General features: G+C 48.0%; 2 protein-coding genes across 2 annotated transcripts; one reads left to right on the top strand and one right to left on the bottom strand.

Moving 5' to 3' along the window:
- The first annotated feature begins 5,849 nt into the window (after window positions 1–5,849).
- LOC144594754 (alpha-N-acetylgalactosaminide alpha-2,6-sialyltransferase 2-like) lies at window positions 5,850–32,729 on the top strand. Its single transcript, XM_078401598.1, has 9 exons — window positions 5,850–5,950; window positions 7,119–7,368; window positions 13,409–13,577; window positions 14,798–14,975; window positions 17,104–17,242; window positions 21,041–21,144; window positions 28,614–28,697; window positions 29,724–29,823; window positions 31,110–32,729. Exons 1-9 carry the CDS (start codon window positions 5,850–5,852, stop codon window positions 31,302–31,304), a joined length of 1,320 nt encoding a protein of 439 aa, XP_078257724.1. The 3' UTR covers window positions 31,305–32,729.
- Window positions 32,730–42,376: 9,647 nt separating this feature from the next.
- Window positions 42,377–52,728, bottom strand: LOC144594753 (parvalbumin-like EF-hand-containing protein). The gene is made up of 4 exons (XM_078401597.1): window positions 52,620–52,728; window positions 47,071–47,206; window positions 45,529–45,644; window positions 42,377–42,423 (listed from the first exon to the last, which is right to left on the bottom strand). The coding sequence occupies exons 1-4, from the start codon at window positions 52,726–52,728 to the stop codon at window positions 42,377–42,379; spliced, it is 408 nt and encodes a 135-aa protein (XP_078257723.1).
- Between the last annotated feature and the right edge of the window lie 13,831 nt (window positions 52,729–66,559).

Below are 66,559 nucleotides of genomic sequence, written 5' to 3'. Positions count from 1 at the left end.
TTACATGTAACTTGTCCTTACAAAGTAACGGGGTTAGTTCAGTGACTTATAGTTGTAACATCGTTTGCAGGCCGTTTTCCCCTTAAAAGGAGTGGTGGGTCGAGCTTTTGTTGTTTTAATGGGAGAGAAGGAAGGGGGGGGGAAGGGGGGGAGGGAGGGAGAGAAGGAGGAGGGAGGGAGGAGAGGGGGGGAGAGAGAGGAGAGGGGGGAGAGAGAGGAGAGGGGGGAGAGAGAGGAGGGGGGGGGAGAGAGAGGAGAGGGGGGGGAGAGAGAGGAGAGGGGGGGGGAGAGAGAGGAGAGGGGGGGGGAGAGAGAGGAGAGGGGGGGAGAGAGAGGAGAGGGGGGGAGAGAGAGGAGAGGGGGGAGAGAGAGGAGAGGGGGGGGGAGAGAGAGGAGAGGGGGAGAGGGGGGGAGCGAGAGGAGAGGGGGGGAGAGGGGGAGAGAGAGGAGAGGGGGAAGAGAGAGGAGGGGGGGGGGAGAGGAGGGGGAGGGAGAGGGAGGGGGGAGGGAGAGGGGGGAGAGGAGAGAGGAGAGGGGGGAGAGAGAGGAGAGGGGGGAGAGAGAGGAGAGGGGGGAAGTGAGAGAGGAGAGGGGGAAGTGAGAGAGGAGAGGGGGGAGAGAGAGGAGAGGGGGGAAGTGAGAGGAGAGGGGAGAGAGAGGAGAGGGGGAGAGAGAGGAGAGGGGGGGAGAGAGAGGAGAGGGGGAGAGAGAGGAGAGGGGGGAAGTGAGAGAGGAGAGGGGGGAAGTGAGAGAGGAGAGGGGGAGAGAGAGGAGAGAGAGGAGAGGGGGGAGGGAGAGGGGGGAGAGAGAGGAGAGGGGGGAAGAGAGAGGAGAGGGGGGGGAGAGAGGAGGGGGAGAGGGGGGGGGAGAGAGGGAGAGAGAGGGAGGGGGGAAAGGGAGAGAGGGAGGGAGGGGGAGAGGGAGGGAGGGGGGGAGGGGGGGAGGGAGGGGGGGGAGGGAGGGAGGGGGGGAGGGAGGGAGGGGGGGAGGGGAGGGAGGGAGGGGGAGAAGGAGGGGGAAGAGAGAGACGGGGGGAGAGGGGGAAGAGAGAGGAGAGGGAGGGAGGGGGGAAGAGAGAGGAGAGGGGGGGAAGAGAGAGGAGAGAGGGGGGGAAGGGAGAGGAGAGGGGGGAAGGGAGAGGAGAGGGGGGAAGGGAGAGGGGGGAAGGGAGAGGGGGAAGGGAGAGGAGAGGGTGGAAGAGAGAGGAGACGCTCCCAAAACTCTGCAATTAATGCTAATGGAAGTTCTGGGCTGTTGCCAAACTGTGAACAGAAACAATGATAAACTTGTCGTCCCCCCCCAAACCGTCCTGGCCGCTCTCCACCTTGGCATAAATAGAAACCCCTCTCTTTTAAACTGGAGTTTTCACAATAACCTCCACTGGGGGGGAAAAAAACGTCTTCACACAAAACGGTTCCAAGGCAACATAGTTTACTTTTAACTCTTGGTCTGCCGGAGGCCAAATCTAAACTTTTTGTTTTGTTTGTTAAGGCAAAGATGGCTTTCCACTGAAGGGCCACACTGAAGGAATGACAGCGACCACTCTTTCCGGAGGGGAAATGCCCTAAAATGAACCCATTCTGTTACGTTTTGCGTTGCCTTCTACAGGCTAGATTTTCAATTGTCACAACGTACAACATTCACTTTATGTTTAACTATTAAACCACCAGGAGCCAAAGTTTTCTTTTTTTGCTTTCAAGGCATCTACCAACCACAAGTATAGCTTCATACAACTGAGGGTAATGGGTGACAACGCCATTAAAATAAACCCATTGGTTTTCTTTTTAACTCTTAATCTGCCAGGGGCCAAAGTTTCTTTTGCTTTCAAGGCAACTTTAAACACAAGGTTGGCTTCACACTGTCGGCCGGTGGGTGATAACAGCACTCCAAAAGAAAAATATTCTAAAATCAATTCGTTTTTTCTTTTTAACTGTTAATTCCTAAGCAACCAAATTTCTTTCTTGTGTCTGAAAGACGATGAGAGACAACAACAACGACAACACTTTAAAAATGCTCTAAAATTAATTAGATTTCCTTTTAACTTTAGACAGAGGGTGGTGAATCTGTGGAATTCTTTGCCACTGAAGGCTGTGGAGGCCAAATCAGTGGATATATTCAAGGCAGAGATAGATAGATTCTTGATTAGTACGGGTGTCAATGGGGTTGGGAGGGAGAGATAGATCGGCCATGATTGAATGGCTTGATGGGCCAAATGGCCTTACGCTGCTCATATCGCTTCTGATCTTAATTGTTAATCCCCCGAGGGACCAAAGTTTGTTTTTGTCAAGGGTGGAGAGATCCGGTTGTGAAAGGTGGTGGGTGGCGACAACGCGACTTAACTAATGGATTTGTTTTAAAGTATTTGTTTTCTTTGTAAATGTTAATACTCTCCCACTCCCCACCCCCCTCCCACTTCAGGAACCAAAGTTATTTTATCTTTGATCAAGGAAAGAAGGGATGGGTTCTGAAGAGCGATGGGCGACAACAACACTTTACAAAAAAAAATCAATCCTTTACTATTGTTTTTAATTATTAATCCTCCAGGGACCATAGGTCTTTTTTATTTTGTGAGCGTTTTAAGCAGGTGTGCTCGGTTCTGAAGGGCGGTGGAAGATAATAGCACTAATAAAACATAAATAGCTCACAAAAGGTTCGATCAGGGAGGGGAGGTTTACAAGCTATGTTACAGTCCCACAGCTAACGCTCCCCCCTTCTCTTTATTAACACATTTTGTTTATGTTTTTAAGTCTGATGAAGGGTCTCGACCCGAAACATCACCCATTCCTTCTCTCCAGAGATGCTGCCTGTCCCACTGAGTTACTCCAGCACTTTGTGTCTATCTTCGGTTTAAACCAGCATCTGCAGTTCATTCCTTCTTATTTAAGTTTTTTTTAAATCCAAACTTTATCTCCGACCATTTAACGTCAATAGACAATAGGTGCAGGAGTAGGCCATTCGGCCCTTCGAGCCAGCACCGCCATTCAATGTGATCATGGCTGATCATTCTCAATCAGTACCCCGTTCCTGCTTTCTCCCCATACCCTCTGACTCCGCTATCCTTAAGAGCTCTATCTAGCTCTCTCTTGAATGCATTCAGAGAATTGGCCTCCACTGCCCTCTGAGGCAGAGAATTCCACAGATTCACAACTCTCTGACTGAAAAAGATTTTCCACATCTCAGTTCTAAATGGCCTACCCCTTATTCTTAAACTGTGGCCCCTTGTTCTGGACTCCCCCAACATTGGGAACATGTTTCCTGCCTCTAACGTGTCCAACCCCTTAATAATCTTATACGTTTCGATAAGATCCCTTCTCATCCTTCTAAATTCCAATGTATACAAGCCTAGCTGCTCCAGTCTTTCAACATATGACAGTCCCGCCATTCCGGGAATTTGAACCTACACTGCACGCCCTCAATAGCAAGAATATCCTTCCTCAAATTTGGAGACCAAAACTGCACACAGTACTCCAGGTGCGGTCTCACTAGGGCCCTGTACAACGTCTTGGTGTAACGCTAATGTTTTTTTTTGGTGGGGGGTGGGGTGGGTAGACCAGTTTCTATTTTGTTTCATTCCCCCGCTGCTTTCCTAAGGGTTTAGGAGACACAAGAAGCTGGTGGGGTGGGGGCTTCATAGATGAGAAACTCTGATGCTGTGTTCATTACAAATAGTTTAGACCCGAGATCAAGGAATCTCACGTGGAACAAAGCACAAAGTGCTGGGGGAACACAGAACTGTGAGGGGAATGGGTGGTCATGGAGTTGGTATGAGACATTTCCATTTAAAGAAGAGCTAGTTATTCTGTCCTACCATCAATCTGGATAAATTGTGGGCACTGGTGAGTGAACAAACCAGATTAAACTGTACTTAAAAAGCCTGAAGGATTTGCTCTTCGGCTATTCCACAGCCAACAATGACTCATTGTGGGCTCCACCTTTCCTCGGTCATTGATTTGTTCTGTTCCTCTTTCATACCTCTCCCCTGACTCTGACGAAAGGTCTCGACCCGAGACGTCACCTATCCATGTTCTCCAGGGAAATATAGAGTTATACAGCATGAAAACAGGCCCTTCGGCCCAACTTGCCCACACCGACCAACGTGTCCCATCTACACTCGTCCCACCTGCCTGCGTTTGGCCCACATCCTTCTCTACCTTAAACCAGCTTCTGCAGTTCCTTCCTACACACTTTTGACTGATATTATGAGTCGTGGTGTGCATGTGTACAGCGAATACAATTAACATTCAAAGGTAGACACACAATGCTGGAGTAACTCAGTGGGTCAGGCAGCATCTTGGGAGAGAAGGAATGGGTGACGTTTCGGGTCAGGACCCTTCTTCAGACTCTCCTCCATTAACATTCAAACATCTGAATCAGGCTCACCATTTAATGAGTTGATGGTTGATCTGCTTATAGCCTACCTACTTCCCAGCAAAACCTTCACCCCCCTGGCTATACTGTAATTGTAGTAACCGCAGTGAGGAATGTGGAATCTGCTGTGATGGATGTTTGTGGTGGATGTTTATGTTAAATTTTACTTTATGTGGCTGTGTGTGTTGTTGCTTTTCACTTAGTGTGGCTGTAAGGTAACTTCAATTTCACTGTACCTTAATTGATACATATGACAATAAATTGATCTTGAAATCTTGAAACCACTTTGGTTTTAAAACGCTCCAAAGTTCCCTTTCTTAAAGGCCTGGGTAGCGTGGATATGGAGAGCATGTTTCCACTTGTGGGAGAGTCTAGGAATAGAGCCCATAGCCTCAGAATAAAAGGATGTACCTTTAGAAAGGAAATGAGGAGGAATTTCTTTGGTCAGAGGGTGGTGAATCTGTGGAATTCATTGCCACAGACGGCTGTGGAGGCCAAATCAGTGGATATTTTTTAAAGGCAGAGATCGACAGATTCTTGATCAGTACGGGTGTCAGGGATTATAGGGAGAAGGCAGGAGAATGGGGTTAGGATGGAGAGATAGATCAGCCATGATTGAATGGCGGAGTAGACTTGATGGGCCGAATGGCCTGATGCTGCTCCTATCGCAAATCCCTGCCTGGACTTGTCAAGAACAATGTTTCCATCGGGCAGTGTCTCACTTTTGTGATCTATGGCAGAGACGAGCCTAACCTGTCTTTAACAATAGACAATAGACAATAGACAATAGGTGCAGGAGTAGGCCATTCAGCCCTTCGAGCCAGCACTGCCATTCAATGCGATCATGGCTGATCACTCTCAATCAGTACCCCGTTCCTGCCTTCTCCCCATACCCCCTCACTCCGCTATCCTTAAGAGCTCTATCCAGCTCTCTCTTGAAAGCATCCAACGAACTGGCCTCCACTGCCTTCTGAGGCAGAGAATTCCACACCTTCACCACTCTCTGACTGAAAAAGTTCTTCCTCATCTCCGTTCTAAATGGCCTACCCCTTATTCTTAAACTGTGGCCCCTTGTTCTGGACTCCCCCAACATTGGGAACATGTTTCCTGCCTCTAATGTGTCCAATACCCTAATTATCCTATATGTTTCAATAAGATTTCTTATGTTTTCTTATGAAGCAATTCACCTATTCCAGGTATTCAGACTGGAAAGCCACTAGGAGATATGATCAAGATATGATCTCGCCAACACCCTATTCAAATACAACCTTGGGGCAATAAAAAAAGGCCATCTAGCTCGTCATTCAATGTTGTTGGAAGGAACTGCAGATGCTGGTTTACACCGAAGATAGACACAAAAATGCTGGAGTAACTCGACGAGGCAGGCAGCATCTCTGGAGAGAAGGAATGGGTGACGTTTCGGGTCGAGACCCTTCTTCAGACCGGGAGTGAGAGTGAGGGGAGAGGGAGACACAGATATGATGGGTAAAGTGTTAAAACGAGATATCAAAGGGGATGCAGATCAAGGAAAATTAGAACGGATCATCGTTAGCCAGGTGAAGGTGCAAGGTGAAGGTGCAAGGTGAAGGTGCAGGTGAAAGTGCAAGGTGAAGGTGCAAGGTGAAGGTGCAAGGTGAAGGTGAAGGTGCAAGGTGAAGGTGCAGGTGAAAGTGCAAGGTCAAGGTGCAGGTGAAAGTGCAGGTGCAAGGTGAAGGTGCAAGGTGATGGTGGAAGGTGCAAGGTGAAGGTGCAAGGTGAAGGTGCAAGGTGAAGGTGCAAGGTGAAGGTGCAAGGTGAAGGTGCAGGTGAAGGTGGAAGGTGCAAGGTGAAGGTGCAAGGTGAAGGTGCAAGGTGAAGGTGCAGGTGAAGGTGGAAGGTGCAAGGTGAAGGTGCAAGGTGAAGGTGCAGGTGAAAGTGCAGGTGCAAGGTGAAGGTGCGAGATGCAGGGCAAGGTGCAAGGTGAAGGTGCAAGGTGAAGGTGCAAGGTGAAGGTGCAAGGTGAAGGTGAAGGTGCAGGTGAAAGTGCAGGTGCAAGGTGAAGGTGCGAGATGCAGGGCAAGGTGCAAGGTGCAGGTGAAGGTGCAGGTGAAGGTGCAGGTGAAGGTGGCAGCGAAGCATACAAGGATAAAATGTGATCGGGTTGGGGCATAAATTTGAAGTTTGTAGCCAATGCCGCAGATGGTGTGTGGCAGATGAAACGTTCTGAGGACAATAGACAATAGGTGCAGGAGGAGGCCATTCTGCCCTTCGAGCCAGCACCGCCATTCAATGTGATCATGGCTGATCATTCTCAATCAGTACCCCGTTCCTGCCTTCTCCCCATACCCCCTGACTCCGCTATCCTTAAGAGCTCTATCTAGCTCTCTCTTGAATGCATTCAGAGAATTGGCCTCCACTGCCTTCTGAGGCACAGAATTCCACAGATTCACAACTCTCTGACTGAAAAAGCTTTTCCTCATCTCAGTTCTAAATGGCCTACCCCTTATTCTTAAACTGTGGCCCCTGGTTCCGGACTCCCCCAACATTGGGAACATGTTTCCTGCCTCTAATGTGTTCAATCCCTTAATAATCTTATATATTTCAATAAGATCCCCTCTAATCCTTCTAAATTCCAGCGTATACAAGCCTAGCCGCTCCAGTCTTTCAACATACGACAGTCCCGCCATTCCGGGAATTAACCTAGTGAACCTAGCACCCTCAAGAGCAAGAATATCCTTCCTCAAATTACCTCCTGTGTTCTCTCCTCACAGTATACTGCGAGAGTTGAGGTTACGTAATGTGACAGACAAGAAGGTGAACGCTTCTGAGAGGCTGCATGAACTCAGTGTTGAGGTGAACTTTTGGTACAGCTCCAAAAGCAAGGAAAGAGGGGATCCAGGGGATTTGGTGATAAATATCTCTGGCACGAAAACCACAGCGAAGCCTCCAAATCGGAAAAGCACCACACCGCCTTCGTTCCTCGGAGATTGGTATCCAACTGATGTCACCTACCTTCAGTCAGTAAGTTTCAGTTTTAAGTTATTGTTTCGAGTTGTGCTGGTCTTGCTGTGTTGGCCCAGAATGGGGCTGGAGTTGAACACCGCTGGAAGCAGATAGTGCAAAGATTGTGTTGGAAGGAACTGCAGGCACTGGTGTGGACCAGAGATACCGTAGACACAAACAGCTGGAGTAGCTCAGCGGGTCAGGCAGCATCTCTGGAGAGAAGGAATGGGTGACGTTTCGGGTCTGAAGAAAGGTCTCGAACTGAAAAGTCACCCATTCCTTCTCTCCAGAGATGCTGCCTCCTGACCCGCTGAGTTACTCCAGCATTTTTTTTGTCTATCTATGGTGTAAAGATGAACGGGTATTTTGGGCAATAAAAGAAAACCTTGTACAAATATAATATTTTTTCATGATGTCCCAACAATTTTTGGTATTGGCAGTGAGGCTGACTTATCTTATATCAGGGCCATTCTTAGTCACGTGTGTGACCAAAAATATGAAAAACTGTGGAATACTTCTCTAATTCTGAAAGCATTACAGGTATATTGTTTTGTGCTCCATACACGACTTGCGTACGTCGAAGTTTATCAAGTGAAACTTTTATGTGTTAATGCTGACAATGTTTGTTTCGGGTCAGAGATCAAATAGGGCTGGTCACGTGTGTGGCCTCGATCGGAAGCATTTTTGTCATAACTCAACTGTTATCTTACAAACTCTTGTGAATTTTAAAAAAGCTAGACTGTTGATATCTTTGGCAGACATGCATTATAGTTCTGTAGGTAGGGAAATGGCAATGAATAAGTTTAATCTCTTACAATAATTTTTTAATGTATTACTTTACTCACTGGACTTTAGAAGGTTGATAGGGGATCTTCTAGAAACATGTAAAATTATAAAAGGACTGGACAAGCTAGATGCGGGAAAAATGTTCGCAATGTTGGGCGAGTCCAGAACCAGGGGCCACCGTCTTAGAATAAAGGGGAGGCCATTTAAAACTGAGGTGAGAAGAAACTTTTTTACCCAGAGAGTTGTGAATTTGTGGAATTCTCTGCCCCAGAGGGCAGTGGAGGCCAAATCACTGGATGGATTTAAGAGAGTTAGATAGAGCTCTAGGGGCTAGTGGAATCAAGGGATATGGGGAGAAGGCAGGCACGGGTTACTGATTGTGGATGATCAGCCATGATCACAATGAATGGCAGTGCTGGCTCGAAGGGCCAAATGGCCTCCTCCTGCACCTATTTTCAATATTTCTATGTTTCTACAATCTAGCCATCCTCAGTATCATGTATAGTATTTTTTATTTGACTGGTTAGCACACAACAAAAGCTTTTTCATTGTACCTCTGTACATGTGATAATAATAAAGCTAGCTACACTAAGCTACTGCCTCACATCGCCAGAGATCCAGGTTCGATCCCAACCTCGGGTACTGTCTGTGTGGGATTATCACCTTCTTCCTGTGACCTCATGTTTTTTTTTCTCTGAGTGCTCTGGTTTCCTCCTGCATCCTAAAAAATTCTTAAGGGATTGGACAGGCTAGATGCAGGAGAAAACATGTTCCCCATGATGGGGGAAGTTCAGAACCAGGGGTCACAGTTAAAGAATAAGGGGTAGGCCATTTAGGACTGAGATGAGGAAAAACTTTTTCAGCAAGAGTTGTGAATCTGTGGAATTCTCTGCCACTGAAGGCCAATTCTCTGGATGTTTTCAAGAGAGAGTTAGATTTAGCTCTTGGGGCTAACGGAATCAAGGATATGGGGAGAAAGCAGGAATGGGGTACTGATTGTGGATGATCAGCCGTGATCATATTGAATGGCGGTGATGGCTCGAAGGGCCAAATAGCCTCCTCCTGCATCTATTTTTTAATGTTTCTATGTTTGTAAAGACGTGCGGGTGTGCAGGTTGATTGGCCCTCCATAAATTGCCCCAGTGTGTGGGAAGTGGATGAGGAAGTGGGATAACATAGAACTAGTGTGAACGGGTGACCAATGGTCGGCGTGGACCAATGGTCGGCGTGGACCAATGGTCGGCGTGGACCAATGGTCGGCGTGGACCAATGGTCGGCGTGGACCAACTCATCCATGCTGACCAAGGTGTCCAACTAGCGTCACAACATCATACAGCGTGGAAACAGGCCCTTCGGCCCAACATGCCCACACTGGCCATGTGTCCCAGCTACACTAGTCCGACCTGCCTGCGTTTTGTCCTTATCCCTCCAAACCTGTCCTATCCATGTACCTCTCTAACTGTTTCTTAAATGTTGGGATAGGCCCAGCCTCAACTATCTCCTCTGGCAGATTGTTCCATACACCCACTTCCCTTTGTGTGAAAAAGTTACCCCGCGGATTCTTATTAAACCTTTTCCCCTTCACCTTAAACCTACGTCCTCTGGTCCTCGATTCATCTACTCTGGGCAAGAGACTCTGTGCATTTACCCGATCTATAATGATTTTACACACTAATTATTCTTGCCTGTGTTTGACTCAATAGAGTCAAAGAGTCATGCATTACAGAATGATTCAATGGTAGTTTATTTATCACGTATACTGAGGTACAGTGAAATCCATTTGGGTATACAGTTCAGTACAACTATCACTATACATAAGCACTTAGATACTTACAGTAGGAGATAAGCATTTCAGATACAGTTCAAGAGTATAGCAGTAGTACACTGAGATATTTACAGAGTCCCCAGTTTTGGTGCCATTTTCAAGTCCCAGTTGTTGTAAATTCAGGGTTCTTGATCTGACCATGAAGGCCCGTTGTCATGGCAATGTTGCAGTGTAGCTGTGGTGACCTCCACCACTGCTCCACCGCTGTAGGCCACGTGTGGTCCACCCGCTCGGCCTCTTGGAGCGGCGCCCGGTCCAGCCGAGCCCCAGGCTGCTGCAGGGCCTCCAGCAGTGCCCGGTCTAATGGAGCCCCAGGCTGCTGCAGGGCCTCCAGGCTGCTGCAGGGCCTGCAGAACCTTGTATAAGTTATACGAAATATGAGGTGCTGTTCCTACAATTTGCGCTGGGCCTCACTCTGACAGTGGAGGAGGCCCAGGACAGAAAGGTCGATGTGGGTAGGGGGAGGTAAAATGTTTAGCAACCGGGAGATCACTTAGGTCTAGGCGGACTGAGCGGAGGTGTTCAGCGGAATGATCAAAACAAACTGTGGAGCGGTTTTAAAATCTATTTCGCAAAACTGTTGAATTTAATCTGAAGTCTCGGTGGCTGCAACTTGCCCTCTTGGAGATGCTGTTCCTCAGGCTTTCGAACGGGCTTGTGAACTAAAAAATAGGTGTCAAAGTGGCAGTGGGACGGTGCACATTTGTTAATCCCGTTTCCAAACCACTTTTTATAGTTAAGAAGATAGACGCAAAGTGCTGGAGTAACTCAGCAGTTCAGGCGGCATCTCTGGAGAGAGAGGATGGGTGACGTTTCGGTTTTGGGCCCAGTCTGAAGAAGAGTTCCGAGCCAACACGTCACCTGTCCATGTTCTCCAGTGATGCTGCCTGACCACTTCAGTTACTCCACCACTTAGTATCTTTTTTGACATTTTTAACTGACCTCTAGGATAAACCAGAAACTTGTCCAGTTAGTAGAAACGAGGAACAAAGTTGTCCTAAAGGACTCTGTGCTGGAAGTAGTCAGTAGTTTCTGTGATGTGGGAGGTGGTCAGTGTTTTGCATCCAAGACCCTTCTGCAGAACTGGAAAAGCAAGATTACAAAGGTGTTGCGTTACAGTGGAGGGTGGGGGAGGGATGGAGATTACATGCTGTAACAGGGTGTGGACTAGGGTTTCTTCAAAACCTAGCAGTTTAAAAAATGGAAGGGAAGCTGGCAACTAAACTGCGGATAGAAAGGAATGAAGAGTTGGCCATGGGTGGGCCAGAGACACGGGTTCGATCCCGACTACGGGTGTGTACTGTCTGTACGGAGTTTGTACGTTCTCTCCGTGACAGCGTGGGTTTTCTCTGAGTATAGGAGCAAAAAGATCCTTCTTCAGTTGTACCGGGCCCTGGTGAGACCGCACCTGGAGTACTGTGTGCAGTTTTGGTCTCCAAATTTGAGGAAGGATATTCTTGCTATTGAGGGCGTGCAGCGTAGGTTCACTAGGTTAATCCCCGGAATGGCGGGACTGTCGTATGTTGAAAGGCTGGAGCAATTAGGCTTGTATACACTGGAATTTAGAAGGATGAGGGGGGATCTTATTGAAACATATAAGATAATTAGGGGATTGGACACAGTAGAGGCAGGAAACACGTTCCCAATGTTGGGGGAGTCCAGAACAAGGGGCCACAGTTTAAGAATAAGGGGTAGGCCATTTAGAACGGAGATGAGGAAGAACCTTTTCAGTCAGAGAGTGGTGAAGGTGTGGAATTCTCTGCCTCAGAAGGCAGTGGAGGCCAGTTCGTTGGATGCTTTCAAGAGAGAGCTGGATAGAGCTCTTAAGGATAGCGGAGTGAGGGGGTATGGGGAGAAGGCAGGAACGGGGTACTGATTGAGAGTGATCAGCCATGATCGCATTGAATGGCGGTGCTGGCTCGAAGGGCTGAATGGCCTACTCCTGCACCTATTGTCTATTGTCTATTATCTTTGGTTTCCTCTCACACTCCAAAGACGTGCAGGTTACTTGGCTTGGTATAATTGTAAATTGTCCCTTGTGCGTGTAGGATAGTGCGAGTGTGCAGGGATCGCTAGTCGGAGCGGACCTGGTGTGCCAAAGTGCCTGTTCCACGCTGTATCTCTAAACTAAACTAAGGTATTGGCTCTAAGGAGACATTTGGACAAACGTGGATTGCTTTCCCTGGAGCTGAGGAGAGACCTGATAAAAGTAATGAGCAGTGCAGATTGGGTAGACACTCCAAATCTACCGATGTCTGTGGAGGCAGTAAGTGGATATATTGAAGGCAGAGATAGAAAGATTCTTAATTAGTGTCAGGGGTTATGGGGAGAAGGCAGGAAAATGGGGTTCGGAGGGAGAGATAGATAAGCCATGATTGAATGGCGTAGACTTGATGGGCCGAATGGCCTAATTCTACTCCTATCGCTTATGACATAATGGCCTCATTACTCCACTGATCCTCGCCTCTCCCCCGGCCACCAGTAACTCACCTGGCTTCCAGGCCCAGTTCCAGACCGAGATTCTGAAGAAGGGTCCCGACCCGAAACATCACCTATCCATGTTATTCGGAGATGCTGCCTGACCCGCTGAATTAGTGGGAGTACAGAGAAGGTTCACCAGATTGATTCCTGGGATGGCAGGACTTTCATATGAAGAAAGACTGGATAGACTCGGCTTGTACTCGCTGGAATTTAGAAGATTGAGGGGGGATCTTATAGAAACTTACAAAATTCTTAAGGGGTTGGACAGGCTAGATGCAGGAAGATTGTTCCCGATGTTGGGGAAGTCCAGAACAAGGGGTCACAGTTTAAGGATAAGGGGGAGGTCTTTTAGGACCGAGATGAGAAAGTCTTTTTTCACACAGAGTGGTGAATCTGTGGAATTCTCTGCCACAGAAGGTAGTTGAGGCCAGTTCATTGGCTATATTTAAGAGGGAGTTAGATGTGGCCCTTGTGGCTAAAGGGATCAGGGGGTATGGAGAGAAGGCAGGTACGGGATACTGAGTTGGATGATCAGCCACGATCATATTGAATGGCGGTGCAGACTCAAAGGGCCGAATGGCCTACTCCTGCACCTATTTTCTATGTTTCTATGTTTCTAGTACTCCAGCACTTTGTGTCTTCACTGAGGTTTGTTTAGCTTAGTTTAGAGTTAGGAGGCAGTTGAGGCAGGTAGAATAAGAGCATTTATCCTATCCTATCCAAGTACCTGTCCAAATGTCTTTTAAATGCTGTTGTTGTACCCAAAACGTCACCTATCCATGTCCTCCAGAGAGGCTGCCTGACCCGCCGAGTTCCTCCAGCATTCTCTGCCCTCTATTACCCAGCATTTACAGTTTTTTGTTTCTAAACTAAAACATGTTGTCCTTTCAATTGATGTTACGGTCTAACTTTAACGTTTAAATTGCCTCATTGATCTTAACGCTGAATTCCCCTTTTGTCCGTCAGCAATGTCCTGAGACGGCGAGAAGTCGACTGGTGAAAGTGGACGAGTACAAAGATATTTTTGTGGGAAATGTCCCTGTCCTGCAGTGGAGCAAGCACGTGACAGAGAAGGCTTACCAGAGGCTGAAGCATTATAACGGCGCTCACGGCTGGGGTGTGATCAGTTACGAAGGTAAATATTTCAGACCTCTGCTCCGCGATGCCGGCCCATTGCTCTCGTAGAACCTTACGGCACAGAAAAGGGGGCCCTTCGGCCCAACACTTCCGTGCCAGCCTTTTTGGCCCGTTCACACGAGAAGGTGAACATTATGTTCAGTTTAGAGATGCAGTGCGGTCACACACACGCACACGCACACGCACACGCACACGCGCACACACACACTTGCTGTTGCTGCCCGACTAACGATGGTTTGACTTCCCATATTTCAACCTTACAATAGGTCCAAGCGCTGGGCCAGAATTCTCTGCCACAGAAGGTAGTTGAGCCCAGTTCATTGGCTATATTTAAGAGGGAGTTAGATGTGGCCCTTGTGGCTAAAGGGATCAGGGAGTATGGAGAGAAGGCAGGTACGGGATACTGAGTTGGATGATCAGCCATGATCATATTGAATGGTGGTGCAGGCTCGAAGGGCCGAATGGCCTCCTCCTGCACCTATTTTCTATGTTTCTATGCTCCCGGCCCCGTGATCGGGTGTATTAAATGCATTTTGGCGTACGATGTTTTCGGTTTACGGTGGGTTTATTGGGACGTAACCCCATTGGAAGTTGAGGTGCAAATGTATACCAAGCCAATCAACCCACAAACCTGTACGTCCTTTGGAGTGTGGGATGAAACCGGGGCACCCAGAGAAAACCCACGCAGGTCACGGAGAGAGAACGTGCAAACTCCTGCACCAATTGTCTATGTATCTATATATCTATACGCATGCATGTATCCAAATGTTTTTCAAGCGTTGTGATGGCCCCTGCCTCAACTACCTCCTCTGGCAGCTCGTTCCATATAACTACCACCCTTTGTGTTATATGAAAAAAAAAAATTGCCCTTTAGGTTCCTATGAAATCTTTCCCTCCCCCATCACCATAAACCTATATCCTCTGCTTCTCGATTCCTCTGCTCTGGGTAAAAGACTCTGTGCTTTTACCTGATCTTTTCTTCTCATGGTCTTGTACGCCTCTGTAAGATCACCCCTCGCCCCTCCAGCACTGCAAGCAATAAAGTCGTAGAAAGACACAAAATGCTGAAGTAACTCGGCGGGTCAGGCCGCATCTCTGGCGCAAAGGAATGGGCGATGTCTCGGGGTCGAGACCCTTCTTCAGACTGGGTGCCGCACTGTCCGGTTGTGTGTTTTGCATCACTTGGAACGGTGGGTTAGTTTCCGTTTCGTGTTGCAGACCTAAAGGACACGCTGAGCTATCTCAACACGTCCGCAAACGCTGTCCTGTTTGATGACTGGGAACGCAGGTCAAACAAGACTTCAGTCTGCATTCGCTGTGCGGTGATTGGCAACGGTGGCATTCTGAACGGCTCTCGGAAGGGCAAGGAGATTGATGGCCACGACTATGTGTTCAGGTGTGTGCTCTCGTTAACGTAGAAATATAGAAAATGGGCGCAGGAGCAGGCCATTCGGTCCTTCGAGCCGTCACCGCCGTTCGACATGATCCCAGCGACCCAGGTCCAATCCTGACTGCGGGTGCCGTCTGAACGGAGGTTGTACATTTTCCTCGTGACCTGCGTGGGTTTTCTCCGGGTGCTCCGGTTTCCTCCCACACTCCAACGATGTGCAGGTTTGCAGGTTAATTGGCTTTGGTAAAATTGTAAATTGTCCCCAGTGTGTAGGATAGGGTTAGTGTTCAGGGATTGCTGGTCAGTGCCGAACCGGAGGGCCGAAGGTACCGTTTCCGCGCGGAATCGCTAAACTAAACCTCGGGAAGGCCGTCGCCGCCGCGCGTATCTTCTTTGTCCACTACATGTGAGTCGGTAACTGAGAACGACTGGTTTTCCACAGAACAATCCCAAACAGCCTTGTTAATGGTTCAGCTTGTGAATCGGGTAACCAATGTTCAATTTAGTTTTGTATTGACATATGACGGCACTGGGCCTATAATCACTGGAGTTTAGAAGAATGAGGGGGAACCTTATTGAAACGTATGGAATTGTGAAAGGCTTGGATAGAGTGGATGTAGAGAGGATGTTTCCACTAGTGGGAGAGTCTGGGACCAGACGTCATAGCCTCAGAATTAAAGGACGTTCTTTTAGGAAGGAGATGAGGAGGATTTTCTTTAGTCAGAAGTTGGTGAATAGACAATAGAAGATAGGCAATAGGTGCAGGAGTAGGCCATTCGGCCCTTCGAGCCAGCACCGCCATTCAATGTGATCATGGGTGATCATTCACAATCAGTACCCCGTTCCTGCCCTCTCCCCAACCCCCCTGACTCCATCATCATTAAGAGCTCTATCGAACTCTCCCTTGAAAGCATCCAGAGAATTGGCATCCACTGCCTTCTGAGACAGAGAATTCCATAGATTAACAACTCTCTTGAGTGAAAAAGTTTTTCCTCATTTCCGTTCTAAATGGCCAACCCCTTCTTCCCAAACTTTGGCCCCTGGTTCTGGACTCCCCCAACATCGGGAACATGTTTCCTGCCTCTAGTGTGTCCCTTAATCCCTTAATAATCATATGTTTCAATGAGATTCCCTCTAAATTCTAAATTCCAGTGTATACAGGAATCTGTGGAATTCTTTGCCTCAGAAGGCTGTGGAGGCCAAGTCAGTGGATATATTTAAGGCAGAGCTGGATAGATTCTTGATTAATACAGGTGTCAGAGCTTATGGGGAGAAGGCAGGAGAATGGGGTGAGGAGGGAGAGATAGATCAGCCATGATTGAATGGCAGAGTAGACTTGATGGGCCGAGTGGCCTAATTCTGCTCGAATCACTTCTGATCTCATGATCTTAAGATGAAGCTTGTGATTTTATTTAGTAATATAAAAAATGTCTCTGCAGGCATTCAAATGAATGAAAGCGAAGGTCAAATAAATACTAAGACACTAAATACTACGGCCACCATTTTATAAAATCTGTCCATTGGCAAAGGCAGAAAAGGATAATTGGAAGGAAGATATTCTTGCTATTGAGGGAATGCTATTGAAGTATGTGGGAAGATTTACTAGGTTAATTCCCGGAATGGCGGGACTGTCATATGTTGAAAGACTGGAGCGGCTAGGCTTGTATACACTGGAATGTAGAAGAATGAGAGGGGATCTTATCGAAACATATAAGATTATTACGGGGTTGGATACGTTAGAGGCAGGAAACATGTTCCCAATGTTGGGGGAGTCCAGAACAGGGGCCACAGTTTAAGAATAAGGGGTAGGCCATTTAGAACGGAGATGAGGGAAAACTTTTTCAGTCAGAGAGTTGTAAATCTGTGGAATTCACTGCCTCAGAAGGCAGTGGAGGCCAAGTGTCTGAATGCATTCAAGAGAGAGCTAGATAGAGCTCTTAAGGATAGCGGAGTCAGGGGGTATGGGGAGAAGGCAGGAACGGGGTACTGATTGAGAATGATCAGCCATGATCACATTGAATGGTGGTGCTGGCTCGAGGGGTCGAATGGCCTACTCCTGCACCTATTGTTTATTGAAAATCTAGAGGTAGTCGTTTTGCTTGAATAGATGTTTGTTTTATTTCACAACGTACAGAGTGAATGGAGCCATTATTAAAGGATTCGAGAAAGATGTGGGAAGTCGAACTTCATTTTATACGTTTTCCACAAACACGATGAAGAATTCTTTATCTGCATATCGGCGTGTTGGGTACACTGCCCTGCCACAGTCTGCGGTAAGGTGCCCCAAACCTTTTGCCCTCTTGCGAATTCTCCATGGTGGTTGCAGGTTTTTTAAAAAAAATTCGGAAGCGTGAAACCAATATTGGGTCGTTCTTGCCACAAGCGTGGCAGAAGTGAACTGAACGAGGAGGTGGAAAGTCCATCTTGGTGAGAAGGTTGTTCCGGCATCTTCCAATCCTGTGGTCTCGACCCTGGAAACGTCACTTTAAGGATAAGGGGGAAGTCTTTTAGGACCGAGATGAGAAAGTTTATTTTCACACAGAGAGTGGTGAATCTGTGGAATTCTCTGCCACAGAAGGTAGTTGAGGCCAGTTCATTGGCTATATTTAAGAGGGAGTTAGATGTGGCCCTTGTGGCTAAAGGGATCAGGGGGTATGGAGAGAAGGCAGGTATGGGATACTGAGTTGGATGATCATATTGAATGGCGGTGCAGGCTCGAAGGGCCGAATGGCCTACTCCTGCACCTATTTTCTATGTTTCTATGTCACCCATTCCTTCTACCCAGAGATGTTAACATAGAAAGAGTAAATGAAACTAAATTCCTTGGGGTGATAATAGATGAAAAAATTTGCTGGAAATCTCACATTAAACATATCCACAGTAAAGTATCTAGAAGCATTTCAGTTCTGGCCAAAGCAAAACATTTCCTAGATAACAAATCACTTCGCATTCTGTTCTGTTCACTAGTTTCACCTTATTTAAGTTGCTGTATAGAGGTGTGGGGAAGTACATATATAAGTTCACTACAACCACTATTCATACTGCAAAAAAGAGCCATTAGAATAATTCATAATGTCGGTTTTTGTGAACACACCAACTCATTATTTATAAAGTCTAAAATAATCAAATTTTATGACATTGTGGAATATCAAACAGCTCAATTCATGTACAAAGTGAGAAACAATTTGCTACCAAGTAACTTACAGGAAATGTTTTATGAAAGAGAGGGGGGGTACAATTTAAGTGGAACATTAAATTTCAAGATTCGCAATACTCGAACAACAATGAAAAGATTTTCTATATCAATCAGTGGAGTAAAGCTATTGGACAGAATGAATGCGGAATTAAAACAATGTTCAAACATCATCCAGTTTAAAAACAAATATAAACACATGATTTTTTCTAGGTACAGTGAGGAGGGGGATTAACGGGCGGCACGGTAGCGCAGCGGTAGAGTTGCTGCTTTACAGCAAATGCAGCGCCGGAGACTCAGGTTCGATCCTGACTACGGGTGCTGCACTGTAAGGAGTTTGTACGTTCTCCCCGTGACCTGCGTGGGTTTTCTCCGAGATCTTCGGTTTCCTCCCACACTCCAAAGACGTACAGGTATGTAGGTTAATTGGCTGGGTAAATGTAAAAATTGTCCCTAGTGGGTGTAGGATAGTATTAATGTACGGGGATCGCTGGGCGGGACTTGGAGGGTCGAAAAGGCCTGTTTCCGGCTGTATATATATATGATAGATGATATGATAACACATCATTATTTAAATAAGTATATCTATATGAACATATAAGGGTGTATGAGTATTTTTGTATTAATATCTGACATTATACGGGTGGGTGACTATATTTGTATTTATATTTTGTATGTAAATGGTCGGGTATATGTATATATATGATTGGCCTAATGTATGTATATATATCAGATGTAGTTAATATAGACATTATTGTGTAAATAGGTATATTCATATGATTGTAGAGGTGAGTGAGTATATATGTAGTTATATATGTATTTTAGGTATTAGTTATTATAGATAATACTTGATAAATATTGATTAGGGGATGGGGGTAGGATTAAATAAGTCCACATTTCTTCCTACTCCTTTTCGCACACGTTAAGCAATGGATGAAATTCTTTGTATTTCTTCTGTTTTTTTGTTTATTTTGTTTTTTATATGATGTCTTTTAACATGTTCGAAATAAAATAAAATGAAATGAAAATGAAATGAAAATGCTGACAGTCCCGCTGAGTTGCTCCAGCATTTGGTCGCTACCTTCGGATTACACCTGTCTCTGCAGTTCCTCCCTACACATCCCAATCCTGTGGAACCACCTCCAGCTTCAATTCAGACCCGCGATGTGGTCCATCATTGCTTGGACCCCCTCTCTGTGCTTCCTTGTGCAGGCAACAAGTCTATGGGGAGGAATGTTTCATATTTCGCTTGGGTAGCTTAGATTTTAGATTTAGATTTAGAGATACAGCGCAGAAACAGGCCCTTCGGCCCACCGGGTCCGCGCCGCCCAGCGATCCCCGCACATTAACACTACCCTACGCCCACTAGGGACAATTTTTACATTTGCCCGGCCAATTAACCTACATACCTGTACGTCTTTGGAGTGTGGGAGGAAACCGAAGATCTCGGAGAAAACCCACGCAGGTCACGTGGAGAACGTACAAACTCCGTACAGTACAGCACCCGTAGTCAGGATCGAACCCGAGTCTCCGGCGCTGCATTCGCTGTAAGGCAGCAACTCTACCACTGCGCCACCGTGCCGCCACCATACACCCCAGTGGTATGAATATTGACTTCTCTAACTTCAGATAGTCCCTGCTTTCCCTCTCTGTCCCCTCCCCCTTCCCCCAGTTCTCCCACTGTTCTTCCTGTCTCCGACTCCATTCTATCTTTGTCCCACCCATTCCCCTGACATCAGTCTGAAGAAGGGTCTCGACCCGAAACGTCACCCATTCCTTCGCTCCCGAGATGCTGCCTGACCCGCTGAGTTACTCCAGCATTTTGTGTCGACAATTCTATGGGTGTTGGGTTGATAGGCCAGTGTAAGTTGTGCGTAATAGGTGGGTGGGTGGTAGAATCTGTGGGGGGGGGGTTGATTGGAATGCGGGCAGAAGAAAATTCTGCCAAATTGGGGTGGCGCAGCGGTAGAGTTGCTGCTTTACAGCGCCCGAGACCCGGGTTCGATCCCGACGAAGGGTCAAGTCTTCACGAAGTTTGTACATTTTCCCTGAGACCACATGGGCTTTCTCCGGGTGCTCCCGTTTCCTTCCCACGCTCCAAAGATTTACATTCATTGGCTTCTGTAAATCGGCCCAAGGGTGTGGGATGGAATTAGTGTATGGTTGATCGCCGGCTAGGGCAGACTCTGTGGGCTGAAGGAGCTGTTTCCACGCTGTATCTCAAGTCTATAGTGCGGTGTGCAGAACAATCTGCCCAGAGGAGGCAGTTAAGGCACGGACTATCGCAACATTTCAGAAACAATTAGACAGGTACATCGGTAGAACAGGTTTAGAGAGATACGGACCAAACGCCGGCAGATGGGACTGGTGTAGATGGGACATGTTGGTCGAAGAGCCTGTTTCCATCTGCAAGGAGCTAGGTATTTTACAAAAGAGGTTTACAAAAAAGGGCCACAGTCTTAGGATAAAAGGGAGGCCATTTAAAAGTGAGATGAGAAGGAATTTTTCACCCGGAGAGTTGTGAATTTGTGGAATTCTCTGCCACAGAGGGCAGTGGAGGCCAAATCACTGGATGAATTTAAGAGAGAGTTAGATAGAGCTCTGGGGACTAGTGGAATCAAGGGAAATGGGGAGAAGGCAGGCACGGGTTACTGATTGTGGATGATCAGCCATGATCACAATGGCAGTGCTGGCTCGAAGGGCCTAATGGCCTCTTCCTGCACCTATTTTCAATGTTTCTATGTTTCTAAAAGAAATCGCACAAAGGCAACCATGAGATTGTTTTGTGTATTTCGCAACAAGGATTATCTCGAGTTTGACTTGATCAATTTTGCAGTCTGCAGTTGAATTGGCTTATGAAATCCTTCTTCTCGTATAGGAGACGAGGTACATCTTTCTCCCTGACCACAATCGAGATTATTACCTGGCCAAAGCTGCAATAACAAACACAGCCATCATGAAGGGCCGAGACAAATCCCAAAGGTAAGTCCCTCTACCTTCTCTCCCATTCCGTTGCCATTATGCACTCCCTTCCTGAAAACTGGTAACTGTGTTTATTTGCGTTCTTGTGATGATAAGGGGAAGGAACAGGCTGAGCGGGACTTTGAGGAGCCTCATTGTTTATTTTTACGCACCGTGCTAGTCGAAGGTTTAATTGCCAAATGCAGGAGAGCTGGAATGAGCAACTACTGTATCCGTTGTTCAAGATGTGGACTCTTGTACATCGGCGAGACCTAACGCAGACTATCTGATCTTTCCGCGCAAAACACCTTCGCTCAGTCCGCCTGGACCTACCTGATCTCCCGGTTGCTAAACACTTTAGTTCTCCTTCCCATTCCCACACTGACCTTTCTGTCCTGGGCCTCCTCCATTGTCAGAGTGAGGTCAAAAGTGAATTGGAGGAACAGCACCTCATATTTTGCTTGGGCAGCTTACAGCCCGGGGGTATGAATATTGATTTCTCTAACTTCAAGTAACTCCGGTGTTCCCTCTCTCCATCCCTCCCCCACCCAAGTCGCACCAGCTTCTCGTTTTCACCCAACAAACAGCTGTTTCCTTTATCAGTATCTCTTGCGCTGTAAGGCAGCAACTCTACTGCTGCGCCACCGTGCCGCCCTACGAAGTCCATGGTAGTTTCATGCTGAGATGTTTGTGCGTAGGGTTGTGCAGGCTGCTTGGAGAGCGCTTGATGAAGCTGTTCTTGAACCTGGAAGTAATGGCTCTGGTGTTCCTATACTGTCTTCCCAAAGGTAGCTGTGCGATGAGAGAGAGAGAGAGGCCAGTCTGGAGTGGGTCTTTCATACCAACTGCTTTCTTGAGGAGGTGCTTTCTGTAGATTGCTTCGACGGTGAGGAGGTCAATATTGGTGACTGACCGGTTAATGGCCACCAAATGTTCCCAATGATCGGGGAGTCCAGAACCAGGGGCCACAGTCTAAGAATAAAGGGGAGGCCTTTTGAAACTGAGGTGAGAAAAAAACTTTTTCACCCAGAGAGTTGTGAATTTGCGGAATTCTCTGCCACAGAAGGCAGTGGAGGCCAATTCAATGGATGAATTTAAAAGAGAGTTAGATAGAGCTCTCGGGGCTAGTGGAATCAATGGATATGGGGAGAAGGCAGGCGCGGATTACTGATTGTAGATGATCAGCCATGATCACAATGAATGGCGGTGCTGGCTCGAAGGGCCAAATGGCCTCCTCCTGCACCTATTTTCTATGTTTCTATCAGGGGCGTCCTTTGTTCTTGGGTGTTTGAGTTACCAAACTGGAACTGAGATGAGGAAAAACCTTTTCAGTCAGAGAGTTGTGAATCTGTGGAATTCTCTGCCTCAGAAGGCAGTGGAGGCCAATTCTCTGAATGCATTGAAGAGAGAGCTGGATAGAGCTCTTACGGATAGCGGAGTCAGGGGGTATGGGGAGAAGGCAGGAACGGGGTACTGATTGAAAATGATCAGCCATGATCACATTGAATGGCGGTGCTGGCTCGAAGGGCCAAATGGCCTCCTCCTGCACTTATTGTCTATTGTCACACGATGATACCGTGATGCAACCAGTCGGTCTGCTCACTGCAGTGGAACTTCAACCTGGCACCAAGACCTGGTGACTCTTGCAAGTGGACTGTTTCCATGCACTCTGTACTAATCGGGGATTGTGCTTCGGTATTAGTTTTGATTTTAGTTTTGGAGATACAGCGGGGAAACAGGCCCTTCGGCCCATCGAGTCCACACCGACCAGCCACCGAGTCCTCACCGACCAGCCATCGAGTCCGCACCGACCAGCCACCGAGTCCTCACCGACCAGCCATCCCCGCACCGACCAGCCACCGAGTCCTCACCGACCAGCCATCGAGTCCGCACCGACCAGCCACCGAGTCCTCACCGACCAGCCATCGAGTCCGCACCGACCAGCCACCGAGTCCTCACCGACCAGCCACCGAGTCCGCACCGACCAGCCATCCCCGCACACTGACACTATCCGACGCAATGGACAATTTGCATTTATACCGAGTCAATCAACCCACAAACCTACACGTCTTTGGAGTGTGGGAGGAAACTGAAGTTCTCTGAGAAAACCCACGCAGGTCACGGGGAGAACGTGCAATCTCTGTGCAGACAAGCATCTGAACTGTATGCAAAAAAGAATTTCACTGTACATCTGTACATTCAATATTAACGAATCATTGACCATTGAAAACGTGTTTGGGGATAGGCTGAATCTCATCACACCTCTGAAGAAGCAGAGGTATTGATTAGCCATATTTGTGATTAGAAAAAAAACTACAATGTGGTTTGGTTGCTTTTAGAATTACAGAGGTACAGTACAGAAACAGGCCCTTCGGCCCACTGAGTCTGCACCGACCGGCGATCATCCCGTACATTAACCTACACACACTACAGTGTTCTGGTCTAGACTCTCCCAAGACTGGAAAAATCTTCTTCACATCAACACTATCTAGGTTCGGTTGGTTTCAATGAGATTTCCCCCCCCCCCCCCCCCCCCCCACTTCATCCTTCTAAACTCCAGCGAGTACAGGCCCAGAGCCATCAAACACTCCTCGTATGTTAAACCAATCATCCCCAGGATCACAACCCTACTGTGACCTCATCACAACCCTGGTCCCACTGTGGACCAAGCAACTGAGTTCCATAAGTTACAGGAGCAGAATTAGGGTGTCGGGGGTTATGGGGCGAAGGCAGGAGAATGGGGTTGAGAGGGAAAGATGGATCAACCATGATTGAATGGCGGAGTAGACTTGATGGGTCGAGTGGCCCAATTCTGCTCCTAGAACCAATGAAGTCGGTATTGAGACAGGTTATGATTGAGTTGGGCATCGATAATTGACACTAGGTGCAGGAGTAGGCCATTCGGCCCTTCGAGCCAGCACCGCCATTCAATGTGATTATGGCTGATCATTCTCAATCAGTACCCCGTTCCTGCCTTCTCCCCATACCCCCTGACTCCGCTATCCTTAAGAGCTCTATCTAGCTCTCTCTTGAATGCATTCAGAGAATTGGCCTCCACTGCCTTCTGCATCCAGGGAATTGGCCTCCAATCGAGTGCCTTGGTGAAGCGAAAGTCAAGAGGGAAATGCTTCACTTATTGGAGTTGAACCTTGTTGTTGGTTGTTGATGGTCAATCTTTAAAGCCACAGAACATGGCTGGTGGAGTTCCTCAGGGAGGTAGTCTAGACCCAGCCATCTTCAGCTGCTTCACCAATGGTCTTTCCATCAAAAGATCAGAAGTGGGAATATTTGCTGCTGATTGGAGAATATTCAGTTCCATGCGCCACTCCTCAACAAAGGAAGATACAAAGATCAATGAATTCGCCAATTCTAGGTAACTATAGGTAACTTATAGGTAACTCCCTTTATTCCCCCCCCCCATCTCCTTCCACCTCTATCCATTCTCAGTCTGCACATTACACGCATCTTCTCCTCTTCGGGGCGCAGCGGTAGAGTTGCTGCCTCACGTCGCCAGAGACCCGGGTTCGATCCTGACTACGGCTGCTGTCTGAGCAGAGTTTGTACGTTCTCCCTGTGACCACGTGGGTTTTCTCTGGGTGCTCCAGTTTCCTCCCACACTCCACAGACATACAGGTCTGTGGGTCGTAGGAAGGGACTGCAGATGCTGGTTTACACCGAGGATAGACGTAAAATGCTGGAGTAATTCAGCGGGTCAGGCAGCATCTCTGGATAGAAGGAATGGGTGACATTTCGGGTCGAGATCCTCCCTCAGACTGAAGAAGGGTCTCGACCCGAAACGTCACCCATTCCTTCTATCCAGGGATGCTGCCTGACCTGCTGAGTTACTCCAGTATTTGGTGTCTATCTTCAGATTTGTAGGTTAATTGGCTTATGTAAATTGTCCCTAGTGTGTTGGATAGTGCTCGTGTACGGGATGATCGCTGGTCGGCATGGACTCGGTGGGCCGAACGGTCTGTTTTCGCGCTGAATCGATAACATAAAGAACTGAAGTGGTGAGAGTTGGATAAGATGCTGAAATTGCAAAGCAGAGAGGTGATGGGGCTGAAAGTTGCATGATCCCGAGTTCTTCAAAGCATGACGCAAATTAGTTTTTTGGGGGGGAAAGGGATTTGGAAGAGAGGTCAGTGTTTAAAAATAAGAGGTCGTCCTTTCCTGACAAAGTTGAGAGAAGTACTGAGTCTGAGCTTAGTAAGAGGATATTAGTGGGACAATCTAGGACCAGAGGTCATAGCCTCAGAATAAAAGGATGTACCTTTGGAAGGGAGTTAAGGAATTAATCTAGTCAGAGGGTTGTGAATCAGCAATTTATTGGCACAGACTGCTGTGGAGGCCAAGTCAATGGATATTTTTATGGCAGAGTTACAATTCTTTTATTGGTAAGGGTGTCGGTGGTTATGGGGAGAAGGCAGGAGAATGGGGTTGAGAGGGAGAGATAGATCAGCCATGTTTGAATGGCGGAGTAGACACGATGGGCCGAATGGCCTAATTCTGCTCTTAGAACATGAACTTCTCCAGGGCAATTATGGATGGGTCAGAATGGAGATCCATGCTGCTCTGAGCCTTTGGAGCGAAGCTTGAGGAAGACAAGCTCTGTATCCCTCCAAGGCCTGGCTTCTTGTTCCGAGGCCTGGCTTCTTGTTCCGAGGCCTGGCTTCTTGTTCCGAGGCCTGGCTTCTTGTTCCGAGGCCTGGCTTCTTGTTCCGAGGCCTGGCTTCTTGTTCCGAGGCCTGGCTTCTTGTTCCGAGGACTGGCTTCTTGTTCCGAGGCCTGGCTTCTTGTTCCGAGGCCTGGCTTCTTGTTCCGAGGCCTGGCTTCTTGTTCCGAAGCCTGGCTTCTTGTTCTGAGGCCTGGCTTCTTGTTCCTAGGCCCGGCTTACTTGTTCCGAGGCACGGCTTACTTGTTCCGAGGCCCAGCTTACTTATTCCGAGGCCCGGCTTCTTGTTCCGAGGCCCGGCTTCTTGTTCCGAGGCCCGGCTTCTTGTTCCTAGGCCCGGCTTCTTGTTCCTAGGCCTGGCTTCTTGTTCCTCATCGATGTCCACCTCCATAAAATGTGTCCTGGAACTATAGCGTGAAAGTGGAGTTGACATCAAGATCAGATTGGTCATGGTTCTATCCTTGGTAGAGCACGTTTGAGAGGATGAATCACCTTACTTCAATGTTTTCTTTGGTTCTTGATACATCGACCCCACACACAGATGAGCTAATAGAGCTGCTGCCTCACAGCACCAGAGAGAACCAGGTTTGATCCTGACTCCGGTGCTGTCTATGTGGAGTTTGCATGTTCTCCCTGTAAACTTTCTCCGGCTTCTCTGATTTCCTCCCACATTTCACAGACGTGTGGATTGAAAGGTTAATTGGTTGCTCTAAAATTTCCCTTGGTGTACGGTGGAATCTGAGGACCTTTGATGAAGATGAGGGGAGAAGAAACAAAAATGTAGGATTGGTGTTAATGGGTGGTTGATGGTTGGTATAGACTCAATGGGCCGAAGGGCCTATTTCCGTACGATACGGCTGTATGACATGCACAAGGACATGGGCCGTGCACAGAGGTGGGCAAGCACACGGTTATGTAAAGAAAAGAGTGTTGGCTTGGATACCCACTGGTACAATGAGCCTCAGCAGGGAGCCTCCATCAATACGTAGCTACCAGACTAGCTCCATCTTGAAGGAATGCAGCTAATCCAACCTCACCATTTTCCTTGTCTCATCTCTGGTCATCAGATGAAGAATGATCGCCAAGAGAAGTATTGGAGCCATTCTGGTGCCCATGGCTTGGTTCCAATAGACAATAGGTGCAGGAGTAGGCCATTCGGCCCTTCGAGCCAGCACCACCATTCAATGTGATCGTGGCTGATCATTCTCAATCAGTACCCCGTTCCTGCCTTCTCCCCATACCCACTGACTCCGCTATCCTTAAGAGCTCTATCTAGCTCTCTCTTGAATGCATTCAGAGGATTGGCCTCCACTGCCTTCTGAGGCAGAGAATTCCACAGATTTACAACTCTCTGACTGAAAGTTGTAAATCTGGAATTCTCTGCCTCAGAAGGTAACTGTAATGGCATTTTTCCGACTTTTCCAATAACTTATTTTCCAATTGCCATTGCTACACAGGGAGTGGGAGTAATCTTACACAGACCCAACTAGAACAGATCTTCCAGTCGTTTTTTTTCTCTCCAGTTTAATTAGTTGTTTATTGAAGTAGTTGTACAAACAAGGAGATGAACACACCAGGCTTTACTTATTTCACATACAAGTCATAGCTGGCTGCTCTGTTTACCCTGGTCTGGTCCCAGGTCTCGGGCCTGTTCAGGTCTGGTGAGAAGTGTATGCTCTCCCTCCCTGTGTCTGGCACTCTGTCGCTTATATCCATATATATATATATATATATATATATATATATACCACCCTGCAGCATTGTGGTGCAGCAGTAGAGTTGCTGCCTTACAGTGAATGCAGCGCTGGAGACTCCGGTTCGATCCCGACTGCGGGCGCCGTCTGTACGGAGTTTGTACTTTCTCCCCGTGACCTGCGTGGGTTTTCTCCGAGATCTTCGGTTTCCTCCCACACTCCAAAGACGTGCAGGTTTGTAGGTTAATTGGCTGGGCAAATGTAAAAATTGTCCCTAGTTGGGCGGCGCGGACCCGGTGGGCCGAAGGGCCTGTTTCTGCGCTGTATCTCTTTTTAAAAAAAAATCTGCCCATCTAATGACTGCCCCAAGTGTCCAAAATAATACGGCAAGATATATCTAGACAAAATAATATAATATGCCAACAGTAGTTGGTCTAAACATAAATGGCTCCCACGGTACCTTAAGAGGGGTGTGGAGAAGTGGTGTGTATTCAGGTTGGGAGATAGTGGAGTCATACAGCATGGAAGCAGGCCCTTCGGCCCAACTTGCCCATGCTGACCAAGATGCCCCATCTACTTCAGTCCCAATTGTCTGCACTGTGTGTCACCCTTTCCTGTCCATGTACCTGTCCAAATATCTTCAAAGTGTTCTTGTACCTGCCCCAACCACTTCCTTTTCCTGCTTGTTCCATGTATTCGCCAATCTGTATTTGGGGGTGAAGGTTGCTCCTTTAGTTCCTATTAAATAGTTCCCCTCTCACCTTAAACCTGTGCCCTCTAGTTCTTGACTTCCCCAACCCTGGGAAGAAGACTGTGTACAGAAGGGTCTCGACCCGAAACGTCACCCATTCCTTCTCTCCAGAGATGCTGCCTGTCCCGCTGAGTTACTCCAGCATTCCGTGTCTATCTTCTGTGTATGTTCACGCTACCTATACGCTCATGATCTAATACACCCATATAAAATCGCCCCTAGCTCTCCTATGTTCTAAACTTGAAAAAGGCCTGACCTGCTCAACCTCTCCCTATAACTCATTCCCTGGTAAACACAGAATCCGGCTTTGTTTCGGTGGTGGATAAAGTGTTAGTGTTGTAACATTTCAAGTTTTGCGTTTGTGTTTCAGTCCACCTACTTACTTTGGAAACGGTGGAAAGGCGGAAAGATTCAAGATGTATCATCCAGACTTCATCCGATACGTGCGGAACAGGTAAAATGGAAACGTAATTTGGGGCGTGCAGCGTAGGTTCACGAGGTTAATTCCCGGAATGGCGGGACTGTCGTATGTTGAAAGGCTGGAGCGATTGGGCTTGTATACACTGGAATTTAGAAGGATGAGGGGGGATCTTATTGAAACATATAAGATAATTAGGGGATTGGACACATTAGAGGCAGATAACATGTTCCCAATGTTGGGGGAGTCCAGAACAAGGGGCCACAGTTTGAGAATAAGGGGTAGGCCATTTAGAACGGAGATGAGGAAGAACTTTTTCAGTCAGAGGGTGGTGAAGGTGTGGAATTCTCTGCCTCAGAAGGCAGTGGAGGCCAGTTCGTTGGATGCTTTCAAGAGAGAGCTGGATAGAGCTCTTAAGGATAGCGGAGTGAGGGGGTATGGGGAGAAGGCAGGAACGGGGTACTGATTGATAGTGATCAGCCATGATCGCATTGAATGGCGGTGCTGGCTCGAAGGGCTGAATGGCCTACTCCTGCACCTATTGTCTATTGTCTATTGACTGTCGTACGTTGAAAGACTGGAGCGACTAGGCTTGTATACACTGGAATTTAGAAGGATGAGAGGGGATCTTATTGAAACATATTATTACGTGATTGGACACTTTAGAGGCAGGAAACATGTTCCCAATGTTGGGGGAGTCCAGAACCAGGGGCCACAGTTTAAGAATAAGGGGTAGGCTATTTAGAACAGAGATGAGGAAAAACATTTTCAGTCAGAGAGTTGTAAACCTGTCATCTCAGCCATGATAGAATGGCGGAGTAGAATTGATAACCTAATTCTGCTATCACTTATGACTTCAGAAGAAGGAGGTTTCGACACGAAACACGTCCCCTACTCCTTTTCTCCAGAGATGCTGCCTGAGTTACTCCAGCATTTTGGGTCATTCTGAGATGAGTTTAATTTGACACCATGTTGGGCAGAGCCTCTGTGGGCCAAAGGGTATATTCCCATGATGCACCGTGCCATGGACGAGGCCATTCTAATGCAGTGTTGTTCCTACAGGTTTTTGAAGGCAAATATTTTGAAGTCTCGTAACCGCAACATTTATCGCCCGAGCACTGGTGCAACCATGCTGCTGGCTGCCATCCATTCATGCGACGAGGTAGGAGGGAGTGTTGCAGTGTTACCTCCATTTACCATTTTGGTGTCCTCCATTTGCAGCATTGCGGCAGTTCTCGGATGTTTAGCCCTGTGGTAGAACACTAACGACTCTCCTGATAACTGGGCCACTAGTTGAGTTTAGTCGATTGTCACGCGCGCCGAGGTACAGTGGAAAGCTTTTGTTGCGGGCTGACCAGTCAGCGGAAAAACAATACAGACGCTCCTCGACTTACGATGCTTTGACTTACGATATTTCGACTTTACGATGTTGCAAAAGGGACAGGCATTCAGTAGGAACGGTGCTTCGAATTTTGATCTTTTCACTATGCGTTTTCGACTTATGATATTTTCGATTTACGATGGCTTTGTCGAAACGTAACCCCCATCGTAAGTCGAGGAGCACCTGTACATGATTGCAATCGAGCCATTCACAGTGTATAGATACATGATAAGGGAATAACGTTGAGTGCAAGGTAAAGCCAGCAAAGTCCTAGTACTAGGTCTGCATAGCCTTCATCGTAGGCAGGCAGTGACAGGGCATTCAGAATCAGAATTACCTTTATTGTCATCCAAAAAAAACAAGTCTGTTGGACGAGATTTCGTCTCCCACAGTCCAATAGTAAAAAGAGCAATAAAATAATCAGTTACACAACCACAAACCAACACAAAACAAAACAAAAAAGAGAATCATCCATCACAGTGAGTCTCCTCCAGTCACCTCCTCGCTGTGATGGAAGGCCAGAATGTATTTTCTCTTCCCCTGCCGTCTTCTCCCGCAGTCAGGCTGTTGAAGTTGCCAGGCCACGCCGGACGGTGAAAGGTCATCAATGACTCTAGTCCGTAGAGTCGTTGATGAAGTCATGCAGCATGGATCCAGGCCCTTCATTCCAACTTGCACACACTGACCAAGATGCCCCATCTACTTTAGACTTTCGAGATACAGCGTGGGAACAGGGTCTTTTAGCCCACCGAATCCGCACCCACTAGCACTATCCTACACAATAGGGATAATTTACAATTTACCGAAGCCAATTAACCTACAAGCCTATAATGTGGGAGGAAACCAGGGCACCCGGCGAAAACCCACGTGGTCACAGGGAGAACGTTCAAACTGCGTTCAGACAGCACCCGTAGTCAGGATGGAACCCGGGTCTCTGGCGCTGTGAGGCAGCGATTCCACATTTTGCTTTGCTCTTGAATGAGCCTCGTTGCGGTTTTGTGTTTTGAGATGACGTACTTCCACTTCACGTTTCCGTGGTTAATGCTTTTTATCTTCTCCGCCCTGAGGTCACAGCTTATGGCTTCATGACGGAAGATTACACGAAATATTCCGACCATTATTTTGACCGGGCCTACCATCGAGTGGTGTTCTACGCGAACCATGACATGAAAATGGAGATGCGATTGTGGAAAAAACTGAACGACTATAAAATAATTAAACTCTACACCAGAGAAAATAATGGGGACAAAGTGAACAGATGACACGATACGCCACGCAAAATACAGTGGGGGGTTTTTTTTCTTTTTGGAAGAATAAAAAAAAAGGTTTTCTCTTCATTTCTGGGATCCTATCGACACTTGGAAATCGAAACTGCTTCGATATTGAATGGGTGAAAATATTTTAATAGATCAGACTCTTTTTGTGAAGTGCCATTATGCTGATTGATTTTTCTTTAAATATTACCTTGCTGCTATTGGAGGTGGGAAAACTACTGGTGAAGTGTTGTGTGTTGTTGTATGTTCTTTTAAATTCCAGGGCATTTAATCACGGACTACTTCCTAGTGTGTGTCAACGGAACTGAAAGAATTAAGTTTACATCTTACCCATTTAAAAAAAATACCATTTCGCCTAGTTAGCTATGTGGTGCCTTCAATAGGTTTGCCTTACTATTATTCGAGAGAGTGAAAGAGTGGTACAGTGTGGAAACTGGCCCTTCGATCCTACTTGCCCACATGTCCCAGCCACAATAATCCCACCCGCCTGCGTTCGGTCCATATCCCTCCAAACTTGTCCGATCCAAGGTACCTGTCTAACTGTTTCTTAAACATTGGGATAGTCCCAGCCTCAACTACCTCCTCTGGCAACTTGTTCCATACCCTTTTTGTGTGGAAAAGGTTACCCCTCAGATTCCGATTCAACCTTTTCCCCTTTATCTTGAACCACTGGTTCTCGATTTCCCCTAGTCTGGGCAAAAGATTATTGCGACAGAATTTTCTAAACTATATGATCGTGCTATTGACGGGTGTACACAAGTTAACAATTCATCTCTTGTCTACGTTCTAAGTGTGCAGGAGTTGAAAGTTAGGTGCAGTTGGTAAGTTCCGAGTTGTCCACATGGCTCTTCCGAGGACCACGCTGTTCGATGCAATCACCTAAAGTAAAGTCCGTGATTTAATGGGTGAGTTTCGAGTTTCTGGGGAAATCTTGAAGGATTTACCTGCCGGTCTGTGGGTGATGGTTTACAGTACAAAGCATTGCACAAATCAACTCAAAATGTGACGTTTAAACTGACTCTCAATGTTTTCACTGATCAAGCCAAAGAAAATAAAAATAGTAGGAAGAAACTAGAGATGCTGGTTTACACCGAAGATGGACACAAAATGCTGGAGTGGCTCAGCGGGGGGGCAGGCAGCATCTCTGGGGAGAAGGAATGGGTGACGTTTTGGGTCAAGACCATACTGGAGAAGGATCTCGTCCCGAAACGTCACCCATTCCTTCTCTCCAGAGATGCTGCCTGTCCCGCTGAGTTACTCCAGCATTCTGTGTCTATTTTCAAAGAATAAAGCACCTTTTAAAAGGCATGTTGTATTTGTACCATTCTCAATGGGGAAAAGTGCTTGTACTTTCTTTGGAAAGGTGTATTAAAGTAAATGTTTTACTGACGGCCAAAATAAAAGATGCAATGAATGAAGGAATTCTCATCTAATTCGTTCTCAGTGGTTCAATGGTTCTTTATTGTCACGTTTGTACAGCACAGTGAAATTCTTGCACCCGACTACCACATTTTGGCGCCATTTCCAGGTTCCGGTCGACATGCTGAATGTACTGGAGTGCCCCTGATCCAGGAAAGCCCCAGGCTTACGCCGGGCCTCCTCCGTTACCATCAACCAGCTTTAGACATTAGAGGAACGGAGGGGGGGGAAAAGGCCATTCGGCCCACCGGGTCTGCGCCGGCCAGCTTTTCACCCCACACATTAGCACTGTCCTGCCCAGGGAGTGACAGTTTACAATTTTACCAAAGCCAATTAACATACAAACCTGTACGACTTTGGAATGTGGGAGGAAACCGGAGCGCCCGGAGAAAACCCACACGGTCCCAGGGGAAATATACAAACTCCATACAGACAGCACCTGTAATCGGGATCGAACCCATGTTTCTGGCGCTGTTGGGCAGCAACTATATTGCCAGCTCTGCCAGCTGTCAGTAACTACTGTGTCCTAGATGTGGAGATGGTGTTAATGATCGTGTGGTGTGGGGCGTCAGTGTGCAGAATCCTAGCCCAGTGCAGCTGGAGGGAGACCTGGAGTAAACCCACAGGTATGATGTTCAGAGTTGCACATCCCCAATATTTGACCACAGGTGAAAGGCTCGACTAGGGTTGCCAACTGTCCCGTATATTGGGCTAAATTGGTTTGTCCTGTAGGGGACCGCCCTTGTCCCGTATTAGGCCCGAGGGGTGCTGTAGGCCCGAAGGCCACTGTAGGCCCAGACAGTGTAGGCCCGGAGGCCTGGTCGCTGCCTAACGGAGGTTGCGTAGCAACCCGCCTCCCGGCCCGGAGTGGGAGCATGCAGCCGCTGGCTGGGTGAGGTCACTTGGGGCGCGGGGCGGTGACGTCACCTTTTGTCCCTTATTTGGGAGTGAGATAGTTGGCAACCCTTGGCTGGACTGACTTGCAATACCTGGAGACGGATACCTGGTCACCCTGGATTAACACTTCACCCGCACTGAAGGGCAGCCTTCCTCTCTTGACAGCCCTGGATGATATCAATGCAAGTTGGACATTGTTGTCCCCCCTCCCCATCTGTGTATGAGTGGGAGAGTCTAGGTCCAGCCACAGGATAAAATAACATTTTATTTTATGGTGAATCTGTGGAATTCTTTGCCACAGGAGGCTCTGGAGGCAAAGTCAGTGGATATATTTAAGGCAGAGATAGATAGATAGATTCTTTATTAGTACGGGTGTCAGGGGTTGTGGGAAGAAGGCAGGAGAATGGGGTTAGGAGGGAGAGATAGATCAGCCATGATTGAATGACGGAGTAGACTTGATGGGCTGAATGGCCTAATTCTACTCATTACTTATGATCTTTTGGAAAGGAGATAAGGAGTTAAGGAGGAATTTCACCGCGTGGGTTTTCTCCGGGTGCTCCGGTTTTCTCTCACGTTCCAAAGACGTACAGGTTTGTAGGTGAATTAGCTTCGGTTAAACAGGCCCCTCAACCCAACTTGCCCGTCTCGAGTGTGTCGGATAGTGTTAGTGTATCGAGTGAATTAAAATAATTTAAATTCTCACCATACCCCCCATACAATATCACCTCCAGCAGCTCGTTCTATACACCCACCGCCCTTTATGTTAAAAAAAATTGCCTCCCAGGTCCCTATTAAATCTTTTTGGCCTCACCTTAAACCTATAGGGCAGCATGGTGGAGCAGTGGTAGAGTTGCTGCCTTACAGCGCCGGAGACCCGGGTTCGATCCCGACTATAGGCGTTGTCTGTACAGTTTGTACGTTCTCCTCGTGACCACGTGGGTTTTCTCCAAGATCTTCGGTTTCCTCCCACACTCCAAGGACGTACAGGTTTGTAGGTTAATTGGCTTGATATGTGTAAATTGTCCCTGGTGCGTGTAGGGTAGTGTTAGTGTGCAGGGATCGCTGGTCGGTGTGGATTCGGTGGGCCGAAGGGCTGTTTCTCTAAAGCTAAAAGTTTGCCCTCTGGTTATCAATTCCTCTAATCTAGTCAAGAGACTAGATTGCCCAAGAAAGGCACAAAAATCTGGCACAAAAAACTCAGCGGGACAGGCAGCATCTCTGAAGAGAAGGAATGGGTGACGTTTTGGGACGAGACCCTTCTTCAGATTCCTGGTCTTTTCCACTCATGATTTATCTACACAAAAAGTCATTATTTTGCCATACACAAAGGACCAAAATGTTTCCGTCTGATAGCTAGTCGCAACATTTTGGAAATTTGGCGAAAGTGGAAGCTTGTTCAATTTTCCCTGAAAGCACAAACTGCACACGAGTACATCACAAGGGGTGGCACGGTGGCGCAGTGGTAGAGTTTCTGCCTTACAGTGTCAGAGACCCAGGTTCGATCCCGACAATGGGTGCAGTCTGTACGGAGCTTGTATGTTCTCCCCGTGACCGCGTGGGTTTTCCATGGGTGCTCCGGTTTCCTCCCGCACTCCAAAGACGTGCAGGTTTGCAGGTTACTTGGCTTTGGTTAAAAATGGTAAATTGTTCCTAGTGTGTGTAGGATGTTGCTGGTGTACGGGGTGATCGCTGGTGGGTGCGGACTCGGTGGGCCGAAGGACCTGTTTCCGTGCTGTATCTTTGAACTAAACTACAGCATATATTTAGCATTGACTGTGAATGGTTAACCGTTAAAATTAATCCAATTTGCAATGTCGAACAGCAACCTGTTTACTTTTTAAGCAGCTTAACTAAACTTAAGCGGCTAGTGACCCTGTCATTCCTACACTCCACACCGACCACCTCCGACATCTTACTGCAATATAAAACATTGTTGGTAGACACAAAATGCTGGAGTGACTAAGCGGGTCAGGCAGCATCTCAGGAGAGAAGGAATGGGTGACGTTTCGGGTCTCGGTTAATTCCCGGAATGGCGGGACTGTCGTACGTTGAAAGACTGGAACGACTAGGCTTGTATACACTGGAATTTAGAAGGATGAGAGGGGATCTTATCGAAACATAGAAGATTATTAAGGGGTTGGGCACGTTAGAGGCAGGAAACATGTTCCCAATGTTGGGGGAGTCCAGAACAAGGGGCCACAGTTTAAGAATAAGGGGTAGGCCATTTAGAACGGAGATGAGGAAAAACATTTTTCAGTCAGAGAGTTGTAAATCTGTGGAATTCTCTGCCTCAGAAGGCAGTGGAGGCCAATTCTCTGAATGCATTCAAGAGAGAGTTGGATAGCAGAGTCAGGGGGGTATGGGGAGAAGGCAGGAACGGGGTACTGATTAAGAATGATCAGCCATGATCATATTGAATGGTGGCGTTGGCTCGAATGGCCTACTCCTGCACCTATTGTCTATTGTCTATTGATAGAACTGAGTCAATTTGAACCAGCAGCTGCAGTTATTTTCCTAAAACATTTTTGGAATGTTTATATTGTGTCAATTTGTACTAATGATTATCAATCTTTGAATTCTCACACTGAAGTTACTCAATGTTTTGGCATTTAATCTCGGGTCCTTCTAATTGGTTGTGAAACAAAAGGGTGATTTAACTCCTTAACTATCCTCCAAAATAGAAGACCTGATTGCAAATAGTTTCCTTTGTGCATCTGCTTCAGGGAAGCAAAAAAGTGAGTCATTAAAACCAGATGCAAATCTATCTGCAGGGATTAAGTTTCTCCATTATTTGCTTCAGGATAGAACTGAATCAAACAGAAGCCATCAGATGTCACCTGGCTTCCAAGGCAAGTAGAGATGACATAACCCAGAGTTCTCGAGCAACAATAACTGACTGCTGGAAGAACTCAGCGGGTCAGGCAGCGTCCATGGATGCAAATTCCACAGGGGTTACGGGGACAAGGCAGGGGAATGGGGTTAGGATTGAATGGCAGAGTAGATTTTTGATGGGCCGAATGGCCTAATTCTACTCCTGTCACTTATATGACCTTAAATGGATGGTCAACGTTTTGGGTTTGAGGCCATTTAGAACGGAGATGAGGAAAAACTTTTTCAGTCAGAGAGTTGTGAATCTGTGGAATTCTCTGCCTCGCTCAGAAGGCAGTGGAGGCCAATTCTCTGAATGCATTCAAGAGAGAGCTAGATAGAGCTCTTAAGGATAGCGGAGTCAGGGGGTATGGGGAGAAGGCAGGAACGGGGTACTGATTGAAAATGATCAGCCATGATCACATTGAATGGCGGTGCTGGCTCGAAGGGCCGAATGGCCTCCTCCTGCTCCTATTGTCTATTGTCTATAGGACAAAGTGGGACAACATAGAACTGCAGTGTGGATGGGTGAATCGCTGGTCGGCAAGGACTTGGGGGGGGGCCAGAGGGCCTGTTTCCATGCTGTATCTTTAACCTACGTAGAATGCACATGGAAATTGTGTCTCCAGTAAAGGGAGGATATAGAACTAGAGGGTACAGCCTCAGAATAAAAGGACGTAACTTCAAAACGATGAGGATGAATTTGTTTAGACAGAGGGGCTGTGGAATTCATTGCCACAAATGGCTGTGGGGACCAAGACATTGGGTATTTTTAAGGCAGAGATTGGTGGTTCTTGATTGGGAAGAGCATCAAAGGTTATGGGAATGGGGTTGAGAGGGAAAAGTAGGTCAACCTCAATAGAATGGTGGAGTAGACTCAACGGGCCAAAAGGCCTAATTCTGCTCCTATGTCTCGTGGACAAAGTGTGGGGGGAACATAGTTGGCATGTGGAAGGGAGGGGGATGGGGAGGGGGAGACACAGAGGCTGGTAGGTGGTGGGTTGGAAGTTGGAACAAAGGGGAGAAAAATAACTGGTGAGCCACATGGAACCAAGGGGGTGGGGGAGATGCTGGTGTGAATGGTGGAACCAGAAAACAAAAGGGGGGGTGTGGTCTGGTGGGCAGAAGGAACCAGTTGGGGGGGGGGGGGGGAGAGAATGAGTCTTGATGATGTAGAAACAAAGAACTGACTGAAGAGGGGCTGGAGCCGCAGCGAGACTCCTGACGGGTACCCGTAAAAGGGACCACATCACCCCGATTCTGGCCTCTCTCCACTGGCTCCCAGTACAGTACAGAATCAACTTCAAGCTCCCCCTATTCACATACAAAGCCCTAAACGGGCTTCCCCCCCCCCATATCAAAAATCTTCTAACCCACCACTCTATCTCCAGGTCCCTCAGGTCGGCCGACTTGGGGCCACTGACTATCCCGCGGTCTAGGCTTAAGCTCAGGGGTGACCGCGCTTTTGCGGTTGCAGCTCCTAGACTGTGGCGGCACGGTGGCGCAGCGGTAGAGTTGCTGCCTTACAGCGAATGCAGCGCCGGAGACTCAGGTTCGATCCTGACTACAGATGCTGTACTGTAAGGAGTTTGTACGTTCTCCCCGTGACCTGCGTGGGTTTTCTCCGAGATCTTCGGTTTCCTCCCACACTCCAAAGACGTACAGGTATGTAGGTTAATTGACTGGGTAAATGTAAAAAATTGTCCCTAGTGGGTGTAGGATAGTGTTAATGTGTGGGGATCGCTGGGCGGTGCGGACTTGGTGGGCCGAAAAGGCCTGTTTCCGCGCTGTATCTGAAATATGAAAATAAATAAATAACTGTGAACAGCATCCCTCTCCCCATCAGAACTGCCCCCTCCATCGACTCCTTTAAGTCCAGGCTCAAAACCTATTTCTACTCCCTAGCGTTTGAAGCTCATTGAGGGGGCGCTGTGAACTGTTTATGTATGTGCTGTTATGTTTGTGTGCCATTGTATGTTCGTTTCTTAGTACCTGAACTGATGTACAGCACTTTGGTCAACGTGGGTAGTTTTTAAATGTGCTATACAAATAAAATTGACTTGACTTGACTTGTCTTGTCTGTGCCCCCTGCAAGATGGTTATATTCATGTATAGTCTTGGTTTTTGACTGGATAATTTACATTCACGAGGCTTTGGAGCAGAATTAAGCCCATCGTGTCATGGCTGGTCTATCTTTCCCTCTCAACCCCATTCTCCTGCCTTCTTTCCAGAACCCCTGACACCCTTACCAATCACGAATCTGTCAATCCCCGCCTTAAAAATACCCAAAGACTTATTTCGTTTATTATCACATGTACTAAGGTGCAGTGAAAAGCTTTGTCGTAGCGTGCTAACCAGTCAACGAAAAGACTATACATGATTACAATCAAGCCGTCCACAGTGTACAGTCACAGGATAACGTTTAGTGCAAGGTAAAGTCTTGCACTATAGAATGTAAACAAAAGCTTTTCACTGTACCTTGGTTCACGCAACAATAATAAGCTGAACTAAACTCCTCTACTTACACGACTTACTTACTTAAGGCAGCATGGTGGTACAGCGGTAGACTTGCTGCCTTACAGCACCAGAGACTCAGGTTCGATCCTGATTACGGGTGCTGTCTGTATGAAGTTTGTACGTTCTCCCCGTGACCACGTGGGTTTTTTCCAGGTGCTCCGGATTCCTCCCGCATTCCAAAGACGTGCAGGTTTGCAGGTTAATTTGGCTTCGGTTAATCAACAAAGTAAAATCATCCCTGGTGTGTGTAGGCAAGTGCTAGTATATCGCTAGGGGGATCACTGGCCGGCATGGAGTCAGTGGGCCGAAGGGCCCGTTTCTGCGCTGTATCTCCAAAATAAACTTTTTTTTTTTAAAAACTGCTAAAATGAACTAAGTTCTGGATGTGTTTCCTTCCTTCCTTCTCTTCTCTTCTCTTGCATGGGCAGCTGGTTGAAATGATACGATGCTCCACGGAGGCTATTTTGGATTTTAATTGGGCACCAAACTCCAGACTTGGCATGTCATGATATCAAATTCGAACTAAGTCCCTTGCTCGCTACGAGTATCAGGAAAGAAAGGTCACATATTTCCACGGCCTCGTAATGATGTCAGATAATGGGGCAACTTCCAGACACAAAAAGCTGGAGGAACACAGCGGGACAGGCAGCATCTCTGGAGAGAAGGAATGGGTGGCGTTTCGGGTCGAGACCCTTCTTCAGTAGATCAGTTGAGAGACACAGCGATAGAGAAAGAGGCCCTTTGGCTCAGCGAGACGGCTCCGACCAGCGATCGATCACCCAGTGTACTAGCACCATCCTGCCCGCACACACTAGGGACTATTTTACAATTGTACCAAAGCCAATTAACCTACCAATCTGTAGGTCTTTGGAGCGTGGGAGGAAGCTGGAAAAAAAGCCACTCAGGTCACAGGGAGAACGTGCAAACCCCGTACAGACAGCACCCGTAGTTAGGATCGAACCCGGGTCTCTGGCGCTGTGAGGCAGCAACTCTACCGCTGCGCCACCATGCCATCATAGTAACAATGTAATTCCTGTAGGAAAATAACTGCAGATGCTGGTACAAATCGAAGGTATTTATTCACAAAATGCTGGAGTAACTCAGCAGGTCAGGCAGCATCTCAGGAGAGAAGGAATGGGTGACGTTTCGGGTCGAGACCCTTCTTCAGACTGATGTCAGGGGGGCGGGACAAAGGAAGGATATAGGTGGAGACAGGAAGATAGAGGAAGAACTGGGAAGGGGGAGGGGAAGAGAGGGACAGAGGAACTATCTAAAGTTGGAGAAGTCAATGTTCATACCACTGGGCTGCAAACTGCCCAGGCGAAATATGAGGTGCTGTTCCTCCAATTTCCGGTGGGCCTCACTATGGCACTGGAGGAGGCCCATGACAGAAAGGTCAGACTGGGAATGGGAGGGGGAGTTGAAGTGCTCAGCCACCGGGAGATCAGGTTGGTTAAGGCGGACAGAGCGAGGTGTTGAGCGAAACGATCGCCGAGCCTGCGCTTGGTTTCGCCGATGTAAAGAAGTTGACATCTAGGGCAGCGGATACAATAGACGAGGTTGGAGGAGGTGCAGGTGAACCTCTGTCTCACTTGGAAAGACTGTTTGGGTCCTTGGATGGAGTTGAGGCAGGAGGTAAAGGTAAATGTAATTCCTGTACATTTCCAAAGCATGCTCCACTGCAGAAGCTGTAGATTCATTCACTACAGGGAGAGGTTGGGGAGGCTAGGACATTATTCCTTGGAGCACAGGAGGATGAGTAGTGATCTTATGGCAGTGTATAAGATCATGAGGGGAATAGATCGGGTGAAGGCACAGAATCTTTAACCCAGAGTTGGGGAATCAAGAACCGGAGGACATACGTTTATGATGAGAGGAGAAAGATTTAATAAGGACCTGGGGGGCAACCTCTTCTCACACAGGGTGGTGGGTGTATGAAATGAGGTGCCAGAGTTTTAGCTTAGTTTTGGTTTTAGAGATGCAACGCGGAAACAGGCCCTTCGGCCCACTGAGTCCAGGCCGACCAGCGATCCCCGCACATTAACACTATCCACACACGTGAGGGACAACTAACACCTACAGAGGGGTAGTTGAGGCAGGTACTGTAACAGGATGTAAAAGGTATTTAGACAGGTACTTGCGTAGGAAAGGTTTTGAGGCATATGGGCCCAATGCAGGCAGGTGGGACTAGTGTAGCTGGGGCACCTTGGTCGGCATGGACACGTTCATAAGGTTTTAGGGCAGAATTAGGCCGTTCAGCCCATCAAGTCTACTCCGCCATTCAATCATGGCTGGTCTATCTTTCCCTCTCAACCCCATTCTCCTGCCTTCTCCCCATAACCCCTGCCACCCGTACTAATCGGGCAGGTTGGGCCGATGGGCCTGTTTCCGGGCTGTATGAATTTATGACATACTGTAAAGGTTACAGTGTCACTCAAAGTGACATGCTTTGATTTACTGCGTTCCATGCTTTAAATTAAAAAAAACCCCAATTACTTTATCTTGTCCTGGATTTCCCATTGCAGATATCGACAGCAAGCCAACATGGAGGTCGGGTGGGTGTCCGGGTGAGATTGGCCCCAGCTTTAACCTCATCCCCCTTTTAAACTGTGAAAGTTGTAGTTATTTAATCATCAAAGCTAATGCAGAACGGTATTTCCTGATTGAGAATAATCAGCCATGATCACAATAGACAATAGACAATAGGTGCAGGAGGAGGCCATTCGGCCCTTCGAGCCAGCACCGCCATTCAATGTGATCATGGCTGATCATTCTCAATCAGTACCCCGTTCCTGCCTTCTCCCCATACCCCCTGACTCCGCTATCCTTAAGAGCTCTATCTAGCTCTCTCTTGAATGGATTCAGAGAATTGGCCTCCACTGCCTTCTGAGGCAGAGAATTCCACAGATTCACAAATCTCTGACTGAAAAAGTTTTTCCTCATATCAGTTCTAAATGGCCTATCCCTTATTCTTAAACTGTGGCCCCTTGTTCTGGACTCCCCCAACATTGGGAACATGTTTCCTGCCTCTAACGTGTCCAACCCCTTAATAATCTTATACGTTTCGATAAGATCTCCTCTCATCCTTCTAAATTCCAGTGTATACAAGCCTAGTCGCTTCAGTCTTTCAACATTGAATGGTGGTGCTGGCTCGAAGGGCCGAATGGCCTACTCCCGCACCTATTGTCTATTGTCTATTGTCTATTGGTATCAGTTGAATTGTCATCAAACCTGGATGCTTCATTGACGATGTGGCTGTGTTGTAGGGATTGCAGATCGAATGCAGAAGGCCCCTGGTTGCACATCTTGTTGCAGCCTCTCACCTTCCTTGTGCTAATCCTGATTGCCGTCTGTCCTCCTCACTTTTTCCGTGGCATCTTTTCTTCTTTCACCATGGCTTCAAACTCTGGAAGAAACGAGAAAGGTAGAGCGGGTGGCAAACTGAATCATCCTTCCACAACCAGAGACCACTCCTGAGCTCCTCAGACTTCACTGGTGACCCTCGATCTGATCCTTGATCAGACTTTGATCAGTCTGAAGAAGGGTCTCGCCCCAAAACGTCACCCATTCCTTCTCTCCTGAGATGCTGCCTGACCCGCTGAGTTACTCCAGCATTTTTGTGATACCCTCGATTTGTACCAGCATCTGCAGTAAAGGTGAAGCGTGCTTTTATTTAGCAATAACGTGCTTTTATTCAGCAATCTCTGCAGGCACTCAAATGTGTGAAAGTAGGACAAATGCTGCCTATCCCGCTGAGTTACTCCAGCTTTGTGCGTCCATCTTTGATCAGACTTTACTGGCTTTACCTTGCACTGAGCGTCATTACCTTATCATGTGCAGGGAGGACATGCAGATGCTGGTTTAAAACGATGCAAGCTGGAGTAACTAATTGGGACAGGCAGCGTCTCTGGAGAGAAGGGACGGGGCGACGTTTCGGGTCGAGACCCTTCTTCAGACTGAAAGTCGGGGAAAGGGAAAACGAGAGATATAGACGATGATGTAGAGAGATAATAGAACAAATCAAAGTCAAGTCAAAGTCAAAGTCAATTTTATTGTCAATCCTCAGCCAGTTTACACAGACAGAAAATCGAAATACCGTTTCCCACAATCCCGAGGAACAAAGTGCATAAAACTAAGTTAAAATTAAAAAGGCACAGCAAACAACAATCAACATAAAATATAAAATATAGTCACTTCAAATGTGTTAAAAAAATTTTTTTTAAAGTGTCTGGTGCTGGATGTGCATGTGTGTGGGGTGTTAAAGTCCAGGTCCAATAGGGGCAGGGGAGAGAGGAGGAAGGGAGGGGAGAGAGTTCAGCATCCTGACAGCCTGGTGGAAAAAACTGTTCTTTAGTCGGGTGGTGCTTGACCTCAGGCTGCGAAACCTTCTCCCTGAAGGCAGGAGGGTGAAGAGGCTGTTGGAGGGGTGGGAGGGGTCACCCACAATGCTCAATGCTTTGCGGGTGAGGCGGGTGGTGTAAAGGACCAGGAGTGTTGGGAGTGAGGCGCCAGTGACCCTCTCAGCAGTGTTCACTATGCGCTGCAGGGTCTTGCGGCTGGAGGCTGTGCAGCTGCCGAACCACACAGTGATGCAGCTGCTGAGGATGCTCTCGATGGCGCCTCGGTAAAAAGTGTACATGATGGGTGTGGGGGCTCCCGCTCTCTTCAGTTTGCGGAGGAAGTAGAGGCGCTGCTGGGCTTTCTTGGCGATGGACGTGATGTTGTTGCTCCAGGAGAGATCCTCGGTGATGTTCACCCCCAGGAATTTGGTGCTGCTCACCTGCTCCACAGCAGCACCATTGATGGTCAGTGGGTGGGGGGTGTTGGGTGTGCGTTCTCTGAAAGACATGCAAAACAGTGAACGATGATAAAAGAAAACTGGTGCGTTTGTTGCCACTGGCAAGGTGAGAATGAGAAGCTGGTGTGACTTGGGTTGGGGAGGGACGGAGGGAGGGGTTACTTGAAGTTAGCGAAATCAATATTGAAACCACTGGGTTGTAAGCTGCCCCAGCGAAATATGAGATGCTGTTCCTCCAATTCGCGTCGCCTCCCTCTGACAATGGAGGATGACCCGCCCATGCCTTATCACGTACCTATACACTGTAAATGGCTTGATTGTAGTCATGTATTGTCTTTCCACTGTCTGGACAGCGCGCAACAAAAGCTTTTCACTGCACCTCGGTACACGTGACAATAAACAAAACTGAAACTAGGGGTCTTCCTCTTTTTTAAATTGTTCTTGCATATTAGCTGAAGATAGACACAAAATACTGGAGTAACTCAGCGGGACAGGCAGCATCTTCAGACATGAAGAAAGGTCTCGACCCGAAACGTCACCCATTCCTTCTCTCCAGAGATGCTGCCTGTCCCGCTGAGTTACTCCAGCATTTTGGGTCTATCTTCAGTTTAAACCAGCGTCTGCAGTTCCATCCTTATTTGCTTATTGCCGAGGGCCCTTAATGCCATAATTAGCCGGACTGTTCAACGAGAATTGTTAATAAACATTGCAGGGAATTCTCAGCAGGCCAGGCAGCATCTGTGAGCAAAGAAACAAGGTTTCTGTTTTGTTTTATTGATTGGAAGACGGTGCAGTTGGTAGATTCCTGCATACACCGGTCGTTCTGGTGGGACCGTGCATGAGAGGAATCTGCAAAGCAGCACGCACAATGAGTGTTCCCAATTGAGGTCAGGCAGCAATGATGTTGCGTGACTCTCCAATACTGAAGCACCTTTAAACACACACATGCATACATACATACACGCTGCATACACACACACACACACACACACACACATATGCCTACACACACGCATACACACATACAAGCGCATACAGGCACATGTGCGCACATACACGCGCGCATAAATGCACGCACACATGCACACACACGCCCACACATACGCATATGCACACATGCATGTACACATGCGTATACATGCTCACATACACATGTGTGCATACACTGACGCGCACATGCGCGCACACACTCACACAAGCACGCACACGCACGCACGCACACACACACACACTTCCAATGTGCACTTCCTTGCCAGTGATACAGCATGGAAAGAGACCCTTTGGCCCAACTTGCCCATGCCGACCGAGATGCCCCCATCTTCACCAGCCCCACCTGCCTGCGTTTGGACCATATCCCACGAAGCTTTCCCGGTCTATGTACCTGTCTGAATGACTTGTAAATGTTGTTATTGCACCATCATAAGTCAGGGAACATTGAGTTCAGGCAGTAAGTGGAATTTGCATTGCAGGCGTGTGGCCAGCAGCACAGTATTTTGGTGCTTGATGTCTCTCAGCACTGTAAGAGGAATAAAGAGGGCGACCCAGGCCTGTAGGCTGATTGGCTTGGTTATAAACGTGACATTGTCCCCAGTGTGTGTCGGGGTAGTGTTAATGTGCGGGGATCGCTGGTCGGTGCGGACTCGGTGGGCCGAAGGGCCTGTTTCCGCGCTGTATCTCGAAACAAACCCAAACTAAGCAAGCTGTAAACTCTACCTTTGAAGTCAATTCTTCCATCCCCATCCACGTCCGCGGCCAGGAGCATGGAATCGGCCTCTTCGTCCGACAAAGGGTTGATCGCAACACTGGTGGGAATGGTGTGGAGGATGTACCTGCAGAACGAGGCGGGTTAACGAGCTGTGTTTAGTTTATCGTCACGTGATCTGAGGTACAGTGAAAAGCTGTTGTTGCGTGCTAACCGCTCAGCGGAAACAATGAAACGTAGTAAATAGGTGCAGGGGTAGGCCATTCGGCCCTTCGAGCCAGCACCGTCATTCAATACGATCATAGCTGATCATCCAAAATCAGTATCCCCCGTTCCTGCTTTCTCCCCGTATCCCTTGATTCCGTTATCCCTAAGAGCTAAATCTAACTCTCTCATGAAAACATCCCGTGAATTGGCCTCCTGTGGCAGAGAATTCCACAGATTCACAACTCTCTGGGTGAGAATGTTTTTCCTCATCTCAGTCCTAAATGGCCTACCCCCTTATTCTTAAACTGTGACCCCTGGTTCTGGACTTCCCCCAACATCGGGAACATTTTTTCTGCATCTAGCCTGTCCAATCCCTTAAGGATTTTATATGTTTCTATAAGATCCCCTCTCATCATTCTAAATTCCAGTGAATATAAGTCCAGTCAACCCATGCCTGATTAGCATCACTCCATCCACAGTGTGCAGGTACATGATAAAGGGGATAACGTTTGGTGCAAGATAAAGCCGGTAGAGTCCGATCAAAGATAGTCCGAGGGTGTCCAAAGAGGTGGGTAGTAGTTCAGGACTGCTCTTTAGTTGTGGGTTGGATGGTTCAGTTGTTTGTTAACAGCTGGGAAGAAACTGTCTCAGAATCTTCAAAGGTAGTCCAAGGGTCTTCGATGAGGTGGATGGCAGTTCAGGACTACCAAAGCTAATTAACCTACAAACCTGCACCTGCACCTGCACCTGCACCTCCTCCAACCTCATCTATTGCATCCGCTGCTCTAGATGTCAACTTATTTACATCGGCGAAACCAAGCGCAGGCTCGGCGATCGCTTCGCTCAACACCTGCACTCGGTCCGCGTTGGCCAAACTGATCTCCCAGTGGCTGAGCACTTCAACTCCCCCTCCCATTCCCAGCCTGACCTTTCTGTCATGGGCCTCCTCCAGTGCCATAGTGAGGCCCACCGGAAATTGGAGGAACAGCACCTCATATTTCGCCTGGGCAGCTTGCAGCCCAGTGGTATGAACATCGACTTCTCCAACTTTGGATAGTTCCTCTGTCCCTCTCTTCCCCTCCTCCTTCCCAGTTCTCCCTCTATCTTCCTGTCTCCACGTATATCCTTCCTTTGTTCCCCCCCCCTGACATCAGTCTGAAGAAGGGCCTCGACCCGAAACGTCGCCCATTCCTTCTCTCCCGAGATGCTGCCTGACCTGCTGAGTTACTCCAGCATTCTGTGAATGGCGAGGGTGTCAGGTGGGTAATTCTGCTCCTAGAACGCATGGACATGAACTTACTGCAGGTTTGAGGCTTTGCAAAGTTGGGAAAAGTTGAAGAACTTACTTTATTTCATTCCACTCGATGTATCCACTCTTATCTTTATCCAGCATTTGAAATGCTTTCCGAATCATTTCCTCCTGCTGTTCTGACTTCTTGAAGATTGCCATGTACTCAAAGAATTTGTGGTAATTAAATGGACCTGCAGGATGAAGAGGGATGGGAAACGAAGGATCAAATGTGTTCCGATGGGCAACCTTTGAACTTTGGATCAGATCATAATGGTGTACATACATTGGGACTTAAGACTGCAAGAAATTGCAGAGAGTTGTGGATGTGGCCCAGTCCATCTCACAGACCAGACTGCCCACCACTGACTCCATCTAGATCAGGGCAACACCGCGCCAGAGGCCCAGGATCCATCCTGACCTTGGGTGCTGTCTGTACGGAGTCCGTGCGTTCTCCCTGTGACCGCGTGGGTTTCCTCCGGTTTCCTCCCACATTCCAAAGACGAGCAGGTTCGTAGGTTAATTGGCCGTAGAGTTGCACGGCAATTGTGAATTGTTAACTCGCTAGGACAGGGACAATTTAGGATGGCGTAGGATAGAACTAGTATATGGGTGATGGTGGTCGGCGTGGACTCGGTGGGCCAAAGGGCCTGATTCCACTCTGTATCTCTAAACTAAACAAAACTACACATCACGCTGCCTTGGGATGGCAGCCAACATAATTAATGATCTTTCCCAACCCAATCATTTCGTTCACCTCCCCGCTCCTAACGGGCAGAAGGTGCAGAAGCTTGAAAGCGCGCACTCTGGAACAGCTTCTTCCCCTCCGTTATCAGGCTTCTGAACGGTCCTTGCGTAAGCCGGTACGGGCGGCACGGTAGCGCAGCGGTAGAGTTGCTGCTTTACAGCGAATGCAGCGCCGGAGACACAGGTTCGATCCTGACTACGGGTGCTGCACTGTAAGGAGTTTGTACGTTCTCCCCGTGACCTGCGTGGGTTTTCTCCGAGATCTTCGGTTTCCTCCCACACTCCAAAGACGTACAGGTATGTAGGTTAATTGGCTGGGTAAATGTAAAAATTGTCCCTAGTGGGTGTAGGATAGTGTTAATGTATGGGGATCACTGGGCGGCATGGACTTGGAGGGCCGAAAAGGCCTGTTTCCGGCTGTAGATATATGATATGATATGATAAGCCAGGGTACTGTCCGATCCTCCAATCTACCCCAGTGCAGACATCAGGAAAAACGTTCCCAATGTTGGGGGAGTCCAGAACCAGGGGCCACAGTCTAGACAATAGACAATAGACAATAGGTGCAGGAGGAGGCCATTCGCCCCTTCGAGCCAGCACCGCCATTCAATGTGATCATGGCTGATCATTCTCAATCAGTACCCCGTTCCTGCCTTCTCCCCATACCCCCTGACTCCGCTATCCTTAAGAGCTCTATCTAGCTCTCTCTTGAATGCATTCAGAGAATTGGCCTCCACTGCCTTCTGAGGCAGAGAATTCCACAGATTCACAACTCTCTGACTGAAAAAGTTTTTCCTCATCTCAGTTCTAAATGGCCTACCCCTTATTTTTAAACTGTGGCCCCTTGTTCTGGACTCCCCCAATATTGGGAACATGTTTCCTGCCTCAAACGTGTCCAACCCCTTAATAATCTTATACGTTTCGATAAGATCTCCTCTCATCCTTCTAAATTCCAGTGTATACAAGCCTAGTCGCTCCAGTCTTTCAACATATGACAGTTCTGCCATTCCAGGAATTAACCTAGTAAACCTACACTGCACGTCTAAGAAGGCCATTTAAAACTGAGCTGAGATGAAACTTTTTCACCCAGAGTTGTGAATTTGTGAGATTCTCTGCCACAGAAGGCAGTGGAGGCCAATTCACTGGATGAATTTAAAAGAGAGTTAGATAGAACTCCTGGGGCTAGTGGAATCGAGGGGTAAAGACTGGAGGGCATAGTTTTAAAGTGGGAAGGGCAACGTTTAAAGGAGATTTGCAAGGCAAATGTTTTTACTCAGAGGGTGGTGGGTGCCTGGAAGGTGTTGCCAGGTGTGGTGGTGGAGGCAGATACGATAGTGATGATTAAGAGGCTTTTGGATAGACACGTGGATATGCAGGGAATGGAGGGGTGTGGGTCGCGTGCAGGCGGAGGAGATTAGTTCACCTTGACATAATGCTCAGCACGGACGTTGTGGGCCAAAGGGCCTATTCCTGTACTGTACTGCTCCGTTTGCGATCTCTTGCCTCATTTGACCCTACCACCAGCTGCAGTGAAGTCATCTTCCTGCTTTCGTACTTGGCATGTTCCTTTGTTCAACATGTTCCCCCTCCCCCCCCCTTTCTCCCTGGCGACTTTGACAATACTTGGAACATATCCACACCCTCTAAATATAGGTTGGATGCGAAGTTCTCTTTTTCAACTCTTGGGCCCCAGAGACCCATCTCCCGAGCCCATGCCTTGCCATCGCCACCAGTAGCACAGTGGTGCAGCAGGTAGAGCCACTGTCTCACAGCGCCAGAGATCCGGCACGGCGGCGCAGCGGTAGAGTTGCTGCCTTACAGCGAATGCAGCGCCAGAGACCCGGGTTCGATCCCGACTACGGGCGCCGTCTGCACGTTCTCCCCGCGACCTGCGTGGGTTTTCTCCGAGATCTTCGGTTTCCTCCCACACTCCAAAGACGTGCAGGTTTGTAGGTTAATTGGCTTGGCAAATGTACAAAATTGTCCCTAGCTCGTGTAGGAGAGTGTTAGTGTGTGCGGGGATCGCTGGTCGGCGAGGACCCGGTGGGCCGAAGGGCCTGTTTCTGCGCTGTATCTCTAAACTAAACAAAACTAAACTGAACCCGAGTTCGATCCTGACCTCGGGTGCTGTCTGTGTGGAGTTTGCACGTTCTCCCTGTGACTGCGTGGGCTTTCTCCAGGTGCTCTGGTTTCCTCCCACATCCCAACGACGTGCAGGTTTTCAGGTTAATCGGGCCCCTCGTGTGCAGAGAGTGGTTGGGAAAGTGGGATAACAGAGGACTCGTGTGAACAGGTGATTGAGCGTTTCCGTGCTGTTTCTCAAAAGTCATAAGTTCATAAGTTTTAAGAGCAGAATTAAGCCATTCGGCCCATCATATCTACTCTGCCATTCTATCATGGCTCCTTCCCTGTCCTTCCCTCTCTACCCTATTCTCCTGCCTTCTCCCCAGAACCCCTCTCATCCTTTCTAATCAATAATCTGTCTCCACCTTAAAAATATCCATTAACTTGGCCTCCACAGCCCTCTGTGTCTCTAGTAAAGTCTAAACTAGTGAACGGGCGATCGCTGGTCGGCACATACTCGATGGGCTGAAGGGCCTGTCGCCATGCTACATCTCTGAACTGAACTGAGTGTTCACTTCTGACAAAGGGTCTCTGACCTGAAATCTTTTCCACGCGTGCTGCCTGACCAGCTGAGTGTTTCTAGCATTCTTTGCTTTTCATCTCTTGTCTGGTTCTGAACGTTGTAGCTCAGGGCTCTGCTGACACACGCTGGCGGGTTAAGGCGGTGCAGCCTCACAATGGAGAGACAAGAAACTGCAGGTGCTGGGGTTTTGAGCAAATTGCACAGTGATTGCGCCTTGGATACTCCATCAGATTACAAACGGTTGCTGAGCAGTCCACCGCTTCTATGGAAGCACGAGGACCAGCTGTGATTTTGAGCTTTGTTTTCCAAATTTCTCCAGTCGGCCCGAGGAAGGTTCCAATCTGAAACATCGTCTGTCCCTCCCCTCCCCTCCCCGGATGCTGCCTGACCCATTGAGTCCCCTGCAACACAGAATCTTAGTTGGGAGGTCCAACGAAGCAAAGTGCAAGATGCAAACTAGACCGTTGTTTCCCTGAAAATATTTCACAATTAAAACATTGTTGAATGCCACAACTGCAGCTGATAGGACAACGAAGAGGGATGTCTTTCGTCAGAGGGTGGTGAATCTGTGGGATTCATTGCCACAGACGGCTGTGGAGGCCACGTTAATGGGTACTTTTGAGGCAGAGATTGATAGGTTCTTGATTAGTGCGGGTGTCAGGGGTTATGGGGAGGGGGCAGGAGAATGAGGTTGAGGGGGAAAATACATCAGCCATGATTGAATGGCGGAATAGACTTGATGGATAGGATGACTGAATTCTGTTCCTGTGTCATAAAGTCTAGTTTGGTATAGTTTACTTTAGGTTATTGTCAGGTGTACCGAGGTACAGTGAAAAGCTTTTTTGTTGTGTGCGATCCAGTCAGCATAAATACTGTATATGATTACAATCGAGCAGGATCACAGTGCATCGATACAGGATTACTGGAATAAGATATGGTGGGGCCGCAGTAGAGTTGCTGCCTTACTGTGCCAGAGACCCGGGTTCGATCCTGACCAAGGGGGCTGTCTGCACGGAGTTTGTACGTTCTCCCCGTGACCGCGTGGGTTTTCTCCATGTGCTGCGGTTTCCTCCTACACTCCAAAGACGCACTGGTTTAGGTTTAATTGGCTTTGGCAAAGATAGTAAATTGTCGCCAGTGTGTTTGGGATGATCGCTGGTCAGGCTCAGTGGCCTCTCTGCATGTCTAAACTAAACTAAATAAAGTCCTGTTGGAGTAGAGGTTTAAAAAAGTGGAGCGTTGTAATGAATGATTGCAGATCCACTGCTGGGGCCAGCGCGGCTTGGGCGCCATCTTGCCCGGCCACGCCGGTGGTGTAAATGGAACATGGACACAAAATGCTGGAGTAACTCAGCGGGTCAGGCAGCATCTCTGGAGAGAAGGAATGGGTGACGTTCCGGGTCGAAAACCTCCTTCAGACTGATGTCAGGGGAGGGGGGGGGGGGGGGGCGGGATGAAGATAGAATGTAGTCGGAGACAGGAAGACCAGTGGGAGAACTGAGAAGGGGGGAGGAGATAGGGAAAGCAAGGGCTATCTGAAGTTAGAGAAGTCAATGTTCATACCACTGGGGTGTAAACTAGCGAAACGAAATATGAGGTGCTGTTCCTCCAATTTGCGCTGGGCCTCACTCTGACAATGGAGGAGGCCCAGGACAGAAAGGTCAGACTGGGTGTGGGAGGGGGAGTTGAAGTGCTGAGCCACCGGGAGATCAACTAGATTAAGACGGCAACTAGATTAAGAGCGGCACGGTGGCGCAGCGGTAGAGTTGCTGCCTTACAGCGAATGCAGCGCCAGAGACTCAGGTTCGGTCCCGACTACGGGTGCTGTCTGTACGGAGTTTGTACGTTCTCCCCGTGACCTGCGTGGGTTTTCTCCGAGATCTTCGGTTTCCTCCCACACTCCAAAGACGTACAGGTATGTAGGTTAATTGGCTGGGCAAATGTAAAAATTATCCCTAGTGGGTGTAGGATAGTGTTTGTGTCCGGGGATCGCTGGGCGGCGCGGACCCGGTGGGCCGAAGGGCCTGTTTCTGCGCTGTATCTCTAAATCTAAAAAAAAAATCTAAGACATACTGAGCGGAGGTGTTCAGCGAAACGATCGCTGAGCCTGCGCTCGGTCTTGCCGATGTAGAGAAGTTGACATGGAACACACCGGTCAATTCCCAACCATCAACATTGAAAATCTGCAGCAAAGCAAATGTTGACTCCCTTACCTCTGAGTCTTAATTCGCTGGGCATGAGAGCAATGTCTCGGTCAGTCAGACTGGTGCCCATAGACTGGGCTACCTGCTTCATGTGGCCAGTGAAATTCGAAGGATCCATCTTCTACGCTTTCACCTGCTGAAGGAGAATTGAGAGACAAAGGAGTTCAGGAGAACGTCAAACACAAGATAGTCAGCACAACATGGTGAAATGAGAAGAAGTTTAGTTTTAAGTTTAAGTTTGTACGTTTACGTTAGGTTTTAGTTAGGTTTTAGGTGTGATGTTTTAGGCTTTAGGATTTAGGCTTCGGGATTTAGGATTTAGGATAGGGTTCAGGATTTAGGATTTGGTTATAGAGATACAGTGTGGAAACAGGACCTTCAGCTCACCGAAGGTAGACACAAAATGCTGGAGTAACTCAGCGGGTCAGGCAGCATCTCTGGAGAGAAGGAATGGGTGACGTTTCAGGTCGAGACCCTTCTTCAGACTGATCTCGACTCATTCCTTCTCTCCAGAGATGCTGCCTGACCCGCTGAGTTACTCCAGCATTTTGTGTCTACCTTCGATTTAGACCAGCATCTGTGGTTCTTCAGCCCACTGAGTCCACACTGACCATCGATCACCTGTTCACACTAGTCCCAATTTTTCATCCACTCCCGACACACTCCCTAATTTACTGAGGGCCAATTAACCTACAAACCTGCAGGTCTTTGGGATGAGGGAGGAAACCGGAGCACCCGGAGGAAACCCACGTGGTCACAGGTAGAACATGTGCAAACTCTCCACACACACACACACACAGACAGCTCCCATGGTCAGGATCGAACCCGTGTCTCTGGCACTGTGAGCGCAGTAAGACAGCAACTCTACCGCTGCGCCACCGCGCCACCCCGATTTTGTTCTGGCTTTCTCTACCTTTCGGTCTGTAGAAGGGTTCCGACCTGAAAAGGCACCCATTCCTTCTCTCTCCAGAGATGCTGCCTGTCCCGTTGAGTTACTCCAGGATTTTGCGTCTATCTTCGGTGTAAATCAGCATCTGCAGATGCTCGTTCTCACCTTCCACCCCACCAGCCAGCGTATCCAACAAATCATCCTCCAACGTTTCCGTCACCTACAACGGGACCCCACTACTGGCCACATCTTCCCATCCCCTCCCCTTTCTGCGTTCCGCAGAGACCGTTCCCTCCCTGGTCCCTTCCTACCCAAACCACCCCATCCCCGGGCACTTTCCCCTGCAACCGCAGGAGATGCAACACCTGTCCCTTTACCTCCCCCCTCAACTCCATCCAAGGACCCAAACAGTCTTTCCAGGTGAGACAGAGGTTCACCTGCACCTCCTCCAACCTCATCTATTGTATCCGCTGCTCTAGATGTCAACTTTACATCGGCGAGACCAAACGCAGGCTCGGCGATCGTTTCGCTCAACACCTTCGCTCAGTCCGCCTTAACCAACCTGATCTCCCGGTGGCTGAGCACTTCAACTCCCCCTCCCACTCCCAGTCTGACCTTTCTGTCATGGGCCTCCTCCAGTGCCATAGTGAGGCCCACCGGAAATTGGAGGAACAGCACCTCATATTTCGCTTGGGCAGCTTGCAGCCCAGCGGTATGAACATTGACTTTTCCAACTTTAGATAGTTCCTCTGTCCCTCTCTTCCCCTCCCCAGATCTCCCTCTGTCTTCCTGTCTCCACCTATATCCTTCCTTTGACCCGCCCCCCTGACATCAGTCTGAAGAAGGGTCTCGACCCGAAACGTCACCCATTCCTTCTCTCCTGAGATGCTGCCTGACCTGCTGAGTTACTCCAGCATTATGTGAAATAAGTATCTGCAGATCCTTCCTTCCAAGGATGATGGGTGACCAGATTTGGCGGACTGCACTGTAGTAATGATTTTGTTGTGTACATCTGTTAACCAGGCTATGGACGATGTGGCGGGCTGGTTAATAATGAATCACATTTCCATTGAGCTGGACCTAGTATTACTGATCGCAGCACAGAGGCTCATTCATTGCTTATTATATAACGATCATCAATCTATCGCTACATTCATATTGCTTTGTCAGCTGGAGGCCACTTAATCACAAGGGAATACTCAATGGAAAAGACATATTCCTTTGTTAAAAATAATTCTGCAGCTGTTGGGATTAGATAAAATGCTGCAAACAAACAGAAAGCTTCTTGGTGATAATCGTTCCGTTAAAGAAACCCAGTAGAAATGGCTGGAACCTTCTGGGTCCAGACGGTTTTCTGGGCTCAGATCTTCCCTTACCCAGCTGACTACAGACCTGGCTGCAGATGAAGAGAGCTGGGATGTTACTTTACAATTTAGTTGAATTTAGTTTAGTTTCGAGATTCGGCGCAGAAACAGGCCCTTCGGCCCACCGAGTCTGCGCCGACCAGCGATCCCCGCACTATCCTACACCCGAGGGACAATTTAGACAATAGACAATAGACAAAAGACAATAGGTGCAGGAGGAGGCCATTCGGCCCTTCGAGCCAGTACTGCCATTCAATGTGATCATGGCTGATCATTCTCAATCAGTGCCCCATTCCTGCCTTCTCCCCATACCCCCTGACTCCGCTATCCTTAAGAGCTCTATCCAGCTCTCTCTTGAATGCATTCAGAGAATTGGCCTCCACTGCCTTCTGAGGCAGAGAATTCCACAGATTCACAACTCTCTGACTGAAAAAGTTATTCCTCATCTCAGTTCTAAATGGCCTACCCCTTATTCTTAAACTGTGGCCCCTTGTTCTGGACTCCCCAAACATTGGGAACAAGTTTCCTGCCTCTAACGTGTCCAACCCCCTAATAATCTTACAATTTACAATTGCACCACGCCAATTAGCCCACAAACCTGCACGTCTTTGGAGTGTGGGAGGAAACCGGAGCTGCCGGAGGAAAGACGCGCAGGTCACGGGGAGAACGTACAAACTCCATACAGACAGCACCCGTGGTCAGGATCGAACCTGGGTCTTTAGCGCTGTAAGGCAGCAAGTCTACCGCTACACCAATGTGCCAACCCCAAATTGCTTTTCAATTGATTTCAACACTTGATTAAAATGCCTGTAAGCACAAACTAAAATATTATTGATATAAAATCACATTTGCAGATGTAAAAGACATTGGTGAGGCCGTATTTGGAGTATTCTCACCTTCCTCTCAGCCAACAGTGAACCTATTCTACATTTCCCTGATTGTTGTCTGCTTTGATCTGTCCTTTTCACACCTTCTCTTTGTACCCTTCCATATCTCTAGTTTCCCCTCTCCTCCTGACACTCAGTCTGAAGAAGGGTCTCGACCCCAAAACGTCACCCATTCCCTCTCTCCGGAGATGCTGCCTGTCCCGCTGAGTTACTCCGGCATTTTGTGTCTGTCTTTGGAGTGTTGTGTTTAGTTTTGGTCACCCTGATCAAGGAAGGATGTTGTTAAGCTGGGAGTAAAAATTGCAGAGAAGATTTGTGAGGATGTCGCCAGGACTTGAGGGGCTGGGCTACAGGGAGAGGGTGGGCAAGCAAGTACTTTGTACAAGGAGTGCTGGAGGATGAGGTGTGATCCTATAGACGTGTATAAGATCATGAGGGGAAAAGATAGGATGAATACCCAGAGTGGGGGATGTGGGTGTATGGAATGAGCTGCCAGAGAAGGTAGTTGAGGCAGGTACTATAACAACATTTTATTCACAAAATGCTGGAGTAACTCAGCAGGTCAGGCAGCATCTCGGGAGAGAAGGAATGGGTGACGTTTCGGGTCGAGACCCTTCTTCAGACTGATGTCGGGGGTGGGACAAAGGAAGGATATAGGTGGAGACAGGAAGATAGAGGGAGATCTGGGAAGGAGGAGGGGAAGGGAGGGACAGAGGAGCTATCTGAAGTTGGAGAAGTCGACGTTCATACCACCGGGCCGCAAACTGCCCAGGCGAAATATGAGGTGCTGCTCCTCCAACTTCCGGCGGGCCTCACCATGGCACTGGAGGAGGCCCATGACAGAGAGGTCAGACTGGGAATGGGAGGGGGAGTTAAAGTGCTGGGCCACCGGGAGATCAGTTGCGTTAATGCGGACCGAGCGCAGGTGTTCAGCGAAGCGATCGCCGAGCCTGCGCTTGGTTTCGCCGATATAGATAAGCTGACATCTAGAGCAGCGGATGCAATAGATGAGGTTGGAGGAGGTGCAGGTGAACCTCTGTCTCACCTGGAAAGAATGTTTGGGTCCTTTGATGGAGTTGAGGGGGGAGGTAAAGGGACAGGTGTTGCATCTCGTGCGGTTGCAAGGGAAAGTGCCCGGGGTTAGGGTGGTTTGGGTAGGAAGGGACGAGTGGACCAGGGAGTTGCGGAGGGAACGGTCTCTGCGGAACGCAGAGAGGGGAGGGGATGGGAAGATATGGCCAGTGGTGGGGTCCTGTTGTAGGTGACGGAAATGTTGGTGGATAATATGTTGGATCCGCTGGCTGGTGGGGTGGAAGGTGAGAACGAGGGGGATCCTGTCCTTGTTGCGAGTGTGGGGATGGGGAGCAAGAGCGGAGCTGCGGGATGTAGAAGAGACCCTAGTGAGAGCCTCATCTATAATGGAGGAGGGGAAGCCCCGTTTTCTGAAAAACGAGGACATCTCGGAAGCCCTAGTGGGAAACACCTCATCCCGGGCGCAGATGCGGCGTAGACGGAGGAATTGGGAGTAGGGGATAGACTTTTTGCAGGGGACCGGGTGGGAAGAAGTGTAGTCCAGATAGCTGTGCGAGTCGGTGGGCTTGTAATAAATGTCCGTCACTAGTTTTTCTCATGTGATGGAGATGGTGAGGTCCAGAAACGGGAGGGAGATGTCAGAGATAGTCCAGGTATATTTAAGAGCAGGATGGAAATTGGAGGTGAAGTGTATAAAGTCAGTGAGTTCTGCATGGGTGTAAGAGGTAGCACCAATGCAGTCGTCGATGTAGCGGAGGTAGAGTTCGGGGATGGGGCCAGTGTACGTCTGGAACAGGGATTGTTCGACGTACCCAACAAAGAGGCAGGCGTAGCTAGGGCCCATGCGAGTGCCCATAGCCACGCCTCTGGTTTGGAGGAAGTGGGAGGAGTCAATGGAGAGTTTGGAGGAAGTGGGAGGAGTCAAAGGAGAGTTTGGAGGAAGTGGGAGGAGTCAAAGGAGAGTTTGGAGGAAGTGGGAGGAGTCAAAGGAGAGTTTGGAGGAAGTGGGAGGAGTCAAAGGAGAGTTTGGAGGAGGTGGGAGGAGTCAAAGGAGAGTTTGGAGGAAGTGGGAGGAGTCAAAGGAGAGTTTGGAGGAAGTGGGAGGAGTCAAATGAGAGTTTGGAGGAAGTGGGAGGAGTCAAAGGAGAGTTTGGAGGAAGTGGGAGGAGTCAAAGGAGAGCTTGGAGGAAGTGGGAGGAGTCAAATGAGAGTTTGGAGGAAGTGGGAGGAGTCAAAGGAGAGTTTGGAGGAAGTGGGAGGAGTCAAAGGAGAGTTTGGGGAAGTGGGAGGAGTCAAAGGAGAGTTTGGAGGAAGTGGGAGGAGTCAAAGGAGAGTTTGGAGGAAGTGGGAGGAGTCAAAGGAGAGTTTGGAGGAAGTGGGAGGAGACTGCATTGGTGCTACCTCTTACACCCATGCAGAACTCACTGACTTTATACACTTCACCTCCAATTTCCATCCTGCTCTTAAATATACCTGGACTATCTCTGACATCTCCCTCCCGTTTCTGGACCTCACCATCTCCATCACAGGAGAAAAACTAGTGACGGACATTTATTACAAGCCCACCGACTCGCACAGCTATCTGGACTACACTTCTTCCCACCCGGTCCCCTGCAAAAAGTCTATCCCCTACTCCCAATTCCTCCGTCTACGCCGCATCTGCGCCCGGGATGAGGTGTTTCACACTAGGGCTTCCGAGATGTCCTCGTTTTTCAGAAAACGGGGCTTCCCCTCCTCCATTATAGATGAGGCTCTCACTAGGGTCTCTTCTACATCCCGCAGCTCCGCTCTTGCTCCCCATCCCCACACTTGCAACAAGGACAGGATCCCCCTCGTTCTCACCTTCCACCCCACCAGCCAGCGGATCCAACATATTATCCACCAACATTTCCGTCACCTACAACAGGACCCCACCACTGGCCATATCTTCCCATCCCCTCCCCTCTCTGCGTTCCGCAGAGACCGTTCCCTCCGCAACTCCCTGGTCCACTCGTCCCTTCCTACCCAAACCACCCTAACCCCGGGCACTTTCCCTTGCAACCGCACGAGATGCAACACCTGTCCCTTTACCTCCCCCCTCAACTCCATCAAAGGACCCAAACATTCTTTCCAGGTGAGACAGAGGTTCACCTGCACCTCCTCCAACCTCATCTATTGCATCCGCTGCTCTAGATGTCAGCTTATCTATATCGGCGAAACCAAGCGCAGGCTCGGCGATCGCTTCGCTGAACACCTGCGCTCGGTCCGCATTAACGCAACTGATCTCCCGGTGGCCCAGCACTTTAACTCCCCCTCCCATTCCCAGTCTGACCTCTCTGTCATGGGCCTCCTCCAGTGCCATGGTGAGGCCCGCCGGAAGTTGGAGGAGCAGCACCTCATATTTCGCCTGGGCAGTTTGCGGCCCGGTGGTATGAACGTCGACTTCTCCAACTTCAGATAGATCCTCTGTCCCTCCCTTCCCCTCCTCCTTCCCAGATCTCCCTCTATCTTCCTGTCTCCACCTATATCCTTCCTTTGTCCCACCCCCGACATCAGTCTGAAGAAGGGTCTCGACCCGAAACGTCACCCATTCCTTCTCTCCCGAGATGCTGCCTGACCTGCTGAGTTACTCCAGCATTTTGTGAATAAATCGATTTGTACCAGCATCTGCAGTTATTTTCTTATACTATAACAACATTTAATAGACATTTGGACAGGTGCATAAACCTATATGGACAGCACACATAGTCAGGATCTAACCCAGGTCATAGAGTCCTACAGCATTGAAACAGGCCCTTTGGCCCAACTTGCCCATGTCAACTTAACAAGTCCCATCTACACTAGTCCCACCTGCCTTATCTCCCTAAACCTGTCTTATTCATGTACCTGTCTAAATGTTTCTTAAACGTTGCGATAGTACCTGCCTGGACTACCTCCTCCAGCAGCTCGTTCCATACACCCACTACCCTTTGTGTGAAAAAGTTGCCCCTCAGGTTCCTATTAAATCTTCCCCCCCCTCTCTCCCTTCCCCCCCTCCCCCTTTAACCTATGTCTTCAGGCTCTGTAAGGCAGCAAGTCTACCACTGCCCCACTCTGCACTGGTAGAGTTATGGGAACCTGAGGGGCAACCTTTCCCAGCAACCTGCATTGGGGCTACCTATTTTTGGACCAATTTGGACCAACACAGCTACCAGCCTTGAAGGGCATCTACAACACACGATGCCTCAGAAAAGCCACCAGCATCCACAAAGACTCCTCACACCCCTGCAACAGTCTTCCATCGGGCAGACACTACAAGGCTCCAGACCGCCCGCACCTCCAGACTCAGGAACAGCTTCATCCCCAGGGCCATAGCTGCTATGAACCGGTCCTGCTGAGCCGGATGGTCACATCGCACAGTGAACCGGCACAGACCAACTTGCACTTTATTCTGTTTTAAAACTGTTCCAATTTCATTGGGTTGTTTAAATTAATACTGACTAGCTAATTAATTTTTTGCATCGTATGGGAGGCACATTCCCAATATACTTGTACCCCTGTACAATGACAATAAAGATATATTGTATTGTATTGTATTGTATTGTATTGTATTGTATTGTATTGTATTGTATGTTAGAATTGCTACAAAGTGGAGCTGCTATTTGGTCGGCATGGGAAGATGGGCCGAAGGGCCTGTTTCTGCTGTCTGGCTCCATAATGAATACACTCTTGGGACAGTTTGATTTACCAAGACCCATTTAGCTGCTTGACTGAGATACGTGACTGAGATTGAGGCCAAATTAAATACCTACATGTTCCCCAATGAATAGCTACTTAAACATTAAAACCGTTGCTAACAGTCACATTTGTTTATGATTAGATCTTTCATTCCGGTTTTAGATTACGATGTTTTAAAATTAGAAAGAATTCTGACTATTTTAATTTCAAATATAAGTTATGAAAAGAGAACGTTTTTGGTTTCTCATTCAGTTCCCGGTCCCTTCCTCTGATTAATAGGATTCTATGTTCGATTGGTACATTTGGTCACTTGTTGTTATGGATACATATTTAACAATGAACTAAATTGTAGAGTCATCGAGTCATACAGCACGGAAACAGGCCCTTCGGCCCGGCTTGCCCGCGCCGACCAAGATATCCCATTCATGCTAGTCCCACCTGCCTGCGTTTTGCCCAAATGTCTTTTAAATGCTGAACTAGTACCAGCCTCATTTACCTCCTCTGGCAGCTCGTTCCATACTTTCCAATGCAAGTTGGGCAGAAGGGCCTGTTTCCACACTGTATCACTCTATGACTCTTGGACTCTATACAAGTTGAAGTACACCCACCAACTTCTGTGTTGCCCCTCAGGTTCCCATTAAATCTTTCCCCTCTCGACATAAAACCCTATGTCCTCCACAAACGTTAAACATAACGAAGCCGAGATCATTAGCACTGAAACAAGACATCGTTAGCACAATGGCTAATACTTTAGTAAAAAAAAAATATCTGTTTGCCTTATTTTAATATAGTTGTGACCCAGTTAATATAATTGCGTTATTGACTGAGTCAAATAATGCAAATCAAAATTAAAAAAGAATACCTTAAAAAGTGCATTAAAGACAACTGTAATAGGCAACTAAATGTATCATCTGGTCAATGTCATGCTTGATAATTCCGATATCGAATATTCAGCATGTTAAAATCTTTGCATGGGAATTATTTAGCACTCGACTCTTTTTGAACAAGGTGTCCAAAACATTGCCGTTCAACTTTTTCCAAGTGTGAATTTTAAAAGTGAACTCACCACAGGCTAAAGTCCTCAATCTTGTCTGCAACTAGGTTCTCCACTATCGAATGGTCTGCCTCTGGGTTTGTTGTTGTTTGGGTTTATATTTCATATTGAATGGCTATTTAAAGCAACAGATTGACTTTATTCTTCTGAGAATTGCCATGCGTGGCTAACTCATCTCGTGTCCACATCGAACACAACTGCCCCTTTCAGTGATTGTCGCTTTTATTTCCCAACTGTTAGCGTGACAGAATTTAAGAGAGGGACAAATCTTAAGAAGATAGACACAAAATACTGGTGTAACTCAGCAGGGGCGAGTAGGGAGGTCACGGTGGAGCAGCGGTAGAGTTGCTGTCTTACAGCGAATGCAGCGCCGGAGACCCGGGTTCGATACCGACTGTGGGTGCTGTCTGTACGGAGTTTGTACATTTTCCCCGTGACCTGCGTGGGTTTTCTCCGAGATCTTCGGTTTCTTCCCACACTCCAAAGATGTACAGGTTTGTAGGTTAATTGGCTTGGTAAATGTAAAAATTGTCCCTAGCGTGTGTAGGATAGTGTTTACGCGTGGGAGATCGATGGTCGGCGCGGACCCGGTGGGCCGAAGGGCCTGTTTCTGTGCTGTATCTCTAAATTAAACTAAACAAGACTAAACTTGTCTTCAGTCATGGCTGACAGAAAACATTTCTTCACACAGAGAGTGGTGAGTCTGTGAAATTCTCTGCCACAGAAGGTAGTTGAGGCCAGTTCATTGGCTATATTTAAGAGGGAGTTAGATGTGGCCCTTTTTGCTAAAGGGATCAGGGGGTATGGAGAGAAGGCAGGTACAGGCTACTGAGCTGGATGATCAGCCATGATCATATTGAATGGCGGTGCAGGCTCGAAGGGCTGAATGGCCTACTCCTGCACCTATTTTCTATGTTTCTATGTTCTATGTTTCTAAACTAAACTCGTTGTTACATGTGGAATTCTTTGCCATGTGGAGGCCAAGTCAATGGATATTTTTAAGGCAGAGACAGATAGATTCTTGATTAGTACGGTTGTCAGAGGTTGTGGGGAGAAGGCAGGAGAATGGGGTTTGGAGGGAGAGATGGATCAGCCATGATTGAATGGCGAAGTAGACTTGATGGGCCGAATGGCCTAATTCTGCTCAATTTACAGAGAATTTACGGACAATTTACAGAAGACCAATTAACCTACAAACATGCACATCTTTGGAATGAGGGAGGAAACTGGAGTACCCAGAGAAAACTCACGCAGACACAGGGTTTAAGATAGGACAAACTCCATGCAGACTTCACCCGTAGTCAGGTTCGAGCCCGGGTCTCTGGTGCTGTAAGGCACCTTGTTACACTGTGCCTCCTTGTTATAAAGCACACAGACTTTGACCTGACTTCCACGCAGGTTAATGCCGTTAATGCAAGTGCCTCAAAATGGGATTTTGGCCTCAATAAAAGGTTTAAGGTAACATCCGTCAGGTGAGATGTGATCTGAAGGCTCAAATCTCTCTTGGGATAGGTGTAATAGATCTCATAGAACTAATATAAGTAAGATCGGGGTGTTCCCTCAGTGTCCCAGCCAATATTTATCCTTAAGCAACAAGATCATAATACAACCCGGGGGACACAATCGTTGCCACAGAAGGCTGTGGAGGCCAAGTCAATGGATATTTTTAAGGCAGAGATAGATAGATTCTTGATTGGTAAAAGGTTGTCAGGGGTTATGGAGTGAAGGCAGGAGAATGGGGTTGGGAGGGAGAGATAGATCAGCCATGACTGAATGGTGGATTAGACTTGATGGGCCGAATGGCCTAATTCTGCTCCTATCACTTATGAATGTGTGAACACATGCTGTACACACAGAGGGTGGTGGGGTGTATGGAAAGAGCTGCCAGAGGAGGTAGTTGAGGCTGGGACTATCCCAATGTTTGAGAAACAGTTAGACAGGTACATGGATAGGACAGGTTTAGAAACATAGAAACATAGAAAATAGGTGCAGGAGTAGGCTCTTATTATTTAAGAGTAAATTGGATAGGTATATGGATAAGAGGGGATTAGAGGGTTATGGTCTGAGTGCAGGTAGATGAGACTAGGTCAGGGAGAGTGGTCGGCGTGGACTGGAAGGGCCGAACGGGCCTGTTTCCTTGCTGTAGTTGTTATATGTTATATGTTATATGTTATTCGGCCCTTCAAGCCTGCACCGCCATTCAATATGATCATGGCTGATCATCCAGCTCAGTATCCCGTACCTGCCTTCTCTCCATACCCCCTGATCCCTTTAGCCACAAGGGCCACATCTAACTCCCTCTTAAATATAGCCAATGAACTGGCCTCAACTACCTTCTGTGACAGAGAATTCCACAGACTCACCACTCTCTGTGTGAAGAAATGTTTTCTCATCCCGGTCCTAAAAGACTTCCCCCTTATCCTTAAGCTGTGACCCCTGGTTCTGGAATTCCCCAACATCGGGAACAATCTTCCCGCATCTAGCCTCTCCAACCCCTTAAGTTTGGAGGGGTATGGACCAAACGCGGGCAGGTGGGACTAGTGTAACTGGGACATGTTGGCTGGTGTGGGCAAGTTGGGCAGAAGGGCCTGTTTCCATGCTGTATCACTCTATGACTCTTTTGACTCTATGTAAGTTGAAGGGCACACTTCTTACATTACGACAGGGCATGGGGGGTGCCATGAGTATGTGAGAGTTGCTATGAAAATGCAAGGTGTTTTACTCTAGATTTTTAGATATTAAGGGATCGAGGAATCCTGGGTTAGTTCTGGAAGGTGGTGCCGAGACACAAGGTTATTCACGAACATTTTGAATAGTCATCCCTGCATGAAGAGATGAATAATCCACATCTATTTCTTATGTCCTTCTGTGTCTTCTTCATTGTCATAGAGTCACACAGCATGGAAACAGGTCCTTCAGCCCAACTTGCCCATGTCGACCAAGATGCCCCATCTACACTACTCCCACCTGCCCACGTTTGGCCCACATCCCTCTAAACTATTCTTATCCATGAACGTGTCCAACTATCTTTGAATTGTTCGACACAAAATACTGGAGTAACTGAGCGGGTCAGGCAGCATCTCTGCAGAAAATGGATAGGTGACATTTTGGGTCGGGACTCTTCTCCTCAATGTTAAATCTTTAAAAATGTTGTTATAGTAACTGTCGCAACTACCTCCTCTGGCACCTCGTTCCATATACCCACCCCCCTCTGTGTGAAAAAGGTTATTCCTCGGGTTCCTATTAAATCTTTCTCCTCTCACCTGAAACCTCTGTCTTCTGGTTCTTGATTCCCTTGCTCTGCGTAAAAGATTCTATGCCTTCACCTTATCTATTCCCCTCTTGATTTTTACACCTCTGTCGTATCGCCCCTCAGCCTCCTCTGATCCAAGGAATAAAGTCCTAGCCTGCCCAACCTCTCCCGACAGCTCAGACACGCAAGTCCTGGCAAAATTATTGTGATTCTAATCAGCAATTGCAAGAGATGGCGACAGCCATACAATGTATGGCACATAGGGACTCAGTATCAATGCAACCTGTTTTTGTATGTGTCCTTCATATTGGTTCAATAGTAGTTTTTTGATGATACTGAAAGATTACCATAACCATGAAGTATTCGTCTTCACTGTGCTATAATGAACACTGGAGTCAGAAACACATAAGTGTATCCCTGTGTTTACTGATTTCAGTCTGAAGAAGGGTCTCGACCCGAAACGTCACCCATTCCTTCTCTCCCGAGATGCTGCCTGTCCCGCTGAGTTACTCCGGCATTTTGTGTCTGTCTTTGGAGTGTTGTGTTTAGTTTTGGTCTCCCTGCCAAAGGAAGGATGTTGTTAAGCTCGATTTAAACCGGCATCTGTAGGTTTTTTTCCTACTCTCCTTTTTTAGATTTTAGATTTAGAGATACAGCGCAGAAACAGGCCCTTCGGCCCACCGGGTCCGCGCCGCCCAGCGATCCCCGCACATTAACACTACCCTACACCCACTAGGGACAATTTTTACATTTCCCCAGCCAATTAGCCTACATACCTGTACGTCTTTGGAGTGTGGGAGGAAACCGAAGATCTCGGAGAAAACCCACGCAGGTCACGGGGAGAACGTACAAACTCCGTACAGGCAGCGCCCGTAGTCAGGATCGAACCTGAGTCTCCGGCGCTGCATTCGCTGTAAGGCAGCAACTCTACCGCTGCGCTACCGTGCCACCATAGTCCCATTAAACATGGGACTATGGCGGGTGGCAGAGGTTATGGGGAGAAGGCAGGAGAATGGAGTTGAGAGGGGAAGATAGATCAGCCACGATTGAATGGCGGAGTAGACTCGATGGGCCGAATGGCCTAATTCTGCTCCTATCACTTATGAACTTATCAGTAAAAAGCCCAGACCTATAATGCAGGGAATCACAAAGACTGAAAAATATATCAGAATCAAATGCCCCCAAGACCATCTCAGTAGAGCCGCTGCCTCACAGTGCCAGATTCAATTCTGACCTCGGGTGCTGTCCGTGTGGAGTTTGCACGTTGTCCCTGCGACCGCGTGGGTTTCCTCCGGGTGCTCCGGTTTCCTCCCGCATCCCAAAGACGTGTAGATTTGCAGGTTAAATGGCTTCTGTAAATTGCCCCTGTGGTGTGGGATAGAACTAGTGTACGGGGCGATCGCTGGTCAGTGTGGACTCGGTGGGCCGAAGGGCCTGTTCCCACGCTGTATCTCTAAGCGGCCTGGGTAAAATTGCTCCTAATGTGTAGGGTGTGGATGGGAAAGTGGGAAAGTGGGATGATGCAGAACTAGTGTAAACTGGTGATCGATGGTCGGCGTGGACTCTGTGGGCCGAAGGGCCTGCTTTCATGCTGTCTCACTATACTAAAACTAAACTAGAGTTGCCCACAAGGAGGTAGCACTGCCTTTAGAGAGCAGTTTTCTTATTGCGTACAAGGGATCTCTGGCACCCAACAGATGTTGCTCTGGGAAGCTTGCCAATGACATTAAAATATTCTCACACAAGCAAACTTGTCAGCAAAATGCATTACCTT

The sequence above is a fragment of the Rhinoraja longicauda genome, chromosome 6, assembly GCF_053455715.1.
Source record: "Rhinoraja longicauda isolate Sanriku21f chromosome 6, sRhiLon1.1, whole genome shotgun sequence".
Classification (NCBI taxonomy): Eukaryota; Metazoa; Chordata; class Chondrichthyes; order Rajiformes; family Arhynchobatidae; genus Rhinoraja; species Rhinoraja longicauda.
This window is presented reverse-complemented; position numbering and strand designations above follow the sequence as displayed.

Bases quoted from the DNA above. Each gene is read 5' to 3' on its own strand.
- LOC144594754 (XM_078401598.1), top strand. From the start codon at position 5,850: ATGGGTAAAGTGTTAAAACGAGATATCAAAGGGGATGCAGATCAAGGA. The intron at 5,951-7,118 runs GTGAAGGTGCAG...CTCTCCTCACAG, and splicing joins GTGCAAGGTGAAGGTGCAAG to TATACTGCGAGAGTTGAGGT. The intron at 28,698-29,723 runs GTAAAATGGAAA...TTGTTCCTACAG, and splicing joins ATCCGATACGTGCGGAACAG to GTTTTTGAAGGCAAATATTT.
- LOC144594753 (XM_078401597.1), bottom strand. From the start codon at position 52,728: ATGGATCCTTCGAATTTCACTGGCCACATGAAGCAGGTAGCCCAGTCT. The intron at 47,207-52,619 runs GTAAGGGAGTCA...TTCATCCTGCAG, and splicing joins CAGCGAATTAAGACTCAGAG to GTCCATTTAATTACCACAAA. The intron at 45,645-47,070 runs GTAAGTTCTTCA...CTCGTTCTGCAG, and splicing joins ATCGAGTGGAATGAAATAAA to GTACATCCTCCACACCATTC.